This window comes from Choloepus didactylus, chromosome 9, assembly GCF_015220235.1.
Source record: "Choloepus didactylus isolate mChoDid1 chromosome 9, mChoDid1.pri, whole genome shotgun sequence".
In the NCBI taxonomy this organism is placed as follows: Eukaryota; Metazoa; Chordata; class Mammalia; order Pilosa; family Megalonychidae; genus Choloepus; species Choloepus didactylus.
The window spans coordinates 96,575,118-96,647,206 of NC_051315.1; the positions used below are offsets into that span (position 1 = coordinate 96,575,118).

Below are 72,089 nucleotides of genomic sequence, written 5' to 3' on the forward strand. Positions count from 1 at the left end.
ATGTACACGTGAGACTTTCCCTGGATGTTTGTGATTCTCTTTAAGGTTACATCAACACTTTCCAAGTTCAAATTCTGGTCAACTGGAGGGTATTGTTTTCCATAGATGGAAACATTTCCTGTGATACTTTCCCCCTTAACTCTCCTGGGTCAAACTGATGGGTTTTTCAGGTTATGGTGCAATTGACTTTACCTACTTTATGTACTTAAGGAACAGCAAAATGAAACTTTTAAAATATACCTTGGATAATTTATGTCCTTGAAGGACTGATATATTAAATTCCGGGATATTTATGGAAAAAACTGCCAATGTGAAACTCTAAATATATCCCACACAGCAGTCTATTTGGAAACTATTTTGGGGAAAGCAATTACTATTTCTTTCTCTTCACCATCATTATGAATGGAATTTGATAGTAAGGAAAGATTTAAGTGAATCTTTACCATTATGAGATAATATAGGAAATCTTTATGACTTTAGTCCTGAAAGCATTGTCAAGTTCTGCACTTAGCTTTTCCTTTCTCACATTCTTTCACTAAATCTTACGCATAGAGCAAGATAAAGTTTGAAGTGTAGAGTTTATTATTATTATTATTATTATTGTTTTGTTTTATGGTAGTTTAACAACCTCTGCATTTTCAAAGCAAACCCCGCTAAGAAAGACCGTGTCACAAAACCTCACTGCCACCACAGCTCCAGCTCAGAGGCCCAGCTCAGAGTTAGAGTTGTTGACCAGCTAACCACACCGGTTACTCTTTGGTTGTTTTGAATGGCGTAGGAGGCAGGACTGAGACACATGCCTTTGATAAGGAGCAAGAAGTTATACATTATTATTTCTCTACTACCTTATTTAATTCCCCAAATAAACTGATGTGATAAGTATTGTCATCTTAATTCTACAGATGAAAAAACTGAACTCCAAACTGTTCAGTCACTTGCCCATAAGTGTGCAGCTGGTAAGATGGCAAAGCCCATATTCAAACCCAGGAGGTTTGGTTCCAGCAGATGGTCTTTTAATCTCAGCACTAGATGCCCTTTCTGAATAAAGCATCGTTTCACCAATAGGTACTGCAGCCAAGCAAGAATCTGTGAAGGGAATCCAGTTTTTTGGGTCTGAAATTAAGTTGTTTTCTACTGGAAAAATTCCTAGGCACTGGCTGTAATAAAAATCACATTTAAGAATGCAGCAAAACTTCTAATTTTATATGTTTGAAAGAAAGTAAACTCATATTAAACTATGGTTCAGCACATGGCACTTCACTAAATTAAGTAAAAATGACCAGCTCTGGAACTTGAAACTAAATGAGACAGTATGAAGCAAATAACTTCATTATCCAGGTTGCCATTACATACAACATTCTACTTTTGAGGCTGAAATCTCTAAAATGTTAGCAATTTAGTTTTGATTTTCTTTGAGTTTGTTTTTTAGTCATCCCAAACCTACTTGATGCTCTTACATTTATTTCTAGGGCAGTAGGTTCCCAAGCACAAATTCCAGAAGAGAAATCTATTGCTTTTTAATAATTGCAATAGAAGCAAGGAATACTTGGGCAATATTTATTTCTTTGGAGAGAGAAAAAAGTAGACGTGATTGCCTGGGTTTTTTTTTTTTTTTTTTTTTGCTTTGCTCTCCATTGCTGTTCAGCCTTTACCTTTTCATATAGGGACTTGACCAATAACAAACAGAATGAACTGATTCATAGATAGCAAGCAAATCTTGCAAAATTAAGGGGAAGGGAAACTATCTCTGCAATTCAGGGATCTTATCTTACCTATTTTATTTTTTGTTGTTTGCCCATCACTTGAAATTATTAAGAGCTTTCCATTTCTTTTTATCCAGTATCATCATGGAGTAGAAGAGATAAATACAAGTCCTAAAATGCCAAGTCCTTGCTTAGAAATGGAACTTTGTCTCAATATTTGCCAGAATAGGCAGCAGTCTCAACAATAAGCTGATTACCAACAATGATCCAGATAATGAATGCAATGACAGATTTTTTTCCCCAGAATGATGAGTGATGACATATACTGATGAACAGATAAGTAAGAACATGGCTACCTCACCTTAGGGATTATATACATAAGCTGTTGCATCACGATTCCAAAAGCAATGGATTGATTTGGTTTTCCTGGTCTGGTGGAGAGAAGAGGCTTCTTTTTCAGAAGTGATGCCTTTACCTCAGGAGACTTGGGGGTGGGTAACCCATTTATTATAGGCTGGTAAAAATATTTGGTGAGTTTTAGAGTTAGCCTCCAGAATGTTAAGTTGAAAAAGTCTACCTTCGGCACACACACTGTACTCCAGTGTATTGTAGCCATCTTTTTTATTATTATGAAACTCTATGTCTCCCTATTCTATCTCCCTCTATCATCAATGATATTCCTCAAGAGAGAATATGATATCAGTCATTTAAATAGTGGAGCAATTTTAAGTCAGGGAGATATGCACATTAGGCCCTTTCCATAATAGTGTAATGAAAGGCTTTGTCAAAATGTAAAGGAAATTTGTGTATCAGTGATAAGGTCAACAGGTGAGGGGTGAGATGAGGTGAAAGCCTCTCCCTAGTCCCACCTCTGAGACGACAATATGTAGCCAGCCACTAACTACACTTATCTTCTTACAAAATGGGCCCTTGAATCAACTGGTACCTCCACAGGAAATACGTAGTAAATCTAAGTAGGGGCAACTGAGGAAAGTTTAATAAAGAGATTATTTGCAAAGATGTGAGTAAGATTAAGGATAACCAGTAAGAGGTAGAGAAACACCCCAAGGAAGCAACATCAGGAAGCCATTACCGCCACCTCTAGAGCTGAAGGTCAAGGGGAGGGAATGGCTACCAGAACCCAGACAGAACTGTAGTAGTAGCTGTAGCTGTGAGAGAAGGCTCCCTGACATGAGCTTTGGCATTTTGAAGGGAGGTAGCCTAGGGAATAAATATTCCAGCTTCACTTTCCTCCTGCCCACAATCTCCTGCCAGAGCTCCTATGGCTGAAATCAAATGGAAGCTAGAGGATAAGGGAATTGACAAAGAAGTCAGCCTCCCAAAGCACATAGCTGGGTGGGAAAGGTGGGAAAGAACAGAAAACATCCAGTAGAGCCCATTAAAAGATGATCCTGGTGAGATATGAGGACGTTAACTAAATTTCCCTCTGCTCATGAAAATCAGATAATTAAGGCTATTTGCTCACTCTTATCTTCCACATCCAGTATAAATAATACGTTCCTTCTGGAGGAATGGATGGAGTGCTGGTTGGGTTCAAGGAAAATTTCTGCAATGCCAAACCCACCAAGTAGCCTATTCTAGTGTCCCAGCTGTTTTCAGTCTGTGTACATCTTTAAAAAGGAGAGGCTTAGCTAGAATGGTTTAGGTACGTCTTTGTTTTAAGCAAGTAGTTTTACTTGAATGATTTTCTGAGGGTCCTTTCATTTCTTGCTGAATATCAGTTAACTGAGCATAGAACCATTTAAGCCTTTGAATAGTCAAACACTAAGTATTAATTCTAGGATCCCTTTTCTATTTTGAATGATTCAGAGGAAGCTTCTGTTAATCCCTGTCAATTATTTAGTCTAAAAATGGTGTTATGTATCTTATCACAATGGGTTGTCATACAGTGGTTTGAACTTTTTTTTTTTTTAAATCCCAGCATTAAGATAAATGAAACATTTTCCTATCTGTGTGGACTTCTGCCTTTTTCTGTTTGTCCAGCATTCCTTTCCCTCTTTTCTGTTAACAACACATTGATTTTCCTTTAGGATCCACTTTTCTCCAACTCTTAGTTCTTGTGGTTGGGGTAGGGATGAGCTTACCCTTGGGCTCTGGGGATGGGCACATGATCAGATCTAGCCAATCAGAGCTCTGCATCTCCTTTGCCAGCAGACCCATGACCTGTATCAATCTAATGCACTAGCCTGGTTCAATTCTGTGCTTTAGTGTTGTATTGCAAGTAAAGGTGGATTAACGTTGATGAAAATACATCTGTTAGCACTAACAGAAAATTCCTGATATACAGTCAGCTGTCATCTTTTCTTGGAGGTAGAAGCCACTCATCAATTGTGAAGAGTATCACTTGTTTGATGAAGTAACAAAATGCAGACATGGGTCAATCCATAGGAATATGTAGGAGTAATTTTTAGTTTTTTATTTAATAGCAACAAGGTTACTGGATCAATGAAAAATACAGCACATTTAGAAGTTGTTATTGTTTCTTATATATCTTTAAGCTATATTGAATATATTCCAGGCCCTCCTTACCTTAATTTCTGATGGATACGCAGAACAGTTCATACTACATTTTCTATTTGTTTTGCTGTTATTCTGTTTTGGGATATATGTATTTTTCTAAGTCTATTCTAGGGTAAATTTTCAAAGCTGGAATAGGCATGTTCTCTGACACACTCAATCTTTGTCCATACAACACTAAAGAATTAGTTGAAAATAATAAAATTCATTAGATCATTTGGATGATTCCAAATGGCAATATGAAGGTAAAACATCAGGATGTTTGGAGGTTGTACAGATGTAGCTCAGTTTATAATGTAGATGCACAGATGTGTATGGGGTTGGGTTCCTGACTTGAGTTTCAATGGGAGCCCTGACTGTCTGGAAATTTCTGATAGAGTAGTGGCATAGGCCTACCATCAGCATGTGCTGCTTGATCAGGTGACTGTGTGGTGAGCTCCAAGGCTTCTGATATTTATTGTCAAATTGCCCTTCGTTATCAGTGGTCTCTCCCACCAGCTGGGGGTAAAAATGTCCATTACATGTTGCTATACAAAACTGAACATTAAATTTTTGAAAATATCTTTGCCAAGTTGGTAGGAAAAAAATGTACCTCATGGTTTTCTATATCTCATTTATCTTCACTAACAAGTGAGCTTGATCTTTATTTTCTTTAAAGTGGTTTTTGGACTTTTGTCTTTCTTCTTTTGTGAATTGCCTTTTTATGATTTTTGTCTACTTTTAATGTTCATATTATTTTTAATAACTTATAATAACTCTTGTATATTGATCATACTAGCAAATATTTTTTCTTATTTCCCCATTTGACTTTTTAATTTTTATTTTTGATGTACTAAATTTGTGAGGTTTTGTGAATTAAATGTCTCTTTTCTTTCCCTTTATGTTTTATTTTTCCATTATTTTTAAGCTTAGAAATACCTTCTTTACTCTGAGATTGATGTATTTTTTCCAAAAATGTCTTTGTTGTTTTTTCTAACACATGATTGTTGTTTAAAAAAAGTAATAACAATACAGGTAAGGAAAATGCCTAAGATATAACTGTGAAAGAGTTTGTCCTTCCAAATTGTTAGGATATATCCTTCTAATCTAAATTTCCTAAAAATTATTTTGAGAGTTCACTTTTTACATTTAACTCTGAATCAGGAATTTATTTTGCTGTTTTCTGTGAGTTACGGCTCTAACTTAACTTTACCCAAATGATTGGCTAGTTATTCCTATACTATTTATTTACTGAAAAATACATCTTTGCCCTATTAAGTTAAATGCTGTTTCTATTCTTTTCTAAATTCCTGCATGTTATTTGGGTTTGCTTCTGGATTTTCTATTCAGTTTAATTCGTGTACTTATTTCTTAGGCATGAGTGTCTTGTCACTGAACCTTCTATTTTATCTGTTTTCTTGGTTATTTTCATCTTTACTCTTCCAAAAGAACTGTGTAATTATTGGTTAGGTTCCAAAATAAGGAAAATCCAGTTGGTATTTTGGAAAAACATTAAATTTATAAATTGGAGAGTATTAATGTATTTATAATAGTGAGTACAGAGGCATTGTGTACCTTTCCATTTATTCAAATCTTTTAGGGTCTTCATTAAGTTTGATAGCTTTCTTGATCTCAACTTTGTATATTTATTGCCATTTTGCTCCCTTACAATTTTATAACTATTTTTTTCTCTGATATATGGAAAGCTACCAATTTTTCTTTAAGTTATCTTGCTCTTGGCTGCCTCACTAAACTTCCTTATTAATCATAATACTTTTTCAGTTCATTCTCTCAGACTTTGTTGGTAATTAATTACATCAGAGAAAATATCTATAATTTTGCTCCTCTTTTTAAAAATGTATACAACTTATTTCTTTTATATATCTTTCGAATATTAAAAAATAGCAGGGGTAGTGTGTTTTTTCTAACCTGAGGGAATGACTTCAGTGTTCTGTAACTAAGCTTGATGATGTGTGTATGAGATAGAAACTCCATCAGATTAAGAAGTATTTTTCCATTCCTGATCTGTTAATATAGTTTTCTCTTCAAAAATTCATGCATGTGTGAGGTATGCGACTAGGTGAATGGAACTTGAAGATAGTATGTTGAGTGAAATAAATCAGAAAGGAAAAGATAAACATTGTAACACCTCACTAATTTGGACTAAATATAATGCGCAAACTCTGAGAATTGAATCTGAGAGCATAGGTTATCAGGGGAAGGCTTATGGTAAAGTTTCCTAGCTTGTAAGCTTTTATAGCATTCACATCTATTCCTGAGTTGTAATGGTTATCTCTAAATTCTGAGATGCTGAGCTCTTTGTGTATAACCTTGTGGGTCCCTGGAAGTTCAGGTATCTGTGTGACACCTGAGACTCAGAGCTAGAGTTCTGCAGCTATGAAAGTCAATATTACCCCATAGAGCAACTGTTAAAAAAGCTGAAAGAGTTCAGATTTCAATTAGAGATACGAGTGAAGCTGATTTGGTTAGGACTGAGGTAACCAGCCCAAAGGGTAAAGGATGATATTGATGGTGTTTTAAAACTGCAACTTCTGTGTGAGACCAAAAAAAGAGATGTTTATTTGAAAATCTATATTTTCTGTAGCACACTATATAATTTAACTTGTATGGTCAGTTCATTCAAACACAATAATTACATGGAACTTTGAATAGGGAGTGAAATCTGGTTGGTTTGTACAGGTTAGTGTGAAGCCCTGAGATCCCAGAGTAATCTGGGCAGAGAATAAAAATGTGTTTGCAAAGCCCACTTGAGGAACTGGGGGAAAAAGTGGAAATATTATGCTTCTTCACCTCGGGAATAACTGATATGCTCAAAAGTATTTGGGGACTACTAGTTTATTAGGCTGAGCCCTCAATCTTGGGGCTTGCCCTTATGAAGCTTGTTACTGTACAGGAGAGGCTAAGCCTACTCATAATTGTGCCTGAGTCATCCCCAGAGAACCTCTTTCATTGCTCAGATGTGGCCTCTCTCTCTAAGCCAACTTGGCAGGTGGACTTGCTACCCTCCCCCAACATGGGACATGACTCCTAGGAGCGTAAATCTCCCTGGCAACATGGGACTTGACTCCTGGGGATGAGCCTAGACCCAGCAATGTGGGATTGAGAAAGCCTTCTTGACCAGAAGGGACAAGAGAAATGAAACAAAATAAAGTTTCAGTGACTGTGAGATTTCAAATGGAGTTACTGAGAGGTCATTCTGGAAGTTATTCTTAAACATTATATAGATATCCCTTTTTAGTTTTCAGTGTATTGGAATAGCTAGAAGGAAATACTTGAAACTGTTGAACTGCAACCCAGTGGCCTTGATTCTTGAAGAAGATTATGTAACTATATAGCTTATATAGTGTGACTGCATGATTGTGACAACTCTGTGGCTCCAACTCCCTTTATCCAGTGTATGGACAGATGAGTAGAAAAATGGGGACAAAAATTAAATGAATAATGGGGGGATGGGATGATTTGGGTGTTCTTTTTTACTTTTATTTGTATTCTTATTTTTATTTGCTTTGGAGTAATGAAAATGTTCAAAAATTGATTGTGGTGATGAATGCACAATTATATGATGGTAATGTGAACAACTGATTGTACACTTTGATGATTGTATGGTATGTGAATGTATCTTAATAAAGTTGAATTAAAAAAAGAAATGGGAACACAAGATAAAGTGAAAACAGCTGCTCTGTTAGAGAGGTATAATTAGGAATGAAATTGGAGTTTTGTTTCCTTTCACAAAGTCATAAAGTTGTTTTAATAATATCTTTATTAAAAAAATAGAAAAAAAACTTAAACTCTAGTGGCTAATATTCTCTCTTGAGTAAATAACATTCTCCCAAGCAGTATCAGTTCGAGGTCAGGAATGTGCAAAAGTGATTTGGCATCATGAGAATCACAGCAGGAATCAGAAGTTGGCTCTACTACAGATCTCCACAGCTTGTCCAGGCAAGTAGGCATGAATGGTATTTGGGCAAAAGAAACTATACTGGGTAAAATTTTGATAGGGAGCTTCATGTCCAAATTTTTTTATCATTTGCTGTATTTGTTACTGAAGGAATATTTCAGATTTCATTGCATTCTTTTATTGTTCAGATTGATTATTTTTGTCCAAAAATAAGCACTGTAATAGATGATGTACAAGATTTTCTGTTTCTACTTTAAACATGCTCATTGAATTGTCTACTGATTCAAAAAATCATGCGTGGATGTTGAATTTATTAAAGTGTTTTTGAGTGTCTTTTGAGATGATCATATATTTTTTTCCTTTAAGTTAATAATATAGAGATTTCATAATATTAAGCAATCTCTGAATTTTGGGACTAAATCTTATCTGATGGCTTATTCCCTTAATAAGCCCCTGGATTAGATTTTTAGTATTTAAAGTCTGATCATGAGTGACATTGGTCTGTAGACCTTTTTTAGTTAACTTTGCTAGATTTTGTTATCAGCATTTTCTCAGCTTCACAAAATAAACTGGAAAGCTTTTCAATTTTTCCCCCAGTGCTCCAGACTATTTATATAGGATGGGGATTTTCTACTTTTGAAAGACATTAGCGAACTCTCTTGTAGAATAGTCTGGGCTCAGCTCTTTTGTACAGGCTATTTCATTGGTTACATTTTCATTTTCCACCAAGGTTATTAGTCTATTCAGTTTTCTATTCCTGTTTCAATTTTAGTAATTCATATATTCCCATAAATTGGCCATTTCAATGATATTTTAAAAGTTTCACGATATTGGTTGTGTATTTTTTTAATTTTAAAAATCTCATTAGTATCTGCATTATTTTTCTTCTCATTTAGTATTGTATATATGTGTTCTCTTTTTCTATGCTAAGATGGTTTACTCAATTGAATGATTTTTAAAACAAAAACAGGACTTTTGATTTACTAATTATTTACATTATGTTCCTAATTCAGTTTTTCTGTTTTTTTAAATATATATACATTTTATCTTTCTGCTTTTTTAAAGGCACATTTAATTTTTTCTCTTTGTGTCTCTTGATTTAAAGGATTAGTTTACCAGTGTTATTCTGTTTTTATTTAATAATAAAAACATTAAATTTTTATGAATATATTTTCCCTAATTCTAACTTTGGCAACATCTCATATGTTTTAGTAACTTATATTTTATTGTCACTTTTCCCCAAGCAATCTATAATTGCAATGTATTATTTACTCTTTGACCAAAGAGTAATTTTAGAGTGATAGCTCTAATTTCCAAATAGCTATGTTTTGACATACAAATGTTTCTTATTAATTTTTAGTTTTATTGCATGTGATCAGAGAATGTGTACATTTCCTGCCTTTGAATTATATTAAGGTTTTCTTTGAAGCCTAACACACGATCACTTTTTACAAATGTTCCATGTGTGATGGAAAAGTAGTTATAATTTCTTGTAGGCTTAAGTTGAATATGTTTCTAATAAATCAAACTTGTTAATTTTGTTATTCAATGTCTCTCTATTTTAAATGTTTTTTAGATAATTTGAACTCTCAAAGATAAATAATGTTTCATAACTTGTGTTTCTGTCAATTTTCCATATATTTCTTATAATTTTTGCTTTCTATATTTCAAGAATATATTACAGAAATATCAGATTTATGCCTATTAAAGTTTCATTGTGAATTGTACCTTTTTTCAAAATGACGTTACTTTTTTGTCTTGAATTTTTCTTTGATATTAATATTTTTACCCCGTGTTTCTTTTATTTGTCACTGCTTATCATACTCATGCACATCTTTTTACATTTTACCTCTTTTGTCAATTTTATATTCAAGCCCTATGCCCATCAACCTATAGGCTCTTAATGTTTCCTACCAATTTGCCGAAGCATTTTATTTATGAAAAGATTATTCCTTTGCCTCTTTGTTGTAAATATTGTTTCTAATCCATTTTAATTATAATTCTTATTTTTTATATGCAGAACTGTTTTTGGGGATCCAATCTATCAAAGTTTATAAGATTTTTTTTGTTGCTTTTATACAAACAAAATATTTATATTTATATTCTTTTAATTTTTTACTTGGATTTTATAATTTAGCTTTTTAATTTATACAGAGTTTATTTTGATGCAGTGTAAGGTGTAGATCTAATAGATTTTTTTTTCAGTGAGATACCCAAATGTTCTGGCACCTTCTGTTTAACTGATGCTTCCTTTCTAGCTGATGTAGAGTGCTGTTTTTGGTGGATACTGAGAATTGGCTTGATTAAATTCCATTCCAAGCTCCAAGTGAGCCTTCCTATACTGCAGAGGTGAGATAGATCTGAAACTACCTTTCCCAGATCCCTTGCAGTTATGGTTTAGATATAATTTTGGTTCTGCCAATAAGATGTACAGAGCAAGTGCAGATTCAAGTATAACACCTGAATTTGGAGTTGACAATGGGAAGAGAAGTGGAAGATATTTCTTTTGCTGGTGCAAATTATGACAGAGGTAGCATTAGTCTTATGGTCAGTAGATTCCTGACATGGCAGACTCTGGCAATAGTAATGGCAGCTTTTATAATCATAATAGAAACCATGTAAGTCTAGGGCCTGGGAGATGATTCTGGAAGCCAAGCCCAGAACCTACTCCTACAGCTCCTCCAAATGTTTTGTAATATCTGGTAACAAATCCCATTTGGTTAACCTGAAGAGAATAGTTTCTGTTTTTGGCAACTAAACTCTATCCAATACATTGTCTTTATCAAACTCGTGTCTGTTTTTCCCATTTATATTATCTTCCATCAAATCATCCGTCTTTGTGCCAGTATAAAATGATCTATTATAACTTTATAATACATATTTTTTATTTATTAGAGAAGTTGTGGGTTTACAGAATAATCAGGTATAAAATAAAGGATTCCCATATACCACCCTGTTATTAACACCTTGATTAGTATGGAACATGTCTTACAATTGATGATAGCACATCTTTTATAATTGTACTATTAACTATAGTCCATGGTTTAACTTAGGGCTCATGATGTGTGTAGTTCTATGGATTTTTAAAAAATTTTTATTCTTTTACCATATGTACAATCTAACATTTCCCCTTTTAATTACATTCAGATATATAATTCACTGGTGTTAATTATGTGCACAATGCTACCATCATCACCATCCATTACCAAAATATTTCCATCATTTCAATCAGGAGCCCTGTACATATGAAGCTTAACTTCCTATTCCCTGTCTCCACCCCATCCCCTGGTAACCTATATGCTAGATCCTGACTCTGTGAGTTTGCCTATTATAATTATTTCAAATCAGTGATACCACAAAATATTTGTATGTTTTATATATGTTTTAATATATGACAGTCCTAGGAATCATCTTTACTCTTTTTCATTTTAAAAAATGTTATTTTACAGGATGAACTTTAATATCTCTTTGACAATTCTATCCTAATCCCCTCTCACCCCTTTTCCTTGGGGATTTTAATCCAACAGGCCACTGGGGGAAACTGCTCACCTGGGCTGGAGGGCTCACAGTGTCTGATGATAAAGCTAGTGTATCTGTCATGAAATAATCTAAGAACTTAAGTTGGGGATTTGGATAATAAAGTGAGAGATTAATTCTCATAGTTTTATAACTGCACCTGCCAAAACTTTGTTTGTATTTTGATTTCAAGTGACTTATGGAAGCTAACATGGGCGAGGCCTGACTGCATAAGTGCTTCTGCAACCTGGGAACGAGCTATGGTTCACTGAGGACAGGGTGGACCACGATTATTTATAGTTGTGTTCCTCAGGCACAGGAAAGGGTACCTCTGAGAAGCTGACACAGAACCGAGGCTCCAGGACAGACTTCTGCACACCTAGCATCTTTGCTTCTCTTTTTCTTTCTAGAGACCTGTAAGATCACTAATCTAGAAGAAAGTATGTATGAGTTCTGGTTCTGACTCTGGCCTAGTTGTTTGGGCAAACATTTAACTTCTCTGAGACTCAGGTTCCCTCTCCTACAAAATGGGCATGATAATAACTGTTTTGCCCAAGTTATCCATTTTTACCATATTTTTAACACTTGGGAACCATGCAAACTGTACCATGCCACACAAATGTGAGCTCATATATTTTCTGTCTTCTATCATCTCTTTTACCTGTCTTCATCACCAGGGCATCCTGGTCTGTTACTTTTTATCACTCCACCTGCTCTATTAAACTTTTCAGCCATCTCTGATTTTTCTTAACCTATCAGAGCTCAAAACACACATTTATCTGTCTTGGTTATCCTTCTGGCCTTAATTTTCTGTTAAGCCCCACTAATTTTTGAGAGACCCTTACTCCTTTTCTCAAGAGGTTCAGCCATTAAGAATGGGGAAAAAATTCTAACCTTGTCAATCTCTCATAGTCACCAAAATCTCTTCAAAACATTAAATAATGACTAAGAAATAAAGGTGGGCATTGATACAAAGTATGAGATTAATTTTATTTATCGGCATTTTCATAACACTTGTAACTGCACTTTTAAAACCTTCATTTGACTTTTAAAATAAAATGGCTTATGGAAATCTATGACTTACTAGGCTTTAGGATATTGTCGGGACTCTGAAGTAGTGACCCAGCGGTTTGAGCACTTGACACTGTACTGAATCAAAATCCCAATGGAATTTGAGGGTGGAAGATTGGTTAGGTAGAACTTGTAAAAATCTGACAATGATTCTCAAGTTCATTTGTAAACATAAGTAAGTGAAAATTTATATTTTTAAGAAAAGAAATACAAAGCAGGGGCCTTGCCTGGCCATAATTTAAGGTCCATTATTAAGTGGTAATAATTCAGTCACTATGGACATTTGTGCTTTAGGTATTCTGCTTTTTCATATGTAAGAAAATTTTGTAAAACTCTTAAGAAGGAAAAAAAAATCTCACAGGCATGCTGTGTTTGTTTATTTCTGTTATGAGAATGACACAAGGTCATAGGAGAAAATTTCAAAAGTAAAGAAAAAGACCAAGGAAAATAATCATTTGTAATACTAGCAAATTAATTAATTAGCAAATTAGTACTTTGTTGCCTATCCTAATTTTTCCCATTTATGGTTTCCATATATTTTTTCTTTATATATTTTATATAAAAATGTAAACATTAAGCTCATGCATATGTAATACTTGCCTTTTCCCCTTGATGCATCACACCCATTTTCCCCATCATTCCATGAAATCCTAGACTTCCACTTCTAGCAATTACACTTTTGACAGTAGTGGATTCTACTGATTGCTTTCTTTTCTTGACCTAAAAGAGGAACATTTATTTTTTTTCTTATAAAGAAGAAGGTGAATTTTATTTTTTACCAGTAGGTGTCATCCATTTACACAAAGCACAGCCTGAGCAATCTAACCCAATTTGACTAAATCTCTATAATTGCTTTACTGACATTTTGAGTAGTAGCAACATCATTGGAATGATGCTGAATATTTTGATGTACAATTTGGGGTATTTTCATTAACAATATCAATCAAATATCTCTAAAGTCACATTTTACAATGTGATTTTTTTTATTTTTTTGCTTTGTGGAAATGTGCAATTAGTATTGGGGCTTCATGGATTAATTAATAACTTTTAAATGAGAAAATATTATTTGGCTGTTAAAACTGAATATTCTTTTCTTGATGGTTAGGGATGGGCAAATGTTCAGATAACATAAGAATCAGGATAATTATTATATCTCTTAAATTAATTCCAATGTGAAATATGAACACATTTCATTAATTTTCTGCCTTCATACTCTGACTCAAAGAGCAAGGTACTAATTGGTGATCATCCCTGAGGTAAATGGCTCCTTCAAAAGTAAAGAATTCTTAGAACACTCATTTGTTCATTAATTCAACAAGTAGCTATGGAGCATCTACTTTGTTGCAGATACCGTGTTAGGCATTGCTGCTATGGCTGAAAAGAAGACATCTTCAATACTTGCTCTGGTGTTGCTCACAGCCCAGTAAAGGTTGCAAGAAAGCAAACAGGCCATTACAGTGGTTTGATGAGTTCTAGGATGGGGGACATGGAGAGTGCTTTAGAGAGATGTGGAAGACCACCTAATGAATTCTGGTTATAGAGATGGTTGGTAGCGAATGGTCAGGGTTGTCTTCTTTAATGAATGATGGGTGTGCAAGCAAAGGCCTGAGGGATGGTAAGCTTTCTGCTGAAGAGAAGGGAGGCTGGGATGGTGAGGAGGGGAGGTAGGGACAAGAAGAGAGGTCTTGGATGTAGGAAGTCTTGGAGGGAAACTTAGCATGGGGAGTTTAGAGAATGTCCATGCCATTCAATATGGAGGAAGTGTTTGGTGCAAGATGAAGAAGGACCAAATGTGATGCGAATTGAGGCTGAATCAGTTAGGAGGAGACTGTCTGAAAGGTTTTGTAAGAACTTTGGGCTTTATCTAAGAGAGATAGAAAGCCACAGGAGGGTATGAAGCAGGGGAGCACAGATGAGTTATATCTACCTTCTACGAAGATTATTCTGGTTGTAGTAGGGGGACAGATTGAAATGAGACATGAGTAGGGACAAAAAGACCAGAGAGGAGGCTGTCCAGGAGATGGATGATGGCTGGAGGCCTGATCTAAGGAAGTGACCCTGGTGATAGAAAGAAGAAAAAAGATTTGGGAGACATCTAGGAAGCAGGATAATTAGGGCTTATAGGTGAATTATTGGGTAAAGGAGGGCTGACACCCAGGTTCTTGGCTGGTAGGTGGGTGGAGTGTGGAACCACTCAATGAAATAGGACATGTAGGAGGAGGAGAAAGAACACTTCTCTTTCAATGCTTTTCCATTTCAAAATGGCAAACCAAGTTTAGGTGAAGCATAAATACTTTTGGGATGCTTTTCAACCCCATTGTTTGGAATCAATGGCCCATGTTTTTGCTGACTCCAGTACACAAACAAACGTTATTTTCAGTAGGTTTCTCACCTGTGAATATCAGAAAAGCAAGAATACGGCATTATGAACTCTGGTGTCTACAAGGAAAGAAACAATAAACTGTGTACTTTTAATGTAACAAACTTTCCATTCCCTACCCTCACCCCAGGCATCTGCACATACAAATCAGAATCTTTTTAAGTCATGGAATGAAAAGTGAAAAAATAAAAGCAAACAAAAAAGGGCTTCCTGTGGGGTGAATGGAAATTTTTGCCCAGTTTATTTTCCAGGCCCAAGAAAAGTAGTTCTGAATATTTAAAACCACAAGTAATTGTATTCTTCACTGAGATTTTTGAGAAGTGGGAGGCAGGGGAAGGATCACATCTAGTGGTTTTTGATATAAGGCACCATTTACGTAGAAGCAACTTTTACTCCATTTTAAGATCGCTCACAACCAGATCTCCTACAAACTGAGAAGCATTAGGTTGGGAGAAAGCAAACCAATTCATATGAGATGAAAATACTTTATACTCATTTAACTAAAGCTGAATTCAACCATAACTTGTGTAACCTTTTTCTCCTTGAGGTGAAAACCTCACATCTAAATTTTATTAGAAATCAAAAAAATATTTTAGAACTTCATCTAGGACCTATGTACCCTTCCTCTACCAAAATATGAGGCCAAAAGGTGATGTTATAAGCAATTTCTGGCTGGATAAATAACTGTGTGTCAGGGTAGTACGGTAATTAAACGTGTGGACTTCTGGAGTTCATTGTCTGGGTTTGACTTGGTTCTGTCACTTATCAGCCATGTGAACCTGGGCAAATTACTTAATCTCTCTAACTCTCAGATTCTTCATCAATGAAATGGGAATAATAACAGGATCTACCTGATAGAATTGTTGTGAGAACTGAATGAGGTAATTCCTGTGAAGCCCAGTGTCAGGCACATACTATGTGCTCAATAAATGTTAATCATTAGGTTTCTGTCCTATGTCTTCCTCTGTGTGACAGCAGCTGAACTGTAGAAATTGTGTCAGCGTTTACAAATGAAGAAAAAGCTACCCATACTTAATTACAGAGTGAGGCCATTACTAGTTTGGAAGAAGTAGATTATTCACCAAGCCCATCTGATTGCTGGAAAAGGACTTAGTGGCTCTGGGGACATCTCCTCTAGATGCTGTACAGGTGTAAGTGAAGGGAAGGGAAAGGAAATAAATCAGAGCAGTTTCCCAAGGCTCCTGGACGCCCAGTCTTTACTGCTTACGCCAGTTCAGCACCTCAAATAGCTTCCTTTGCACCCACTGCTGAGGTCCAGGAGCCCCAAAAAAGGTACCCAGGGGAAGTCCGAGCAGCTTGGGGAAATCACTGAGGGACCAACCTTGCCTTTCAAACCCCTTGGCTCTGGTCCAATATCCCTAATTGCTATTCTGTTGCCCCAAACCTGGATTCTGCTTCAGAACCTGTTCTTTTTAGATTGACACCTTAGTTGCCATGCCCAACCTTTGATTTTAATGTCTCACTTAGATGCCAACTCTGCAGGTTGAAAGTTGGTCCTGGTCGGGGGTAGGCAGCCCTGGATTGGGTCTGTGGCGGTGACCAGGAACCCGGCTGCGGTGGCTGCAGGGCTGAAGAGAAATTACTAAAGTTCCTGTGGAATCAAAGTAGAATTTCATAAGAACATAATGGATGGAGAGGAGAAAACTTATGGTGGCTGTGACGGCCCTGATGCCAACATGTATGTCAAATTGATATCTTCTGATGGTCATGAATTTAGTGTAAAAAGAGAACATGAACTAACATCAGGAACAATAAAAGTCATGTTGAGTGGCCTGGGTCAGTTTGCTGAGAATGAAACCAATGAGGTCAATTTTAGAGAAATCCCTTCACATGTACTATCAAAAGTATGCATGTATTTTACCTACACGGTTCGCTACACTCACAGCTCCACCGAGATTCCCGAATTCCCGATTGCACCTGAAATTGCACTGGAATTGCTGATGGCTGTGAACTTCCTAGATTGTTAAATAAAATAAATTATAATAAAAAAAATAGAAAGAAAGTTGGTCCTGTCCTTCATTCCCCAGGAGCCCAGCCTGGATCCAGCACATATGATAATATATATATAATCATAATAATTTATAATAATTTATATTTTATATTTATATAATGATCATATTATTATTATTATTATCTGCTCTATTTTCCTGCAGAGATAGAGAGACCATGAGTAGGTTTTTCAACTTTCTTGCTTTTATCTGAGGCAATAGGTAGAGAAACCCTGGTTTCATGGACTGCTATGATAAGGAGGCAGAAATTAAGTCAGTTAAAAACTGATCCTGTCACTTGTATGGGATTAATTCTAATCTACAATGGATGGCATGTAAATACTATTGCTCGTTTTCTATGATTCTCCTCTTTTAATTCTCATTTCAATTTCTGCAATAATTTCTTTTAATTCTTGTCCTCTTCCAAAGACTTGCTCATCTGTGGAACAAAAAGCATAAAAAATGTGTAAGGATGTATGTATTATTCATCATGTGGGTATTTTTAGATCCTGTTATCTCCAATAACTATTGATTTAGAGAAGTAGGGCAGTTCTGAAAAGAATAGACGTTGCCTCTTTTACTTGTTTTATTGAAACCAGAATGAAGGATGAGTTTTCCTCTGTCTTCAAAATCGTCCATAATCTGTGGATTAAGCACTTAACACCCACGAACAATAATGCCTTCTATGTAGCCACTGACACGGAGCAGGAGATGCCTCTTTGACTTGATGGTAAGTGTGACACTTCATCAACCCCCACAGAACCCACTTCCTTTCTAGCAAATAGAAAACAACTGAGAACATGAATTGACTGTCAACTTTGAACACTGAAGGAGGAGATTGTGTCTGTTTCTGGCAAACATGAAGTTAATCGTCTGGTATTTCTTTCTCTTCTGTTTCCAAGTTGAAGTTCTAAAAGGTAAGTGGCCTACTGACTATTTCTTATAAAGTTGTAATTCAAGTGAACATTAAGAGAAATAAAAGGTAGAAAAATTAGGTACCAAATAGAAAGTAGCGTTGTTTATTTTTTTAAAAGTAGGAACAATTGAAGAAGGGCCCAAGCACATGGCTGAAGGCACCGGGTAACCTGCTGTCACTGTTATCGGCATGGGTTTGCATAGCTGCCTTTGATACTGTTTTAAAATGGAAAAAAAAAGGGTTTCATGGGACCATTATATTTTTAATTTACCTGTTTGGATTTAGCTGTCAGTGGATAAAGTAGAAGAGTGGCTTAACATTCTCAGAGAAAGATGAAAGGCAAAATGACTTCTGTCAATAAAATGAAAATTAAATAGTCCTGGCATTTGGGCTGGAAATTCTGTGGAAGAATATAGAATGGAAGGGCTTTGAAAAGAAGGATTTTGATTTTAATCTTATCTAGGTGGTATATTGTCAGATATGCCCAGGCTGCCACAGAGTTTTTATTGACACTAAATATCAAGGATACCCCAAAAGGCCAAGGAGGAGTGGATGATGTAAAAACACTTACCAGGCTGCTGTAGACATTTAAAAACAACTTGGAGTCCTCGATTCTTTCTCTTGGATAGTATATGCTAGACTCTAAATTTAAACTAAATTTAAATCTGAAGTCACTCGCTTGACTATGCCTTTTTACAACCTAAAGAAATCCATTAGCAGCATGAACGTGCTCCTGAATTAATATTCATTCATTCATTCATTCGTTTATGCAGCACAGAGCACCTTCCATGCAGGAGGCACTGTGCTAGCTGCTGTACTTACAATGATAAGCAAAACCACATCAGTTCTTGCTCTCCTGAAGCTAACTGAATGGTTATGAGATGGGCATTAATCAAATCATTCCAGGAATTAATGATAATTGCAGTATGAATCCAATTCTATGAGAGAATGTAACAAAGGAGCCCTAGTAGACTGGGTTTGTATGGAAGAGAGAATGGGGAGGGAGTTCATTGAAGGCTTTTCTGTGGAAGTGACCCTTGCATTGAGGTGTGAAGGACAAGTAGGAATAAAGGGGGAGAATGGTGTGTGGGTGGGGAAGAACATTACATGTCAAGAGAAAAGCAAGTGCAAAGGGCCTGTGGCAGAAGGAAAGGGAGTTAAGGTCAAGGACTTGGAGGAAGGCAGAGATGTGCCTGAGAACAGAGAGGGAAGGACTTGGGGTGGTGCAGATGAGACTGGAAATGGAAGCAGGAGCCAGAACATTCAGATCATCTAGGCCATGTTAAGAATTTTGTTTTGTCTTCTAAGGACATTGGGACAAGTCATCAAGAGTGTTTTTCTTTTGTTTTGTTTGTTTGTTTTGTGCTGCTAAAAAGCATCCCAAATGCCAATGCCATTTGGGTGGTTATAGTGGTGTAACCTGTGTTCAGGAGATTTGAATTAGCACTGGCATAATTTCTGTGGAGGGATAGATCCAGCCTATATTGGTTGTTTCAAGTCACCAAAATAGGATGATGAATAAATTGTACTCCTAGAATCTTGGGCCTCAAATGAACAAAACCAGTGTTCACTGTCATCCACAGAAAATGTCATGTAGTATGCCATTTTCCTGTTTGACAAGTGGCAAAACAGAGGCATGAGTGGCTAAATAGTGATAATAAATAAAAATACCACCACAGTGGGTTTACCCAACAACTACCATTTTAAAACTCAAAACATGAAATAGTCAAACAAGTTAAGGAAGAACTTGCAGGTTTTTTTCTTAGCCATATTTTTAATCCTTCCCACTATGGGTATATTCTCATTACACTAAGAGATAGGAATTATTACTTTCAGTTAATGTTTGAAGAATATCAGGTGTGATTTGTTATTGTGATTTGTTACACAGCAATTATGGCAGAACCAAGATGAGAATTCAAATGTTTCTGGCTCCATATTCTTTCCACACTGTGTTGAAATAGCAGAGACATAACGTAAATCTCAAAGGAGAGAAATTCTGATTAATTTTATTTAGTTTGTGAGTTAGGAAGTTTGGAAATCTTGGTGATATCCAATCTTCTACTGATCTCAATGTGAAATTTAACACTATCTTGTTCTTTTAATGATTCTGGAACAATTGGAAGCTTCTCATTCTAAAATGATCTGGGGAAAATGTGAATCTGTAATTGCATTTAGAAAACCCTCTTTCTAGACCTCATAGCCAGTGGGGACCAGGTGGGTGACCTGATGAATTCTGGTTTTAGACAGATGACTCTGAATGCAGCGTGGAGAATGTACTGGGATGGGAGAGAGATGGTGGCTAATAAATGCCCATGTCTCGTGATGTGTTCTGAGAAGACACTGGGAGAACACCTTCTTGTCCACTTTGGGCCTTGCTCTGTCACTGTCACTGAAGCAATGATTCCTGAATTTCATCATCTCACAGAAAACAGCCCTTTGGTGTCTTATGTACCTGCTTCTCCCCAAGAGTGAGAAGAGAAGTCCGTGTTGCTGAGCTGACCTGTCACTCCTCCTGGCCTCTCCAGGACCCTGCAGAAATGTTGGGTCCTGGCAGTGCCCACTTCAGTATTCATGTTGCATTTTTTAAAAAAAAATCCAAGTCTTTTGATAGATGAATTCAGGTCATTCCCACTCAGTATAATAATCCTTTATTTGGTTTTATTTCTTGCATATTATTTATTTCCTTTGTTTTATGCTTTTACTCTTTTCTTATTTTTTTTCTGGTTTGATGAAGTTTCTTTAATTTTTCTATTGCTTCTGGTTGGTTTAGAAGGTCAATGCCACTTCTTAATTTACTAAGATGTTATCTTCATTTTTAGAAATTCTTAAGGTAATGTGTGTTATTCTATTAAAATAAACTGATAATGATGATCCCCTTGTTTGATATGCCACCCCCACCCCTCCACCCCCCACTGAGTTCCCCTGCACTGACATGAGAACTTCTGAATACTCTTCTTTTCCCTCTCTCACACAGTCCCCGTTTGGTGCACCCCTGTCCTGATGCTTGGGTTTTGCTGAAATAATCTAATATGTATAGTTTATGATCATTACTAGATTCCTCTTAACAGTATTTCCCTTCTGTTTCAATAATCCTTTTTTTAAACTTTTATCACATATTTACAGTGACAGTATCATCCTCTCCTTTTGCTCCTTACTTGAAATCTGTCAGACCCAATGATCATTGGCTCAGAAGACTTCCTCAGACACCCCTAACACTGAATTCTTGCATAGGAAAGGATGTCTTTCTTATACTCTGATGAATGACTTATACCTTTTCTGGGAATAGGATTCCACACTGCATTCTTTCTCTCTGTCTATGGATATTTAGCCATTGTCTGCTGGCTTCCAGGCTTGTGAGTAACCAGTTCTTTGCTAATCTGAATCTCATTCATTTGCAAGCAATTTCTCCACCACCCCCTCCCCCCACGATCTTGTAAATTATTCATTTCAATATTGGGATTCAGACATTTTACTAGGATATGCACATTTCTCTGTGTGTGTGTGTGTTTATTAAAATTGTTTGGGAATGGATAAGCCTTTTCAATCTGCAAGTATTTTTCTTCATTTCAGGGACATTCTCTCCCAGTATTTGTTTAATCCTATATTTTCCTCTTTCTCTTCTTTTTACTCCTTCCTAGAAATGCCTAATATTCTCATGTGAGATCTTGAGTAATTTATTTTTCCATCATGAGTAAATAAAATGGTCTTCATATCCACAACTCCCTCAGATGAAATTATTATAGTTGTTAAATTACTATTACCATATTCCCATTTCTTGGCAAAATAAAATGTGGGTGTACAGGGAAGAACTAAATTCTCATCTTGGCTTTGCTCGCTGTAAGAGCCGTAGCTTTGTCTGACTTAAAACACTGCCTCAGAATGCACAGTTGTGTACTGAGCAAAACCCACAACTTACGCTACCTCTCTATCCTAAGAATACATATATGTATATATAAAATGATTTATTTGTCATGTATATAAATATATAAAATGATTTATTTGGGGCTTGAAAACTTTTTTAAAAATATATTTTTTATTCATTGGAAGCCTGGTAACCAATGAAAAGGACACATTTTCTCCATAAATGGCATCTCTGTGCTACTGTTGTTCTAAGAAATTGAGTCTGTCAAATCCACTTCTTGGTCATTCTAAGTAAAATAAGAATTTTATTATTTGAAACCTTCTTATAAAAATTCAAAATTATATTTTGTAGACAATATCTATGCATTGTGTGCAGAATATGTAATATAAATTGAAGCTGTTAGTCAAAAGATGATTTTTTTTCACTGATTTTACCTGTAAGATTGATCAACAAAGACAAAGATTTGCAAGTTTAGAGAGAGTCAGAAATTAGGGATACAAATCTCCACTGGGTCGTGCAAAACATACTGATGCTTGAGTCTACCTTGCTTAAGGTAAAGCTAAGAAGAAACAGATTGTTCTTAAACGGGGTGACAGACTCAGAAGGTTTGATTCAGTTCATCACTAGTATTGATATCAACCATTTGAGCCACAATGATGCACAAACAATACTTTCAACAATCAATTAACAATAATTTAAATGTAACTTTTCCAATTTTGAGAAATCCAACTTGTTACAGCCAATGTTTATGTTCTCTTAGGGCTCAGTGCCAAAGAATCTGTTCATGAAAAAAACCCAACCCAAACCAAACCAAACCACAGAAAAAAACCCCAAATGTACTCACAATTAAAATTCTGTTCATTCTCTATGTAGGACTAAAGCAAGAATCTTATAGATGTACTTGTTTGCACTTTTACATGTGAACTCATATTTATGCATTTCTACAGGCAGATAAGTTATAGGATAATTATTAGGAATGTAAACTTAGTCAGGGCAAGGACTTAGACTTTGCTGCAGTATCAGAAACATGGGGAACTTACACAATGGCTGATGAATGAGAGTGTCTAGGGAAATGAGTAAGATACACATAATGCAATTTCATATCTAGGAAATATTTTATGGTTTTTTTCTAATTTCCAATCATAGAACACATATGGTACCAATGTGAATACTATTTTAAGTATTTGAGGCAAAATATCCAATACTTCTTGAGAGAAAATAAATACCTGAAAATAATTTCCAAATCTAGATTAATGTTAAAAACTTATTTTGTTTTCTTTCTTATTTCTCAGCAAGTCTTTCCAGCTCCTATACTACAGTTTCTGTAAAGTGAGGAGGCTGGAGTAGATTATTGTACTAAGAGATGCACTAAGAGTGTAGACCCTGGTATCAGATGGTCAAGGTTCAGATGATAGCTCTACCATTTATTGTCTCTATAATCGTGGTCCAGTTATTCAAGCCACAGTTTCCTCATTTGTGAAATAGAGATAATAATAGAGACTCTGACTTTTGAGGCGATTATGAAAAACATTCTTGCATGTAAAGCATTTAATAAGTACCTGAAACATAATAGGCACCTATTACTAATAAGTACTTACTATTCTTATTATATGGCAGCTACTAAAAGCCTAGATATTTATATAACTGCCATACCTATTGGGTTTTAGAGAATTAGCTGGGATTTGTTCAGTTTAAGTCTTTGCTTTTGGACTGAAAAACAAGTGCTCCCTTATACACAAGTGAATAGGATTTCTTGTCCTATTTTACTCACTCCTCTCCTTTGCCCTTTACAAGGACATTTACCAAACTTATTTAGCCTCCATATTCTTCTCTTCATTCATTTATTTAATATTATTGAGCTTTTACTATGTTCCACTTTCTGGAATTATTTAAGCAACCATGATGCTCCTTGGGGAACTGAAGGAAGATAGACAAAAATAACAATCATCTAAGATGACACGAATTATAAATATATTCATGGAAACAAAACATTAAGAGCATAGAGATAGTAGTCTTTGTCTGGGGTTTCAAATATATCTTGGGAGAAAGGAGGTGGCATTCAAAATGGTTCTTGAAGAATGAATGTGGGTTTCTAGGCAAATAAAGAGGTAGTAGGATATTCTAAGTCTATGGAAACAGAAGTAATGATGTGAAAAGGATAGCAAAAAGTTCAATATGGCTTGAACATACCATCCATGTGATTGTGAAAGGATTTTTGTATCATGCCAAAGAATTTGATTTTACCTTGTAAGCAACAGGAAACTAATGCAGACTTTTTAAGTAGAGGAGTGAAATGCTTTTTAAAACACAATTTTGGGATAAGGAAGCAGGATGAACCAGGAAGAGAGAGATTGATGTTGCACAGGCCAGTAGAGAAGCTGCTTCCACAGTTGAAGCCAAACATGAAGAGGGCCTGGACTGGTAATGGCAATGGAGGAAAGAGATTGAATTCAAGAGATATCCAAGAGCTAGAGTCAACTGGACTTGGTGGCCAATTGGATGAGCAGAGTCAGAGAGAGGGAGAAATGAGGAAGACTCTGAGGTTCCCAAGGCTGTATTAGTGAAGACCCTAAAGGATCGGGTTTGGGTATGATGAGTGCATATTGAGGTAGTTTTGGAAATATTAAGCTTAATGTGTCAGAGGATATCCAGATCAAGAGGTTGAAAGGAAATTGGAAATAAGGGTCTGGAGCTAAGTAGAGGGGTGGACTAGAGATAAAGATACATGGGTTATGGGAGTAGAGATGATAGCTGGAGCCATAATATAAACAATGACACCCAACAAATGTCCTGTCCCTCTGCTCAAAGAGCATTGCATAGCAGCTGAGGAATGGATGTAATGTGGGCTTTCATGGATGCAGATAAAATTCTCCCTCCATCCCCTGTGAAGAATCATTGGGTGCATTTAATCTCATGTGATTTCCCTAGCAGGACAATTTCACATCAGTAGCAATGAAATAACTAACAAAGTAACTTGTCTGCAAATTAATTACTTTGTGACTATTGCTACAAAATTTTATAACACCTCTGGGATTTTTCTATTTTCACGAAGAAAATCAATTTTTACTGGAAGAATATCAATCTTTCATTTTTCTTATTATACACACTTAGAGAACTAAGGGTTGTTTGAAGCCCTGTAAAGAGTTCCCTGGAGAGGGAAAACAGTTCACACATTTGTGTGTGTGTGTGTGTGTGTGTGTGTGTGTCTACTCCTTTGGCTCTTTTGCTTTCTGTTCACTTTTTGTTTTTTTGGTTTTTTTTTGGCTTTTTTAAAATGCAAATGTTAAGAATCTAGATTAGATTGGATTTATTTTGCCTACCCTCCATGCTGACCCCAATCACTTCTTTAGATTATGTAGCCTTTGGGTAGTAATGTAAGTATAGAAATAATGTTTATGCAAAAATATACTAGCCAGGGTTCAAAAATTTTAACTAGTAGACTTATAAGAAATGACATTATTTTCATAAAACATAAAAGATGTGGTAGAAACCACATTTTAAGAAATGCTGGAATTTCTTAGTACAAGGTCATGTATAACTAAAACCTAATATAAACATTGCAATTTTTAGAACTTTACCTCTTACATCACATTCATATATTGTGTTAAGCTAAAGCTTATCATCGCTTGATTACCGAAAATGTGTTTAATAAGCACCATGAATAATTGCAAACTCAGGAGATCTTATCTCCCTATCACTTTGAGACGTCTGTGGAGGTTTGTGGTTAGAAGTCTGAATTAAGAAGAATAAAATCATATTTCTGCTCTGTCTAGCATCTCTTACATTGTGCGGGTTTTCTTAATGTTTTCTTCAAAGGATTTTCAACGGGAGATAATACAACTGCCTATGAAGAGTTCTAACAGGATATACTCAGGTGAATGAACTTTTCTTCAAAGTTTTCCTTAACAGTCCTGAAAAAGCAGATGCAAATACTCTTATCCTTTAGAAAAATTTGAAAACCTAAAGAAACCACCGCAAATATTCCGATTTTATTCTTCAAAACTTTAGCCCTATTGTTATCAAAAGTAATCTTATAAAAATCATAGTGAGCAGCAGTTAACAGTTTTGAGCCTCTAGAGGGAAGAAAATGCCAATGTTAGGCATAGTACTCCATGTAATTTAAGAGAGATAGTACCGTTCTCCATGTTGATTATAATTGAGGAGTGCCAACAAGAAATAAACAGAAATGTGTAGCAAAGCAAAAACTTAACATTTAGATTTTTAGACTCATTACCAGGATTCAAGAAGAAGATATTCCTATTTGTGTTTTTAGAAATATATTAAGTGCTTAACGATATAATATGGTGTCTATATAACAGATTGCTAACATGCTATGGTTATGAAACATATGTGTATTAGATGCCATTGGCCCGGCAGCTCCTGACTTGGCCATACATTTGCCAAATTTAATGATTATGTACTTTTGGGAGATCTAAACAATTAACCAGGTTTAAACCTGTCTTCCTCTCTACAGACATAAAAGAGTCAAAAGAACAACCAGCCATCTAAGTCTTTATAAATGTGGTAGATATTTGATACTTGCAGGTAATTGACCTTTTTTTTTATAAGTTCAGAAAGATACTTCTAATTAGAATATGACAACCCCCACCCACTTGGGGAGGTGTCTTGTATGCATGATTGTATATCTGCAGTACTTGTTTCCAGAAGACAGAAGACATGGCTTAGTTAACTCTAGGCTCATGTCCCAGCTATGAGCTGTGTTGTCCTGGGCAAGATATTCACTTTTCTGACCCTAGTTTAACTTGATAAATGTACATGTAAAATCTAAAATGAAGGGGTTAACTTGATTATTTTTAAGAGCACTTTTGGTTCTTACAGCCTACATTCTGTGCTTCATCTACTCATATTTATAATGTCACAGGGATCAGCACATTCACCATCCATCCATCCATCCATTCAATAAATATTTATTAAAACTTACTATAAACCAGGTGCCATTGGAGGCACCTGGGAGAGATTGGTGACTGAGACTGACAAGGTCCCTGATTTTAACACTCTCATTATTGTATGGTAGCCAGACACTAAGTATGTAAAAAAAATTAAGAAGGCAGATACTTCCGACAATGATAAATACTTCATCTCAAAGTAGTACGATAGGAAATGACTTAGGGAGTGTACTTTGAATTGGGTGGCTAGTGGTTGTTGAGAAAGTGTCATTATTCCTGAATGATGAGAAAGAAACAACCATGTGAAGATCAGAGACAATAGTCCAGGCAGGGACACAGCAAATCCAAAGTCCTGGGAATCAGCTTCATGTGCTTGAGAAATAGAAAGATAGGCAATGTAGTGAGGGTCCTGTATAAGACAGTGTTAGATTGCTGGGATGGATCATGTGGATCTTGGGTATCCAGGCCAAGGAGTTAGACTTTATTGTAATTGGAAATTGGAAGGGCCTAACTGTTTACTAATGCAGGACAAGGACACTATCTGATTATGTATGTTAGAAGATCATTTTGTTTGCTCTGTAGCAAATGGATTGTAGATGGGCAAGAGTGAAAGCAGAAAGTTAGGAAGCTCACAGAGTCCCAGAGAGAGATGAAGGCAGCTTGGAACAGTTGTAGTGAAGATGGAGGAGAATGGGTAGACTGATAAACATAAAAAGGAGGTACAGTCAATTAGTCCTTACCGGAGGCAGACTTTAGCATTGGTCCTGTAAGATTCAGCCTGTAAGGACCACTGGCTTCATGTGTTTGCCTGCTTCCATCACACTTCCCTTGGCACTTGTTAAAGGCACTTTGACCTTTGAATGAACCCAGTATCTGCCATGGATCCAAGAAGCTATGTGACCTTGGTAAAGAATTTAACCTGTCTGGGCTTTCATTTATCGTACATGAAAGAATTGGACTTGCTATATGGTTTCTAATTTTACCAGATCTAATTGTCCATGCTGCTGGGCAGAGGCTGAATCATGTCACGGGAGACATGAGTGTGAATATGGGAGTGTTTATAGTTCCTGAAACGTGGACAGTTATGAGAATTTATGGGATTTGGAGATGGAAAGGTTATGGTAGGTAGAGTGGGAAGCATAGCAACGGCAGTGTAAGAGAGGAGATGTTGGAGAAGGATTTTCTATTAAGCAGTGATATGTGAAGAAAATATAAGCAAGAAAGACAGGAAAGGAGAGCAAAAAGAGAGATTGGAGAGGGTCCCACGCAATTTTTAACAACTGATATGGCAGGGGAACTGACCAAACAGATTTGACGCCCAACTAATTATAACAGAACTGGCTATAAAAATTGGTGCCATCATACCTATACTCCTGGCTGAGTATTAGACATGGAGATAGGAACATCCAGGGAGAGAGAAGAAAAGATACTACTGCTTTTTCAGTTATAAGAAACTAATGTATTCAGGTGTTCCTGAAATTGTTTATCCATTAAATACTTTAGCTGTAGATAAATGGAGATGATCTTCTTTTGATATTATTTTTCAAATGTCACCAAAGGCTAAGGAGAATTTGTGATGAGGTATTTGAGCATATCTCTTCTACAGGTGCCAGTATGATTGTGAAGCAATTGATCAAATGCCATACCTTGTTCCTTTAGATGAAAACATTTAAATTGCAGACTTAGAATTGTTGAATGTTTTCCCAGATGGAAATTTTAAACATTGAGTCAGGCTTCTGATTACTACATTTCCTAATAAAAAGGTGAACTGTTGGAGGAAAGGGACACCAGGGGAGGAGTCTCAGCACAGAGAGGATAACAAACAGCATAACAATGCCTGCCACCAGGAACACGGTCCTAGGGTTCTGACCTACTCCATGGTTTGCAGGTGTCGGGGTCACCAACAAAAGCAAGCTCACACACCCACTAAAGGGACAATCTTTATTCAAATAGAGAAAAGACAAAGCAAGGGCAGCTTCACTAGTGGGTGTTAGTGCCCCACAGCCAGCAGGTCTGGATCCGTAGCTGACATGGGGAGATGCCATGCATGCACCCCTCTCTTGTGCTGCAAAATAAAGGACCCTGCTCACTTCCTTCTGGGCACAGATGGAGCAGCAGGCGTGGGCCTTACATCTCTCCTGACTCCCTTGAATAGCCGATTAAGATGCTGTGACAGAGAGAGGACTTTGGGGACATGACTTCCTCTCTGGAGGACTCGCTCAACAGCAAAGTGTTAGCTCTTTTGGTTGCTTATAGCCTCATCTGTATGTGTTCTAACCCTGGATCCACAGAAAGCCAGTGCTGGAAAGAACTTTAAGACCTTTTTGTCTCACCTCCTCATTTCATAGATGAGGAGGCTGAGGTCCAAAAGGGTGCTTTAATCACAGAGGCTTGCTGGTGCCAGAGACAGAATTTGCCTCAGGTTTCCTTGGAAACCGCTGCATTGCACTTCTACCACACTGCATATTTCATCTCATGCTGGACTATAAATCACAATGTGGGCTCAAAAGAGGAACAAGCTGCTGACAAACTCATCTTCAGAAAGAGAAAACAATGATGCACCTACATCCATGTGGGCATGCTGTGGCCGTGGACACTTTTGCTCCAAGATCTCTTTGTGGTTTACTTGCTGCAAGTCTCAATTCTCCGGGAAATTTGCCCTGAACATTTCTAAAGTAAATGAGGACCAACCCCCTGATTTTATCTTATGCTGCCATGGCAGTATAGACATGTAAGAGTCAAAGAAACAGTAGTGCAACACAATTTACTCTCAGACAAGTAAGTTCCCAAGCAAGATACCCTTTGTTTTAAAATCTAATATGGACTACACCTATTCTCACACAGCCCTTTCTTTTTTCCCTTTGCTTTTTGCTTACATTGTTTCCTCTATTTTTAAATGAAATGAGCTTATTTTCCTCCTGAGTATTTTTTAAGCTTCTTTATTGTAGCATAAAACATCTATACAAATAAGTGAACAAAAATAAATTACAATTTAGTGAATAATTAGATACAGTTGCCACTGATAAAGAAATAAAACACTGTCAGCACATGAAAGCTCCTCCACCTAATTCCAACTCTTTCTTCCACCTGACAGGAAACCATTAGGCTGATTTTGTGATTTTCATCTAAGTTACGAATTCCTTTTCTATTTTAGTCATTCTGGATGAAATCACAACATGCATGCTTCAATTACCAGTGTTTCAAGCTACATATACCTTTACTATCCTCCTAGACAATATGTTCTAAATTAACAGATATTCTTTCAGCACACTGAAGATATAATTTTAATGTATCATGGCTTTTATTGCAGTTGTTGAGACAAATGTCAGTCTAATAGATGCTTCTTTGAAGGTAATCAATCTCTTTTCTCTGGCTGCTTTTAAGATTTTTCACTGTGATATGTCTGTATGTGTATTTTAAGAAAATTCTCCTTGCAATTTTTTGGGATTCGTGAATCTGTAGATTGTGACTTTATTAATTACGGAAAAATGCCTCTCCCGTATTCTTTTGCTTTTCTTCCTGGAATTCAAATTACCTTAGTGCTAGACTTTTTTACTCTATACTCTATGCCTGGGATTGGCAAACTATAGCCTGTAGGCCATATCTAGTGGGCTGCCACTTTTAGTTCAGTTCACAAGCTAAGAGTGGTTTTTACATTTTAATTGGTTGAAAAAAATCAAAAGAAAATATTTTGAGGTGAAATTATATGAGATTCAAATTTTATGGTCCATAAAGTAAGTTATATTGGAAAACAGCCATACTCATTCTTTTATGGATCGCCTGTGGATGCTTTTGTACTACAATGACAGAGTTGAGAAGATACAGCATGGACTGTATAGCCCGGAAAGCTTAAAATATTTACTATCTGGCCCTTTGCAGAAAGTTTTCAAATTCCTGCTGTCTCACAACTCTTTTTTGTATTTTTTCATTTTTTATCTCTTCATGCTGCATTCTAGATAATTTTTCTAACCTATCTTCCAGAAAGTGTTGATGAATTCTTTCTTCAGTTCTAATATGCTATTAAACCTATCCATAGGGTTTTTAATCTCAATTAGTGCAATTGTATTTTCTCTTTTGTCAGTTCTAGTTGGTTCATTTTTCAAATTGGTTGACTTTTTAAAAAAGGTTTCCTGCTCTCTGCAGATATTATTACAAGTTTGTCTTTTATTTCTTTAAACACAGTAAGCTTAATTGTTTCATTTTGTGGATCTGATAGCTCAAATGTACAAATTGTTTTGAGGTTTGTTTCTGTAGTCTGTTGTTTTTTCTGTTGTCTTGTTACCTTGTGAGTCAGGTGATTTTTGATGATGTGTTTGTCATTGCATTAAATATTATTTGTGAGAATGATTTGAGGCCTATGAGTAAATCTTTTCTGCCAGAAATAGTTTACATTTTTACTTTTAAAAGCCTATGGGTTATAATAGTCCAAGATCACCTCACGCAAAGTTCAAGGATTGAGGTTTCCTGGATAATCAAAGTAACTTGAGGGTGCGCTGTAATTTGCATGAGGGCTGGTTTACTTCTGGTTTACCTGTAATCCCAGGGTGCAACTCTGGAATTCCTCCTTACTGGGGAGAAGGTATCTCATTACATTCCTCATTTTTGAGACTCTGGGAGTTGGACTATCAAAACAAATTTTGAATTTGGGAGATCAGCAAATACTCTCACAGTAAAATCATCATCCAAGATCTGTTCATCTCTCTGGGTCTGGTCCTTTCATCACGTTTAGCCTGCTAATTCCTCCTCCTTTGTGGTCAATTCCTTAATGCTTTTAATAATCTTTGAAGACATTTTATTCAGCATTTTTTGTTGCGTTCAGTGTGGAAAACATAATTGAAAACTGAAACATGTATGCTTATTGTCCAGGATAGAATCCCCAAGTTGAAAATTGATCCCCTAGTAATATGAGAGATATAAATTAAATCTAGAGATATTAAGAAAAATAATTAGTAGTGAATCTTAAATAAAATTAAGGTAACTAGTATAATAAGAATTGTGGCAAATGGACCCCCTTGCCACAGGCCAAATGTAAATTAGAGCAGTTCTTTCAGCAAGCAGTAATGTAATACATTGTGTTATAATAATGTTTAAATATTTTGACCAAATTTTACATTATTTACATGGAAGCTAAATACTTAAAATAACCCCAATGTCCAACACTAATCAAATGCTTTTACAATTATGTTAGAAGAACATAATGGCATATTATATAGCAATTAAAAGGTAATTAATTTAATTAAAATTATAATGACTGTAAAATAATGAAATGCTGTGATATAACATTAAGTGACAATAGCAGAATTCAGAATAATATGTTTGCTATATAAAACAGCATATACCTGGAAAGTAAAGAAGAAAAATATTCAAATAGTATTTCTATTTTACTGGAGGACTGGGTATTTTTTTTTTTTTTCTTAAACATTCTTTACATTTGTTATATAGTGTTCTCAAGAATAAAGACAGAGTTTCCAAAACTTAGGTTAAAAAAACCATGTCATACTAATAATTTTTTTACAAACAATTTCACTTTGGAAACTTTGTCTGATTATTTAAAAAAAGGAGGAAAAAGAGGAAAAGAAAAAAAGGAAGACAAAGAGCAGTTTGAAATTATTTAATAACTCAGGATCTATAACCAAGCCAAAACTGTTTCAATGTCTTCCTTTGATTATTCCTATGTAGTTCACGAAAATAACCTGGGCTTCCTATAAGCATAAATTTTATGAAAAAAACAAAATTAAAAAGCAAACAAAAATCTGGGACCTTACCTTTATCAATGGGCTTCAATTCAGTTCTCAGTGGATGAGAATCACAGAAGACATATTACTATCATTTGAAAATGATTCATCTGTTCTTTTGCTTTCCAGTGGGAGGGCACAATATAAATATATACTTACATATAACCACTCACTTCTAGTTTATTTGGTACTTCTAAAAGTTTTTTCCCTAAACCACATTCTTTCCCCAAATCTCCCCTTCTTTGGCTAAGTGCTACTCATCCTTCAATCTCAATTTAAAACTCACTTCCTCAAATTGGCATATTCTGATTCTCCAATCTCCTGAGTCAACCTTACTACCTTTATTCGAGTAGTACTCTGCTCCTTCCATCCTTAACATGAATTATAGCGCAGTACTACATTTTATTTGTTTACCATCTGTCTCAAATATAAAAGCTCCCAAAGGCAGGGACCATACCTGTTTGATTCATACTAGGTAAATATCTTGCTTAATATATTACATATTAGATATTCATACATGACAAGCAACTTTCTGGTTAGGATTTCCTAGAACACAGTCTTACCTTTGGCCATGTTCTCTTTTCCTTTGGAAGTGAAGTTCTTTCATTTTGGTGCATGAGAGATGATTTAATGAAGAGATTACTTTTATGCTCAAATATAATTATTATGGCAGCATATTCATTAAAGGTCACTTTTGCTTTGTTTTCTTTCTTTTTGTCCAGGAGAAATCAATGACTCTACCAAGTATGAGATGTTTACATTTCACAACGGAGGTGTACAAATTATATGCAAATACCCTGAAACTGTCCAGCAATTTAAAATGCAGCTGCTGAAAGGAAGCCAAATGCTCTGTGAGCTCACTAAGACAATGGAAAACAAAACCAACATGGTGTCCACTAAGAATGTGGAATTCTGTCAATCTCAGTTATCCAATAATAGTGTCTCTTTTTTTCTATACAAACTGGACAGTTCTCATGCCAGCTATTACTTCTGCAAACTATCAATCTTTGAACCTCCTCCTCATGATGTAGCTATTGTTAGAGGAGAATATTTGCATATTTATGGTAAGACATTGCTTTCATATTTCTAGCTTAAGAGTACATACACATTTTCACAGTTTTTCTCATTAATGAAAACAGTTAAACAAATAAGCATTGTTTGAGTTAGAGTTTATTTAGTACAGTGAAAGGCAATCTTTTATGATGAAATTATGCAAGGGACAATTTATTATTAATAATTATTAATGGTTATTATTAATCAGTAATATGCAGTTTAATCAGGTAGATTGCTGAGTTGGAAATAGGTCATATTGTCTTTAAAACCTATATGCCATTAAAGATCAGACAAAGATATTAAGAAAAGTATTCAAGCCCATCGTTAATGTCTGTTACCTTTATCCCCCTAAGGTTTAAGATTCTGATTTTGTTCTGGGTTCATTACTTTTCCTACTTACTCTTTTGCAAAAATAGAGACAGAAAAGCCCTATTAACCACATACATAAGCATCTATGTGTACAGAAGCATGTATAATAAAAACATAAGAATCTTTTAGGTTTTAGTTTCTGGATCCTTGCTATAATACTGAGATGCTGTCAGTTAATAGTTATTGGGTATCATGATGGTAATGAAGAAAAGCATCATTGATTAAATCGGGTTTTCAAATTTGGAAAAAGAATTTGTGATTAGCACTTAAAGAAGAAATTTAATTCTCAGAGTTTTTCTATAATGTATCTTTTTTCCAACCCAGAATCACAGCTTTGTTGCCAACTAAAGATCTGGCTCCCCATAGGATGTGCGGCTTTTGTTGTACTCTACATTTTTGGATGTGTATTTATTTGTTGGCTTTCAAAAAAGGTGAGCAATTTTATCTTTTCTTGCATCTGCTTAACTGAGGAATATTGGTGGTCATTTACTCATCAAAACTACACATTACTCTTACCAGAATAATTTGATCCACAGGAAGACAATTCCTTTTCTCCAAGATATACCAATTAATTAACTAATAATTTGGAACACAATCTTATTTATTTATTTCATAACTCACTTCCTTCCAAAAAGGACTCAACAGCTTACATGGATATATGTTATTATTATTATTTTAAAAGATAAGAAAATTGGGGTCAAGAAAAGAAAAAAAAGCCAGGCAGAAAGTTAAAACATAAAAATAGATGCCTATGATTTTTAAAAGTTATTTTAAAAAGTGCTGTAAATTTGATTCTAAGCTTCCTAAGAATCAGAGCAAAGATAAAACAATTAATTTTAAGTTTCACCCAACTGGTAAGATAAAAAACAATCAGTGAAAGAGTCTTATAAGCTGTCAATGGTAGTTGAGAAGGAAATTGCCAGCTTCTTCACATGGTAAGTTATTAGACTCCTTGCTTTTAAAGAAAACCACATAAAAGCTACTAAAAAAGATAAAATAGCACCAATGACAACATCAATGACAATAACAATAATCTCTCCATCCTACGGGACTTTTTTTAAGTTTTCCACATTAAGTTTCTCAATGAAAGAACTCATAACAATTTAGATATTATGTAAATATGTGAATACCCATGGTGTGGTCTGTGGCCAGACAGGGTGTATATCTGTGCCAGATTGGAATTCGAAAAGAGAGAGAAAGAAGGAAGACACTGAAATAAGGCCCAAGATCTTAATCTATTGGCTGAAGGAACGATAAAGACAAAAATGAGGAAAGCAGTTCAATAGAAAGCTCTTTTTATCTAAAGGTCTTCCCAGAGTGTCCTCCTACTTAGCCTAATGTCAGAAGCCTAAGTCACATCTTCATGCTTTTATCACATACTTCCTGGAGAAAGAATAGAAAATATGATCTTGCTTATATGAAATACCTAGAACAAACACATTTCATAGAGTTAGATAGATTGCAGGTTACTGGGGGTGAGGCGAGGAGGAAGGGAAAAGGGATTTATTGCTTAATGGATATAGAGTTTTTGTCTGAGGTGATGAAAAAGTTGGAGTGATGGATGTTGGTGACGGTGGCATGATATTTTGAATGTAATTAGTACTACTGAAATGTTAAAATTGGAGATTTTGAGCTGTATTTATGTTAGTACAATAAAAGGTTTAAAAAAAAGATGGGGAAGAGCAGCAGACAAACCAGGTTTCTGACTTCTTTTTTTTCAGAAGTATCAATCTTGTGTGCACGAACCCAGTAGTGAATATATGTCCATGGCAGCAGTGAATACAACGAAAATACCTGGAATCAGAGGTACGGCTCCACTTTGGGGTTTGGGCAGTGGAGAAAGTTCTTTTAAATATTTTTGTTTTGAAGGAAGGGGAAATATCTCTTTGGCCTAATTTTTGTATTTTCTGTGAAAATCTGAATTTCCACTTTAACTGAATTTATGCTTTCTGCTGTACATTAACAACAAATAAACAATAAGTTTGTAAGCCACTACTGAAAACAAACAATATGTTCTTAAACCACTGCTGCATCAAGGCAATCTCCCAACTGATATTTCAAAAGTTGTGATGATTCCAAGTCTTACTTGTTGAAAGCTTCATTATGTCATATGATGAACATTTAGGGAGCATGAACATAAATGCAAGTTACTGTGTGAGGAGCTGTGGGGGACACTCAGATGGATGGAGATTTTTGGACAGAGACTCAGAAGAGCTGGGCTCGTGGTACAAGGGGGAGAAGGAAAAATTGGTGAAGATACTATTATTGCAATGTAAAGAGGATGCAAGTTGAGACAGCTTGGATGGCCTCAGTAGTCTCAGTAAGGTGGAAGATTGACCTTTTCTGTTGAGAGTTGGGAATGAGGGCTGTTGGGTTGAGGAGCATCCAAAAAGTTTGAATCACTCATTGAGGAAAATTTGTGAGTTTTATGCCTTTGAGATTGGCGTGATCTGAAGAAAGTAATAGGGCAGAGGCCACTGCAGTTTCTCACCACCTGGTGGTTAAGGACGACATGAAAGGGACACACACACGCACAGCTGCCATCGTCATGGAATCATAGCATGTGAAGGGACCTAAATACTCCTTTTAGTCCGTCTCCTCGCTTTTTAGATGAGACAGATCGATGCTCACAGTATTAAGTGACTCTCTTGGTTGCCCAGATAGTTCAAACTCTCTAGCTTTGACACTAGTAAAGAGCTTGTGTCTCACTACTTTGATATTGAAAAAGTATATTTTCTCCCTATATCTGTGTTCTGTCTTAGTTTGGCTCCCCAAAAGCAGAATCTGAAACAGGGACTTGAGTACAAGTAGCTTATTTGGGAGGTGATCCCAGGAAGAAGGATGAGGGAGCAGGGGGAGGGAGGCAGGGAAGGAGGGTGCACAGAGTCTCAGCTAGTGGCCACAGGAGCTTGACTTCACTGGGGCCTTGGAGAAGTGTGAAGGCTCTTCCCGGAATTGTTCTTTCAAAGGGCCAGAAATGGGGCATTTATCCACTGGCTCTGGTCCCCTCTGATTTGGGGTTGCCTCCAGGGGCATTAGCTCTCTTTCATCCCTGGGCTGTGTCCTGTTGGACTGTTGAGGTCTAGAATTGGCCACCCCAGCTGCAACTGGAATCAGAGATGGGCAGCTTCATGCCTCACCTACTGAGCCTAGCAAATATCTTGTAATTAGGCTTAGATGAATAATAACTGTGAAAATGGTCAGAGGGTAAGCTTCCTGAAGGTGGGCAGGGTCTCTCTTCTGTGTTCCGAAAGCATTAAGCACACACAGTTCTAAGCAGAGCATGACTCAACATCTTGTAAAATTGGCTTCATGAAATTTCTGTATGCTAGGTCCCGAGACAGGCGACTCCATAGGCTTAGCACACAGTGTGTACTCTATTGATGCTTATTTAAACAAACAAACAAATAAATATTCCATCTAAGTCAAATATTTATTGTATGATTATTATGTGAATAATGTTGTGCTGAGTAATGTGAGCTGCGTAGTGGGAGGGGAGGCTCAAGACAGCCATGTCTTCTGATAGTCTGTAATTTCATCGGGAGAGGTGACATGTTCCCATGCAAAGTGGAGTAGCATGGCAAAAAAGCACATGATTAATTGCAGAGTGAAGAGGTCAGATGATGTCTGTTACAGGAGTCCAGGTGGGCTGAGCAAAACTTTATGGAAAATGTGGAACTAGTCCTGTGTGTGTGTGTGTGTGTGTGTGTGTGTGTGTGTGTGTGTGTGTATGAGAAGCAGAGGAAAGGGGAAAAGTAGTTGAAGGAATTGGCACATGGAGAGCTTTTTAATAATTTATTGTAAAATTTTGTTACAGATGTGACCCTGTAATCTGGAACTCTCCGGCACCCAAGCATGAACCAAATTGGCCAGTCCCCCCTGCCCCCAACTTGGAGTGTGAGATTCCCTTCTTTCCTGAACCACGGAGACAGACTTGACTTGACTGTATACATTCCCTACTGGTGTTTTGTTCAATCTGGACCAGTGATTATATCAGTCAATAGGAATTTCAACAGACTGTCTCTATGCTGCTGAGTTCTCTCAAAACAAACACCCTCTCATGACTAGCTTTATGGAAAGCGCCACTCACGTGTGCTCAGCAAATAGACCTCACTAGGGTGGAATCCCTGTCTTCATATCTGCTCCTAACAATGCACCAGCCAGTAAAACAAACACATTCACAAAAAATTTTTAAGATGCCAGAGGTACCAAATCTGCAAAGCAAGTGGGCAGGCAGGGGCCAGGATCTGCCTGCATTTCACCAACAGAAGACCTCTAATTTCTGTAAAAGGAGATGCTTCAAAATTGAAGCTCTTTTATTTCTGAGGTGTAAACATGTCCTATCCTATATGAATACATTAGTATACAGTACTTTCTTCTCCAACCGCCCCACCAAAAGTTTAGATGCTGTACCCTGCTTTCAAATTTCCTTTTTAAGACACTTCTACATGACTACTTGGCAGCTGTTCTGAATATGTAGCCATTTCTATATTTTTTCCCTCTGCTGCTCAACAAAATACAAGAAAATGTATACCGTTGCTGTCAGTGGATATAATATGCCTGCACTTTCCCTACAAGAATATATTTACCTCAGAAAGACATCTTATTTTCCCAAATTTAGTGAAAATGGTTTACTTTGTTAACATTGGTGGTAGGAAACATTGCCCAGAATCAAAGGCAAATTCATTGTATTATCCTGTTTTCTACCATTATCCAAGTTTTCACGGTGCTAATTTCCAGCTAAGCTCTTTTCATAGACCAGATTAAAACTGTAGACAGACAAACAAAACCATCCTTGACTATAAACACTCTCCTGAGGTAGAGCCGATTAGCCATTTAGCATAAGCCCTGACTTCACCAGAGGTTGCTGCCAAACTACAACCATGCTGCCTCTGGGCATGGCAGGTCCAAATGGAGAAATTCAGTCCTCAACAGCCTGGAGCAGCCCTTCAGAACTGGTTGGGATTCCAAGGGTTGAGAGCCTCCTCAGAGTCGGGGACACCCTGGAACCATAGCCCCCAGAGATTGAAATCATTCTGGGAACACAGTGAGTCTGCACTGTGTTCATCCTCCAGGATGTACAAAGAATGGAGCTTTCAGGGGGCATCAAAAACTGGGCTGGCCCTTCAAAATGCTCTTCCTTTGAATATAATTTGGCTGGAGAGATTCTCAAGAACATGTAAAATGTGATGATTCTTTGTTGGAATATTTTCTCCACTTCCCTGTCCGTATGCCCAAGGTTTCTGAAGCAGCCAATGTTTTATGTAACAACATTTTTAACTTTAGGTAAAATGGGGGTATTTAACAGTTTAAAAATCTGTAGTTGCCTGCTTATAGTTTACTTTAAAAGTGAGATCCAATGTGTCATTATGCATGCCTATATTGTTTTAAGTGTGCGTAATGCTGGATGTGTACAGTACAGTACTGAATTTGTAATTTGAATCAAGTATAGTATTCTCTGTTCTCAGCTGACTTGGACAACCTGTCTGGCTTTGCAGAGGGGATCCCTGAGTTGTTTGCAGCTCTCCCTGCCGGGAGTGGGAGCCTCCACGGTGGCACAACTGACTGGAGGCCCGAGCTGTGCCTCTGCAGCTTCTTAAGCTCAGTGCTGGACATTGCAAAGTGAATTATTAAAGGACAATATTTCTGTGAAATAAAAACTGTTTTTTACAGGAGCCACTTATCAAGCAGATTTTAGCAACAGTAGGAAGCTAAAGAATAAACATTTGCTATTCCACAACTGAAAATGCCTCAGTGTTTCTTTGCGGGGAGGGAAATGATTACCTCAGCTAGAAGTTGCAAATTTGACCTTTATTGGAACAGATGTTTTTTCCATTTGAAAATTTTAAACAACCACAAACTTGTAAAAAAAAAAATTGGAAGTACAGCAAAAGGAGTCTACTTTTCCTGGGGAAGTTTCGGACCTAACGCCTTATTACCTCTTAATATTTTAGTATGTATCTCCTACAAACAAGGATACTCTCCTCCATAATCACAACACAGCATCAACATTGGAAAGCTACTATCTGATCCTCACATCCACTCAAATTTTATTAGTTGTCCCCAGACTGTACTTTGGGGATTCAGTTCAGAATCTCCCTTTGCATTTTGTTGTCCTTCTTTACAGTGTCTTTCAGACTGGGTAGCTTCTCAGTCCAGACTTTTATGCCCTTGACACTTTTGAAGACTACAAGTCAGTTATTTTGTAGAATGTCCCTTGAGTTGGGTCAGTCTGATGTTTCTTCGAGATTAAATTCGGGTTATTCATATTAAAATAACATATTAGACAGGATATTATTTACATAAGTTTATTAGAGCAGTTTAACATTCATGAATTGGGCAGCAACCAAACTGCTTGTGGAAAGGAACTCCATTGTTCTAATTGGCTGATAGTTAACTTTCCATTTTACATAGAGGGGTCTTACAAGGACAGCAAATATAAATTGATTACTATGATGTATTTGTCCATTTTGATAAGCTATCTCAACTGGACTGAGACTGGTCTATAAAGTGTTGCTTATCTGCATATCTATAGGGTGCATTCCACTGTTTCATTTTTTTGGAAAGTCCCTGCAGGTCAACAATTTTGTCTTCTGGAAAGCCGTTTCTTGGAAAGGGCTTGCTCCCAGCAATGCCCAATGCAGGCAGCCATTTTATTTTACATACCATTTTTCTTTGGCAAAAATAACACAGAAGACAAGGTGCATTCTTTTAATTGCATCCTATCTCATAATATCAATTTATTACATTACTGATAATGTTCATTTTGATCACTTGATCAAAGTGTGTTTGTCAAGCTTCTCCACTGTGAAGTAACTCTTTTCCCCTCTATGCATAGTCAATAGATATTTTGTGGGGAGGTATTTTGAAACTTTGTAACTCTTCTGTTCTTCATCAAAGTTTCAATATATTCATTCATGTCTGTATGGACACATAGTTTCCTGTTTTATTCAATAGGTAAAACCTTGTGTACCTTGGAGATATTGCAGATTCAGATCCAGACCACCATGATAAAGTGAATATTGCAATAAAGTGAATCACATGAATTTTTTGGTTTCCCAGTAATCTAAAAGTTATGCTTACACTATTCTGTAGTCTATAAAGTGTGCAATAGCATTATGTTTAAAGAAATGATGTGCATAACTTAATTAAAATGTGACACAATGACACAAAGTGAATACATGCTGTTGGTACAGTGGCGCTGATAGACTTGCCCAATGCCTACAGATCTGCAATTTGTAAAAAAATGCAGTATCTGCAAAGTACAACTAAGTGAAGTGCAATAAAATGAGGTTTGCCTGTATTTATTTTGATGTTTAAACTGTACCAGCCTTGGCCAGTGGGAGCCCATTCACGCTGGCTCCTGAATCCTTCTGATGGGATCCATCATTCTTTCAGCATTTCCCTGCTTTCTGGCAGAAGATATTCAAGGCTTAGCTTATACTTTCCCAGCCCCCAGTGTTGGAATCAGCTGTTTCTCCAGGGAATACAGGGTTCTTTTAGCAGAAAATGGTTTGTAGAAGCCAAGAACCAGGCACTAGTTATGGTCTTTGCTATTGGGATTTCCCTGCTTCTAGGGCTCCTCCATGGGTTATATGTATTTATATATATGAAAATAAATATAGCTGTAAGTGTGTGTATGTGTGTGCCTGCCTACAAATATATGTATATATATAATTTATATATATAGAGACATAAATGTGCATGAATATAGATGCATACTTGCACACATTTACATCTATATATTTTTTCTCTATCTATCTATCTATATACTGAAAACTGTGGGTTCACACTTATGCCTTTAATTCCAATATGGCAATACATGGTTCAGTCTAGATTTATCCCTATTATTTGTCCCTCTTCTGAGACTGAGAAACTGGACTTTTATTAACCTGAATATATTTAATTTTTTGATTACTCCCCTGGTATGAAATCAATCTCCCATTTTCTTGCCACCGCCTCCCTGATATGGTGCCCTCTTCTCTCTGCTGGAGCTCTCACTCCTCATTTTAGGCTGCTCAATCCCTTGTTATCATCTTTGCCAAGCTTGGGCTCAGACACTCCCCACATTGGGCCCCCATATGGATGCCCTCCTCACCCTCTTTGTTCTCTAATATCCTATGCTGGAATGTCCTTCTGTCCACTTGGGCTCTTAACTCCTGCTTGGGGACTATAGTGGCTCCCTTAGCTTAGGATGGATGGATAACCCTGTGGCCTGTGTTTGACACTGGCTTCCTGAATTTGCCCATGGTGTCAAGTTACAATTGCCTACAGTGATAACTGGCTTGCCAACACACTCTTTATTGGCTGCTGTTCCTTCTCTGTCTCTCTTCTTCATTTCCCTACTGGTTTTTAATTCACCTCCAACATAAACTACTTAATACTGGAATCCTTGTTTCATTGTCTTCTGGGGGAACTCAGATTAAGACGTCTCCTTTAACCTTTTAAGATGTCATCTATTTCTGCAGAGACCCTGACTGCAACACACCCAAGAATGACCTTCTGGCTTCACGCCACTCTTATGTCCAGCACCCTAGGGCATGTAATCCTCCTGTGCTCTGACCTCCCTTTTTATGAGTATCAGCTTGATTTCTACCTTGCTGTAGCTTTTTCTTAGTTAAATTTACATTCTTCACAAAAAAAGAGACCACCCTTCCTATATGTTATATGAGTCCTCTTTTTACTTGCAATCCACCCCCAATTTTGTTTATTTTTACTAGGTGAACAAGATTTCTTCCAGTACTTCTGAAGTCAAGCTGTGTGTGCTCAGCCTGGTTGCCAGTCAACTTTCATTCTATAAAAATGAGGAAGTGGGAATCTGAAAATTTCCAGGAGTGTGAACCCTCAGTATCAGCATTTACTTTCCTCCTTAGAGTCTGTGGCCTCGGACACAGACATTGAGGACAATGGTGATTCATCAAGTTCTTACCTACCTAACGAAAGGCAAGCTACTCTGGGTGACTTTCATCCTATGTGAACTTTTATTTCTTATGAACTGTTTATGAACTCAATTTTGAATCTTAGTCATTCTCTCCCTTGCCATATGTTCTTTTTAAGGCAATGAGACAGTCTGTCATCCAAATATAAATAACCCCTAATACCAACTCTTATGGACTCCTTCTCAGTCTTCCAAGTCTACTTGTATCATTTCAGTAACATCCTCTAACTGTGACTAAATGTCATCCTTTCTCGCAAAGTCTGCTTGGCAGAGTGATGGTCAGGCATGTTCACAAGGAATATGGTCTCTGCCGGTGAAGTTGGGCAAAAGCCTCTTGAAACCATGGATATCTGCCACTGATCTCCTTTCTCCTTAAGAAAGAATATCCACTGAGGCAGGGTTAAAAATGAATTTCTAATTGATAATATCATAGGGAAAGTTTTAAGTTCCCTTTGATGTTAATAAATAGCCTAATGACACCTAACTATGGTTCTTTGACAAAAATATAGTTAGTTCCCTGAAGTGTGACTTCTCCTTAGTATGGTTTCTCTCTACTATCGCCTATGTCTTCATAGTGATAGTCCAAAATGATTGCAGCTTATTTTTAATGAATGTAGCACTCTTTTCCATTATTCCCATGTGGAATTTTTGGTGAAAACACCCTCTTGAGTGGGGCTCAGGATATAGCTTGAATCCGTAATGAAGCTGAGTATTGCGTCTAAAATCCAACATGTTATTTAAGTTTACCTAAATACCTAGTATAAAATCCAGGTACCTCAGAAATCACCCAGAATTACATTCATAGAAATGACAGTCTAATCAAAGCAAAATTTAACTGAAAAAATATGTCTTTGCTTAGACTTTTGAGAATATGCCAAAGGAGAGTTGCATTCTCAAAGCACAACAAAGCTTCATTAAAGAAAAACTCTTTTTTCATTATTAGTCTTCAAATAGGCCTGGAGGCAGTGCTCAAAACAACTTCTCACTATTTTCCTTCTCCCTAGGGTACTCTATAAGCAGTATGTGCATCTTTTCTATTTCCTTCCCACATTGTTCCATCGAAAGTAGTTGATAAAATAGCTCACTCTCTCTTCCTCATTCATATTGTCCCTGTATTAGTTTCCTATAACTGCTGTAACAAATTACCACAAAGTTGGTACTTGTAAAAACACAAGTTTATTCTCTTACATTTCTGGAGGGCAGAAGTCCAAAATTAGTTTCACTGGCTTCTGTCAATATGCAGTCAGGGCTAGTCCCAGAGGCTCCAGATAATAACCCATTTCCTGGCCCTTTTCAGCTTCTGATGGCTACCAGCATTCCTTAGCTTGTGGCTGCTTCACTCCAAACTTTGCTTCTGTTGTTACATTGCTTTCTCCTCTTCTGTAGTCAAATCTCTCTCAGCCCCTCTTTTATAAGAACATTTGAGATTTCATTCAGAACCCGTCTCAAGACCTTTAACTTAATTACACCAGCAAAGTCCCTCTTGCCATATAAGGAAACAATCACAGGCTCCAGGGAGTAGAACCTAGATATTTTGGGGGACCATTATTAATCCTATCATGGTCCTCCACCACCAAACCTCCCCTCAATATCCTTTTATCACCCTTTTACACGATCATTCTGCCAGAGCATCCTAGGAAGCATTGTTCTTCTCAGACTGTATTTGATTTCTAGCCAATGACATTGTCTACCCCATTACACCTCAAGTCTCAAAAGAAACTCACCCAGAGACTGAGGCCTTCAGAGTAGGTGGGGGATCTCCTATGAACCCTTCCTTCTACTTCCAACCTGGGTTTCCTCTGCTTAGGATTCTCACCTCCTTTTGTAAGTCTCTCTTTCTGAAACTTGACACCCCTTCCTTGACAAAGCTTCAATTATTATCCTCTTTAGATTCTTTCCCTGTCCAGTGGGCCATATTCCAAGCTTGAGTCCTACAGCCATGAGTAGAGTTTTAGACTTCAGCCCACTGGGTGGCTGAAGCTCCTTTCTCTTAGCTGTACAGGTGCTGGGGTGGAAGGAGAACAGAGAGAACAGGTTTTAGTTCCATGAGCAATGGTGAACTTAAATCCTCCAATTCCAGTTTACATCTCATTACTTTCACCGAAGGAGCTGCAGATCCACTGGTTTCTTTGCTACTTGGTCTGTTAGAGCATGTCCCCAAAGAACAAACCCTACTTGGGACTCAGTACAGTCTGAACCCATGTAAGAAAAGACTCTATTGCCTCACTTAGCCAGTGCCCTGCCCTGTACTTGGTGCCACTGGGTCCTCATCATTGTGAAATAGTTTTTTCCTTGCTTAATCTGGTAGGGTCTGTTAGAATCCTAAAAGAAGTTGACATTAGCTTTTAATGGGTGTTTACTTTTTTAATTTGGAAAGTGGTCTAGACTTAAACTATGTTGAGTCAGAGTTTCCTCTGTAATGGATAGCAGGATGGAGATCTTCTATTTTCCTCTATCCCATAGTCTATATTAAGTGCTTTGTTGTCTGAATCCATTTCCTAAAACAGCCAAGAAAAATGACTATTTCTGGGAAGAACCTCTCTTTTAACATAAAGAAAACCAAGTGAATGAGCCTAAGAGATATGGGAACCATTGACTGCCTTCCAGTTGATGCTTGGTGCTAACCTAACATTTCCCAAACAGAACTTTGAGAATAAATCCTATTGGTATGCGACGAGCAAAGGAGTGATTTAAAATAATCAAAACGGCTTCCCAAACTTCCATTCCCTGCTTAACCCCACTCTCACTCTAAAGGAACAATTATTTTATGTTGAATACTAGATTTAAAGTAAAATGTTGTAGAAATCTGACTGTCCAGATTTTCAAATGTCTGGAATAGTCACTTATATGTGTGTAAAGGCAGATCTGAATATCAACTATGGCCACAAGGAAAAGTATTTATAAAGCTCAGTGTTAATGCTGGAAAGGACCCCAAGGCTCTCCAGTCCAAATTCTTAGATGATGTAAAGAACTGAAATGATTTACCCATGGTTACATACCTAGTGAGAGTCAGAAGCAGTCCAGAAACTTTACCTATTATCTTTGACACCATTGCTTATCTTTTTTCCACTTGCTTTATCTTGCTTAATCCAAATTCATTTGCATACCCTATATCCTCTCCCAAAATGACACTTATCCTCCTCTCTTACTTCCTATCCCCTCTACCTACACAGGGAGGGGATAAAGAATGAGGGGATAAAGAATGAGGGGGAGACAGGAGAGGAAGGTTCTCGGAGGGCAGCAAGTAGAATTGAACCAGTCTTTAGCAGATCTGTGGGAGAATAAGATTCTTCCCCTTTACCAAGATTTGTCTCCCACTTCCTACCCACCCTCCAGGGCCAGCACTCTCCCAACTCTCTACTCTGTCCCTAACCCAGTGGCAGTGATGCTAACTGCCATCCCCAACCAAGTTCTGACCACACATGAGAGGCTCTGACCAACAACTGCTTTTTGGATGAAAGGGTCAGTGGGAATGAGAATCCCTCCTGTCTCCTGGGACCCAGACTCTATCCTTTTACTCCCTAGGCCTTATCTTCAGCTCTAATACTCCATTGTCTTTGCTAAGATCCAAGAGTCATGACAATTACCTCATGATAGCTCCAGTAAGAAATAACTCACCAGCACAATCCATTATCCAGGGTTTCTTGTCAGCACTATCTATTATCTAGGGTTTCTTCTGGTAAGCATTTGGAGAAAGAAAAGTGGTTTCTGTCAGTCACTAAATTTTCAGAACCCTACTAGAGCAACCTTATCAGAATCTATATTTAACTCTGACACCACAACTCCAGCCAGAGCATCCACTTACTTAACTACCAATTGTTAATATGACCCGTCTTCAGGCTCTGAGCCAGCCACTAGTTTGGATTGGCTTCTGGCCCAGGTGGAAATACGTGAAAGGTTTTCTTGAGGCATGATTATATCTATTTCAATATTTCCTAATTGCTGACCCATGTCTACTTGCTTATATCTCACCTGTTGATGAAATATTCTGGGCAAGTCTGGGTAACTGATAGACACAGGTGAATACGAAATTTAGATATTTGGAAGTAAATGAAGAGGAGGTAGGGATTAGTCTGTACTCAGTTCTGGGCAGACCAGGCTTGGAGGCAATAAATGAAGAAAACAGAAACGGACAAAATGAGTCAGGATTCTAGGTGGTCAACAGGTGACTCTCAAAGAATGTTTAAATAGGAAGGTACTGCAGGCATCACCTAGTATAACCTCCCAGTAAATGTCAAAATGTCTTTATGGCAATGCTGAAAAAGGACCATTCAGCCTTTGCTTGGGCACAGTTAGTGTCAAAAAGCTCGCTACCTTCTTTGGAGGCTTATTCCACTTTAATAGCAACTTCAAATATTGGAAAGCTCTTTATTATGTTGATATGAAAGTTATTTCCTTATAATATCACTTTTTAAATTCTAATTCTATATTGTAGAGTACTACAGAATAAATCTTTTTCTATGTGACAGTTTCATTTATTCTTCCTTCTTTTCTCTTTTCTTCCTTCCATTTCCTTATGTATTCAAGAAAAATAATTAAGTCTACTATGTGCAAGGCACTCCATGAAGAGCCATAGAGAATTTAAAAATGTGTAAATCCTGATTAGTGCCTGTAAGGAACTATAATCTAATAGAGGTAAAATAGATAATAAAGAATGTAATAAGTATCCAAGTCAGGTGAGAATTAAATGTTCGATAGCATTGACTGGCTAGGAGATGCACAATGTAGGAGGTGAGTTGTTTTTTTTTTTTAATTGAGCCTTATTTGAATTAAGACTTAAAGGATAAGTAGGACTCTGACAGGTAAAATAGAGTAGTTTCAGTATGTATGTATTGGGGGATATTTCAAGTGGACAAGACTAGGAACAATTACCCACTTTCCTCATGATATTATATGGAGAGAATTCCACTATAGGAACATTCCTAGACTGACCCACCTATCACTCACTCTTCCTTAACTGAATGGTAGACACCAGCCATAAGGTTGTTTCTTGTGCAAAATAGCACATGAAGATTGAGGCCCTTCATTGACAAGTTATAGATTTTTGTGTTTTGGTAAGCTTAGGCCTGTGAAATGCCTTCAACTTAGACAGAACAGTTAACTGAAGCAGACATTTTTAGTCCCATAACTGCATTTTTTTTTCTAAATTTTATTTTGAAATAAGTTCAAACTTACAGGAACAATTGCAAAAACAATACAAACCCCACACACAGAACTCCAGCATACCCCGAACCCCCTCCCCTGACAGCCCGATCCACCAACTTTAACATCCTGTCACACCACTATTTCTTTCTTTCCCTCCCTCCCTATCTATCATCCATCATCTATTACTCTGTCTTCTGAACATATGAGAGCTAGCTGCACACATCCTTGAACAAACAATATAATTCACATATACATTTCCCATGAGCAAGAACATTCTTTTATGCAATCCCATTAAGCACAGCTAAGAAGTTCAAGAAATTCAACATTGATACAAAGATTACATTCTGTATTTCCTTTTTTTCCTTTCTTATGTCCCATCTGTGTCCCTTTGAGCCTCCTCTCCTCCATCCTCAGATCCCATCCAGGATCTTCCTCGGCATTTAATTGTCATTATCTATTTAGACTTTTTTTTTTCCCAATTGTGGAAACATATATACAGCCTAAATATTCACATTCCAACCCTTCCCTAGCATTCCGTTAGTGGGATTGATCATATTTAAAATGTTGGAATGCCATCACCTTCCCACCATCCATTACTAGAAATTTCCCTTCACCCCAAACAGAAACTCTACACTCATTTCTTAACTCCCCATTGCCCCTTCCCCCACTTCTCGTAACCCATACTCTACTTTTCATCTCTATGGTCATATTCTCTGATACTTTCTTTGTGTTTACCATGGGGCTTAAAATTAACATCTTCAATCTATAACAATCTTGTTTTTCTTTGATACCAACTTAACTTCAATAGGATACATACACTATGTTCCTATACTCCTCCATTCCCCCACCTTTGTGTAGTTCTTCTCAAAAATTACATATTTTACATTGAGTCCAAAACCACTGATTTATCATTACAGTTTATGTATTTTAGATCCTGTAGGAAGTAAATAGTGGAGTTACAAATAAAAAATACAGTAGTATTGTATTTATATTTGCCATGTGATCTTTACTGGAAATCTTTATTTCTTCATGTGGTTTCAGTCAATTATTTAGTGTCCCTTCCCTTCAGCCTGCACAATTCCCTTTAGCATTTCTTATAGGACTGATCTACTGGTGATGAAGTCTCTCAGCTTTTGATTACCCAGAATGTTTTCCTTTTCCCCTCATTTTTAACCTCCAGGTGTTTGTGAATTTTCTGAGTCTCTGATGGTTATTGACTTCTATTTGTATTCCATTGTGGTCAGAGAATGTGCTTTGAATACATTCAATTTTTTTAAATTTATTGAGGCTTGTTTTGTGTCCCAGCATATGGTCTATTCTGGAGAAAGATCTACGATCACTAGAGAAGAATGTGTGTCCTGGTGATTTGGGATGTAATGTTCTATATATGTCTGTTAAATTACTCTATATATATCTCTCCTGTCTTTGTTTCTCTGTCGGTAGGGCTCCCTTTAGTATCTGAAGTAGGGCAGGTCTTTTATTAGTAAAATCTCTTAGCATTTGTTTGTCTATGAAAAATTTAAGCTCTCCCTCAAATTTGAAGGAGAGTTTTGCTGGATAAAGTATTCCTGGTTGGAAATTTTTCTCTCTTAAAATTTTAAATATGTCATGCCACAGCCTTCTTGCCTCCATGGTGGCCGCTGAGTAGTCACTACTTAGCCTTATGTTGTTTCCTTTGTATGTGGTGAATTGCTTTTCTCTTGCCACTTTCAGAACTTGCTCTTTCTCTTCAGTATTTGACAATCTGATCAGAATATGTCTTGGAGTGGGTTTATTTGGATTTAGTCTATTTGGAGTTTGCTGGGCATTTATGCTTTGTGTATTTATATTGTGTAGAAGGTTTGGGAAGTTTTCCCCAATAATTTCTTTGAATACTCTTTCTAGACCTTTACCCTTCTCTTCCCCTTCTGGGACACCAAAGAGTCTTAAATTTGGACATTTTATTTTATCTATCATATCCCTGAGATTCATTTTGATTTTTTAGATTTTTTTCCCCATTCTTTCTTTTGTTCTTTCATTTTCCATTCTGTGGTCCTCAAGGACATTGAGTTGTTGTTCAGCTTCCTCTGGTCTTGTACTATGAGTATCCAGAATCTTTTTAATTTGGTCAACAGTTTCTTGTATTTCCATAAGATCATCTATTTTTTTATTTACTCTTGCAATTTCTTCTTTATGCTTTTCTAGGGTCTTCTTCATGTCCTTTATATCCTGTGCCATGCTCTTCTTCATGTCCTTTATATCCTGTGCCATGCTCTTGTTGTTTGTCTTTAGTTCTTTGATTAATTACTCCAAGTACTGTCTCCTCTGATCTTTTGATTTGGGTGTTTGGGTTTGAGTTCTCCATATCATCTGGTTTTATCATATGCTTTAAAATTTTCTGTTGTTTCTGGCCTCTTGGCATTTCCTTTACTTGATAGGGTTCTTTCAGAATATGAAAAACACCAGTCTCTAATTTGTCAGATCTACAGCTTGGTGGCATATATTTTCTCTAACTAACCAGCAGATGGCATCCGCAAGTCACCTATTCCCCTCAAGTCATTTCTCCCCAACTTTGTCATTGTGGTGTGTGGGGTCTGATTCTTGTGGGGTTCAATTGGTGCACCAAGTTTGGGTGTGTTGTTGGTGCTGTCCGCCCTGAATGAGGGGCATGTGTCTGAGCGGTTAGGGAGGCAGGGCGGCTTTAATAATCAAACCTCTAGGTATTCCCAGAGATTTAAGGCTGTTGCAAGAGTCTAAGCCTTCATTTCAGTCTTGCCACAGACTGTCTCTGCTGCTGACCCACAAGTCCTTGGTATTGGCGTAGGGTCCCTGGGATTTCCAAGTGGGTCCCCCTTCTCAGCCATGCTCTTCCAGGACCTCTGCCGAGGGAAGGCTGTGCCATGTCACAAGTGCACACTGGCCCTCCAGGGAAGCCCTGGGCCGCCGGGCTGTGCAGGGGCATTCCCAGCCTCCTGTAAAGATCACTGAATGGGGCATGTTAATTTCCCCCTTTTCACACAGTTCCGCCCTCCCATCTCCAGGACAATTAGCTGTGGGTGCACTAAAGGCCACTGTCCACAGCCGATATTGTGGCATGTGCGTGGTGCTGCGGAAAACACTCCCTATCACACTGGGACCATTGACGCAGACAGGAGCGTCCCCAGCCCGCCAAGAAGATGGCTACAAGGGGCATGGTTTCTTTCTCCTTTTGGCTCCCCTCTGTCCTCCTGGCTCTGAGACAATTAGCGGCGGGTGTGGGAAGGGCTATCTTCCACACCAGATATGGAGGTGTTGGCACAGCCCGTTCCTGCTGCACTTCACTGCGCAGTTCTCACTGCTGTATCCGCAGCTGCTCCCGGGGCTTTTTTTTTTTTTTTTTTTTCAAAAGAACTAGTCCATCTCCAAACGCCAACCCACAGTTTCCCCACACTGCAGCGTGGCCACTGGACTTTCAGCCGGCTCACTCACTCGTTTCAGAATGCAGACTCCTGGTTTCACCAAATGCAAGGTCCCTGTGGATTTAGCATACCTTGTCTGGCTGGTGCATCGCTGGAACTGGTGTTCTGGGTCACTTTCTGGCTTTTATCTGGTATTTTTCACGGAGGTGTTTCTTTGCCCTGTCTCACCTAGACACCATCTTAGGTTCTCTCTCTCCCATAGCTACATTTTAATAGGTAAGGTCCCTCACAAACAGCAGCTTGGGGTTGGGGTTGGTGGGGTATCTTAGCAACTACAGAAATTATGAGAAAACTATAGATCAGGAGTTTCAGCTGAACTTTAACTGCTCAGGTACAGCTTCACATGGTATTATTGCATGTAAGACTGAAGAAGAAATTTTGTCTTTTTAGGAACTAGCAGTTGGATCAATATTTTCTGCTTTTACCATGTTTCTCAGGCAGAGTACAACTTTAAACAACAAAGGCAACTAAGGTTCCCAGTGATACAGAGCATCAGTATGTGAGATTCTAGCTTCAAATTCTTAGTGCCAGGTTTGGGAGGCAATGCCAGATTGGTTACCCTCAATTCTGATCATAGAGAATCAAATAGAACTGTGACTTTGTATTTCAGAGATGCAAACTGGGTTTCATCCATTTAAGGGTGATAGATTTTATTAATGAAAAAATAAGAAAAAATGGGTGCAGCAGCAGGGATTTTGATGTTGATGGCATGAAGAGGGTTGGGCAATAGCTCTTGCAGAAAATAAGCAAAGGCCAGCAGAAACTTGGGAAGAATTTATTCTGAAAATGTTACTACTGTGCCTGGTAATAACTGTGTGTTGGTGGCTCTCTTGCCTGGGTGCCCTCTCCAATCCCCTCTTTTCCCATTCCCTGCCCTCCCCCTGCCCCAGCTCAGGCTCCAGAAAGCTGCAGATATTTGGAAAAGAAACAATAAACATATTTCCAAGCAAATTAACCACAATTTCAAAGAAGATACTATAAGGGAAATTATAAAGCATTTTCAACTAAATGAAAACAAAGATAGAGCATATCAAAATTTTGGGGACACAGATAATTTGGTGCATAGTGGGAAATTTGTAGCCTTAAATTCTTCCATTAGCGAAGGAAAAAAGTCTAAGTGCAATGTTCTAAGCTTCTACTTTAAGAAGCTAGAAAAAGAAGCACCAATTAATCCAAAGAAGAAGGAAGGAAATAATAAAAGTAAAAGTAGTAATCAATGAAAATAAAAAGCTGGTTCTCTGATAAACCTCTAGGTAGACTAGAAGAGATAAGACAAAAATGGTCAATATTAGGAATGAAAAGGGGTGCATCAATACAGATCCTACAGGCATCAAAAAGATAAGGACACATTATGACAATAAATTTGGTAACTCAGGTGAAATAGAAAAATCCCTTGAAAGACACAAATTTTCAAAAGTGGCTCAAGAAGACTTTACCCCCATATCAATAAATAAACTGAATTTGTAATTAAAAGCTTTTCCACAATGAAAACTTCATATCCAGATTGCTTAACTGGCAAATTCTGCCACAAATTTAAGGAAGACACACTATCAATCCTACACAAACTCTTTCAGAAAACACAGGAGAGAACACCTCGCAACTCACTTCATCAGGCCGGTATTACCCTAATACCAAAATCAGATAAGGACATCACAAACCAATATCTTTCACAAACATAGTGGTAAAAATCCTTAACAAAAGGTTACTAAACCGAATCCAGCAATATATAAAAAGACTCATCTACTGTGACCACCTTGGTTTTATTTTAGGAGTGCAAGGTTGGTTAAACATCCAAACATCAATTATTATAATTCATTATATTAATAGAGTAAAGAAGAAAAAAGTGTGACCAACTCAATATATGCAGAAAAGCATTTGACAAACATCAACACTCATTCATAATAAAACTTTCAGCAAACTAGGAATAGAAAGAAACTTCTTCAAGCTGTTAAAGGCTAAGATAAACTTACAGATAATATCATACTTGGTGGTGAAAGAGAATGCTTTCACCCTAAGATCGAGAAAAGGGAAAGGAATTCTATTCTCACCTCTTACATTCCTAGTTAGTGAAAAAAGTCAAGAAAAATGAATTAAAAAACATACAGATTAGAAATGTAATAAACTGCTTTTATACCCATACATCATTATAACTTAGGGAGAAAATCTTAAGGATTCTAAAAAAGTTACAAGAACTAGTATGTGAGCTTAGTATATATAACAGCAACAAACAACTTACAATAGAATAAAAAACACATAGAACAAATTTAACAAAAGTTGTGCAACACCTATACACTGAAAACTATGAAATACTGCTGAAAGAAATCAGAGGAAACATGAATAAATAGAAAGCTATATGCCATGTTAATGGATTGGAAGTTGCCAATAGAATACAAGAAATACTGTTGATAATTGAATTATGTACCTCAAAAAAGACATGTTCAAATCTTAATCTGCATTTCTGTTGTTGTGAAACTACTTGTAAATAGGACTTTTTGAAGATATTATCAGTTAAGGTAGAGCCAAATTGAATCAGGATGGGTCTTAATCTCTTGACTGGTGGCCTTATAAAGAGAGGAAATTTGGACAGAGTCAGTCAAAAGCCAGGGGTCAGAAGTTAGAAGAAGCCGAGGTGGGGGGCGGGGGGAGAAGAGAGAGGGATGGGGAGAGATATTGCTGTGTGATGGAGGACTTCCATCTCCAGAAGGCTGACTCTGAGAAAAAACATGGCCTAGCTGATATCTTAATTTTCATTATTTCCATTCTGTGGTATTTGTTATAGCAGTTCTGGAAAACTAATACAAATACCTTCAAAATTCCAACAGGCTTTTATATATAAATTCACAAGAAATTTCTACAATATATATGAAAATATGAAGAACATAGAATAAATGAAACAATAAAACAGTTGGAAAATGCATACTATCTGATTTTAAGACTTTCTAGAAAGTTCAGTAATGCAAAACTGTGATATTAGCATAAAGATATATAGTCAATGAATCACACACGCATGGTCAATTGATTCTCAAGATAGGTACCAGCACAATTTAGTGGGGAAAGCATTTTTACAGCACTTGATGCTGAAACAGCTAGATAGCTATAAGAAAAAATTGAACATTGACCCTTATTTCATACCATACTCAAAAATTAATTCAAAATGGATCATAGACTTGAAAGAACAAAAACTGTAAAACTTCTAGAAGAAAGCATAGATAAACTCCTTGTGAATTTCAGATGAACAAAGAGTTTGGGGGAAGATCACAAAATTATAAATCATAAAAGAAAAAAAATCATACATAGTTTTTTTGCTTTTTGAAAAAATACCATTAAGAAAATGTAAAGATAAGTCACAGACTTGTAAAAAATGTTTCCAATGCAAATATCTGGTAATAAACGTATTTCTGGAACACATAAAGAACTTTTAAAACTCAATAATAAGAAGAAAAATAACCCACTTAAAAATGGGCAGAAGAGTTGAAAAGATGCTTCAGAAAAGAAGATATACAAAAGGCCAATAAACACATGAAAAGATGTTCAGCATCCCTAGTTATCAGGGCAATGCAAATGGAACCACCTCCACCCACTAAGACGGCTAACATTAGAACAATTGCAAAACCAAGAGTGGCCAGATGTAGAGCAACTAACTGGTGGGAATTCAAAATAGTAAAGCAGTTTTGGAAAAACAGTTTGGCAATTTCTTATAAAGTTATACATGTCCTTACCACATGACTAGCAATTTCTCTTGTAGGAATCGCCCTCAAAGAAATAAAAATTCATGTCCATTCAAAGACTTGTATGCAAATGTTCATAGCAGCATTATTCGTAACAACAAAAAATTTGAAAACAATCAAACTTCCCATCAACTGGTGAATGTATAAATTAATTGTGTCATTTCAGCAAATGACCACTTTACTACTTATACAGCACAAAAGATCCAAAAGAGCAGGAGAAGAAATCCCATCACGGCCAGTCTCCTGGAGGAGCCCAAACTGCTCCTTTCTGGGTATGTGGATGGCAGCTCCACATGCTCCACTGAGAAGTGAGATAAATCTTTGCTGTTTGAATGTGGTATTTATCCAACCTGCAGGGAGGAGGCCCTGCCACTGAGAATTCCTGCCTTGATTAGCATCTGGGGCTACTTCCCAGTTTCTGGGTTTAAGGTCTGGCTGGACCTTTTCATTAGATTTGACATCTCCCCCAGACTGTGGAATGGAAACATACTAAAATGTTGTCGCACAATGGGGGCTGGTGGGGTGGGGGTGGGGGAGCATAGGTGAGGACTAGGAGATGGCCACTGAGCATGTGTCCATGAGTTTCTCAGCAAATACTACCCAGCAATAAAAAGGAACAAACTACCTATGCATGAAATAACATGGAAGTATCTCAACAACATCTCACTCATTGAAAGAAACCAGACAAGAAAGACAACACAGTATATGATTACATGTATATAAATTCTAGAAAAGGTAAAACTATAGTGACAGAAAGCAAATCAATGGTTTCCTGGGACTGAGAATAGGGGGAGAACATTGACAACAAAGATAAGAGAACTTTTAGGAGTTGTGGAAATGTTCTACGTCTTCATGGTGGTGATGGTTACATAACTGTATCCGTTTGCCAAAGCTCATCAAATTGTACACTTAAAATTGGTAGATGTTATTGAATGTAAGTTATATCTCAATGAAGCTTTTTTAAAAAAGAAATAGTGGTCCTTATTATGGGCTATTTCATCATTTTTTTATTTTTTTGAGAAATAATTCACTGAAATTGTTGCAAACCCAATGGTTAACAAGGCTATTAAAAACATCTCCCCCTAAAACCCTCTCTAGGAATCAGATTGGCTCAAGAAATTCAGAAGGAACTGGAGTGGGTTGAAAAATATGATCTGATCTTCCTTTTTGGACAAGAACAATGGTTGAATGAAGATCATAAAGGAAAACTCTGATTAAGTTGGAGGAGGTGAGATATCATCTTTGAGCAAAGGCTGACAATGAAGACATGGAAGGAAAAAGGATAAACCTATAAAAGAGAAAAGGAGATAAATGTAGGTCTAACTGCTTCTAAAAAGGGCATTAGGAAAGGAAAAGACATTTTATTTGTTAATAGATTAGAAACAATGTCTGTGACCTATTATAGTCTAACAGAGGAAGGGAAGGTAGATCCCAGAGAACAAGCCAGAAAGATTCCCTGGAGGAGTCGGAATCTAGGAATCTTTGAGAGGTGCCACCTTGACACCTTGGGTTGAAAGTCCGTGGTAAGAATCATTAGAAAATTTCCGCTCGAAGGTGGGATAACTAAACCAAGTGGTTACACAAAATGTAGGCATATTTTGGAGGAGATAACCCAAAAGATCAGTAAAACTACTCAGTTATTGGGTGAATTTCAAGGCAGCATGGTTATTAAGTGGGATGAGTGGGCATCATATGCCTAAGGTTGTGAAATTAGGATTCTTGGAAATCCCTGGCAAGATAAGACCTATTAAAAAGGAAACCAGGCAGGAAAGTAATAGATTGAATCATGGTCTGGGTTAGATATCGGTCTGGTGGGTGAACCTCTTCTGAGAATGGAAGCATCCAACTCAGGTAGGTGATGATGGACAAGATATGAGCTAAGAGCTTTCTGTACCCCAACAGCTCACTGATTTTTTCCCTCTCTCTCACTATCTGGGACTACACAAAACAATAAAAAAAGTCTGTGCTAAAAACCTAAGAGAAAAAAGGAAAGAAGACACTCAGGTACAAAAAATTACTGGTATTGCCTTACTTGTGATAAATAAAAAAAGGATTCACTTAAGCATTAGGTTAATTGTTAGAATCTCAACTTAACCTTGCTGGAAAAATAACAGAGTGTCAGAGGAAAACGAAACCCCAGAGAAATATCCTGTTTTTGCTGAAAAAGATGGTGCAGAATGAAGGGCCACTCAAAGCTTGGAACATCCAAAAGTGTAGGGAAGACAGTAAGTGCTTTGAGGAACTCAGGGCAGAGAAATTGGCTCTCACTAGGCCCCAAGGAGGAAAATATTCAGAAACATCCATAGGCACTTCAGTTCAGAGATCTGCTGAGAGTGAGACTCCAGTAGAAAAAAATGTGGAGAATAGAGTAATATCTTTCCTAGGAAACAGGTTTCACAGGGCCAAGCAATTCTACTTCAAGAGGTAGGCTAGCAGCCATTGTGTTTGCTTGCTGGATTGAAAATGCTTGCTCGGAAGAGGGTGTGGAAATTATGGTCTAAATAGATATTACCTTCCATGTGGTACAAGGCACCAGAAAAACAAAGCTTGAAAGGGAAATGGAAATAAGACCTTCTGACACGTACTTTAACTATTGTAAACCTCTAAACTTTCAAAGAAGGTTGTAATGTTTCAATACCTCTCTCTGCAAGAAGATATGGTTTGCAGGTGGATTTCCTCTCAGATGTGATATTAACCTCTTATGAGAAATTAACTTTTTAGGAGAAATTGTCCCAACTGGATTTAAGTTCATGGTCATTAACTTTAGATAACAGACATCAGCTGACTGGCATCTGAGCAAGAATAAAATTGAGACCCTCCCCTCTCTCACTACACTTTTTCCCTCAGGACCACTGATTTACTGCTGTGGTCTTTGGCCACATAAATGTGGATCTAGATCAAGTATTGCTTCCAGGAAACAATTTTGCCTAGGGTGCCCTCTCTAGGGGCTGGGGGTGGTCTTGTTTTCTAAATTTCATTGGTATAGGGCTGTGGCTATGACAATATTGGTGTTATCTTTGGGTTCTTTTAATGTGAAAGGACAAAAGAAAATATGCTCATTTCATTGATAAGAATCCTATATTAGAGTGCTGAAGGAACCCAGACAGTATCAGATATCTGAGCCCTTTAACTGAACCTAAGTAGAATAAGAAGTCAAGGAGGGAAAATTAAGCATTTTAATGCTTTTGTGCTTTAAATTACTTGGACTTTAACTTGCAATAGAATTTAATCTTTGGACTTCAATTTCTTCTGGGAATTTCCCAATGGGAAGGCGTTTATATGCAAATTCTGGGTATCTTTATACTGTTGGAAATTTATTATTGGAATATACTAGTGTTGCCATTTAATCATATTGCATAAGGTCTGGTAAGCTATATGAGGCATAATTTGGCATAGGAAATAGAAGAGGAAAGAAATTCTCAACCTTGGATACAGTGTGGGTTTGAAGTTAATCTAATTAATGTACAGTCTGGGGGCAATTTCATGCTTTGATAACAGGAGGGCACCAAAGGAGCAGTAGACACTATGGAGGAAGCAGGCCATGGAAGTGGGAGCAGGGCTGCCTTGAAGAACATCTGATCTCTCCCCTTACCAGGATGATCACAACCGTGGTGACATATGCCTCCTGTTAACGCCAAAGAATAAGAGAAAAAAAAAAAAAAAACAAGATGGGAAATGATTGGTGAACTACCCTTCCTCAATCTGATATTTTTGTAAGGCTCCTTAACTAACACCCTTGTTTTTTACCCATCCTTCTTACTGGTAGGAGACATCTATTGGTTCACATTTATTGATTTGTTGAATCTGCTTTATTACAGAATGCCAAGCACTGGGATGTTGATCTCTGTTTTTTTTTCTCTCCTTCCTGGATCAGTGTGAGGCAGAGATCCTGGGTAGTGTTTTATTTTGCAGTCCCAAGTTTTTCCATTGGGTGGGTTTTCCTAAGGTCTGACTGGGATGTGAATGGAGGTTGTATAGTAGAGAGTATTAGTACATCCATTTTATTGCATGAATTAGCTACATATTCCAACTTGGTTTTTATAGTAATAAACCTACCATTTTTATCTCCATCTTCCTGACTCCAGGGTCTATTGTTCAATTGCTTTTTAATTCAGGTGGAGAGGAGTGGTGTTATTATTATTATTATTATTTTGTTCTCTCAAATCAAATGAGACAATGTGAGCAAAATCACAAAGATAGTAAAGAACAAGGTTTGTTCAGGCACAAGTAAGTGACCTGAATGCATATGAAAGTAGTGTGAAATAAGCCAGAACTGTAGCAAAGTGACAAATAATGGGTAATGGCTTTAGATTTATTTTTTTCCAAATGGGAGAAGCATTGGAGGTGTTTAAGCATGGCAGAAACATTTTCAGAGATGAATTTTCCAGAGAATAACAGGCAACAGTATGTAAGTAGACTGAAGAGGTGTGCGGAGATAGTCAAGAGAAGAGGTAACAGCCGAGAAATCAGAAACCAGAAGGAATGATATATTGTAGAGGTGTAATCAACAGAACTTGACACATGATTCTACATTGAGAGTGAAGGGAGTGGAGTTATCACAATAATGGAGCTAACAGAGATGTTCGACCTTGGAAGTTTAGGGAAGAGGTCAGCAAACATTTTCTACAAAGGGCCAGATAACTATTTCACACTCTGTGGGCCATGTAGCTTCTGTGGCAACTATTAGTTCTACCATTGTAACACTATAGGAGCCATAGAAAATAAGTAAACAAATGAGCAAGACTGTGTTCCAATAAAACTTTATTTACTAAATATCAAGCCTACAGGCTGTGGTTTGCTGATTCTTGGTTTAGAGGGTTATAGTACTAATGCTGGTTATTAAACTGTAGTCTCTAAGCTCTAAACCTACTCTCTCGTACCCTGCCCTGGGACGCAGAGGCTGGGACACAGAAACCACATTTCTGTTTTGCCAGCTGCCCCCCTGTGAAGTCTGGTGGAGGGAGAAGGGACACACTCCTTCCTGTTTTGCTTGCTGCTCCCGTAGGGTCGTCACAGCAGGGGTTCTTCATCCTGGTAACTGAGGTTGGTTCTGATCTCCAGTTGGTTCTCACACTCCCAGAACCAACCTAATGGAGCTGCCTCAGAGACACGGCACCAGCTGGCTGGCGCGTCCCCTCCACAGAGGTTTGCTTTCTCACCCTGAGGCTTCTCGTCTGAGTTCCTGAGGCACCGGCACCAGCCTGGCAGTGCCCAGAGCTCCCCAGATCCAAGATTCTAGGTTCTAAGCTCCTCCCTCTGTTCTGCCACCCCTAGGAGTTGTCGTTGCTTCTTTCAGTTTCTAAGTTTGTGTTACTTCAGTAGTCTCTTTTGCTTTGCCTTTTTAATCGTCCAGTATCTGTTTTAACTTTTCCCTGTATTAAATTCCCAGTTTTGGAATAACTGGCCTGGTTTCTATTTCCCTAACTGAACCCTGACCAATAGAGAACTATAAGGAAATAGGAAATAAAAAGAAGCGGAGTTTTGGAGGGATGAAAGTTTAATACACTTTTGAAAATGATGGGTTTGAAGTATGAACAAACAGTAATAGATCTCTGTCTGGCACTTGGATATCAAAGGAAGTCAATGATATATTCATTCGTATAGAAGCAATGGCTACATAAATAGAGATCAACAAATAGGAAAGTATAGCTACAGTGGAGAAGATAGAAATAGGATACATCTTTATCTGCTTCCTGTATAAAATATGTTGGTAGAAGTTTCTGAACACACAGACCGAATGACATTTTTTCCAAATAATCCTAGAGATAGCACATTCTATGTGAGATGAAATTTGGTGCTCTCAAATAAGATATGGCCTTGAGAAGAAATGTAGTCCATTCAGAAATGGATGTTTCCTACACAAATAATTATTTTTCAATGGTTCTCACTAGAATGTTTTTATTTGTTGAAATTAAAACAATTCCTTCTTGCTGTTAATGAAGGCTCAAACCAACTATTACCAAATACCCAGTGAGTCCACCAACATGCTCATGTTTTCATGTTATATCCTTGAAGATGGTTAGCAAACTTTTTCTCCACCTTCTCTTCTTTAGGCCAATGAACCTAACTTTTTTTTCCTTTGTCTGATTTCCAAAAGATGACTTCAATTTCTCTGTTTTGAATACATTATTGGTAAAGGCAGAAGTGGGGCATTAATTAAGAAAAGCTCAACCCACAAAAGATCCTTAACTTGAATTACCAGCCTCTGGGCTTTTTTTTAACTTTTGAAGTTTAGGCTTTTGAAGTCATTTGGGTTTTTCCCTCCTTTTATTATCTTCACCGTCAACAACAAACACGGATGTGTGGAGGCACTGGATATTACAACTTCAAGTGGCCCACTCAACTCAAGTTCTCCCTGCTGTGCTTGAAAAGCACCTTTAGCCACAACTGGCTGTGGGAACCATTTGGGAGTCATTTTTACTTAGAGGCATAGCAGAGGGGGAAAACAACTTGCAGAAGAAAGAATAAGACTGAGTTCTAATGCCCATACTCTAGAAACTTTGCCGCCCCCACAAAGAACAAAACAAAAGCTCTTGCTAAGCACTTTTTTCCATAATATAATTTGCTTTTCTGAAGTAGTACTTAGTGCTACTGTAGATTAAATTAACATATGAATCTTTTGAAAAGACAAACCTGAATTTAAAATGACACTTTTAAAAACACAAGTTAAGACATGTTTTTTAATTACCTGCTTGAAAGAAAGTGTACAATGCAGTTATACAATTTTCACTAATAACTTGTCTAAAATTAGGCAATTTTCTATCCCCATTATTGTCATGAGCTTTTCGGCTTTGCACCTCCCACCTCTTCATGTTCTCACAGTTGTCACCAGCTTTGACCTTCCCAGATTCTTTCTTTAGGTTACTACCTTCACTGTCCTCAACTTCTTTGCATTCAGGGAGAGGCAGCTAGCATGTGGTGTAGGTGATCCTGGACTGATGCCTGGGGTTGTTGCTGGTAAGGTCGTTGCACACCATTCCAATTCTGTCCCATCCAATTTAGCCTCAACTTTGCACATAATTTTTCTTATTACTCGAAGCACGGTTCCTATTGTATGTGGACTTACCTTCATAAACTCCATTATTTCACAACCAAATATGACTCAGTTTCCTCATTTACACAGTAACTTCTGAAGTTTCTTTTATTTCTGTGATTTTACCATTCTGTCACTTAAAAATCTTTAGTCCCAGCTCCAGGACTTGAATTTCAGCATCTTTTAAAATTTTACCTGGTGATTATTTCTGGTTTTGTCAGATGCTGTGTGGTTTTATTTAGTTCCCTGCTGAAAACTTGTACTTCAGCTCTTTATTTTCCTCAGGTTGGTGAGAGGGCAATTCCTTGTATGCAATAAATTAAATTGGCAAGATGAATACTATATCTTTTTATTTTTATTTTTTATTTTTTGGTATGATCTTCTACTTCCTAAAGCCACCCAGTCAGCCATTTCATAATTTGCTTCTTAAATTTCTGGGAAACTCCTAAAGCTCTCAAAAGTCACCATGGAAATCACCCAAATCACAAGATATTTTCTACCTTACCTTCACCCTTTGGCAACTTGCTTAGAAAAGGGATAGATTGCTCAGATTGCACCTCAGTTTGGGAGCTTTCGTTCTTGTACTGGAACTTTTATTGTTTTCTTTCCCCTTGGAAGTTAGATATGGAGAAAAGGTTTTCACTTTGAGAAAGAACAGGAAGGAAAGACTTTACAAATTAAAGCAAGTTTATTTGTGGTAATCCTACATGGGGAATATGTTTGAATTAGTGACCACTAATTCATAGATTTATAAAATAAGAATATATGTGATGCAAGCTTCTTTTATGTTATTACAAAGAAAAAGACTTTATGAATGTTATAGGTAGTAGTTGAAATGCTTCCTGGACTTAAATATTTATTTCATATGAGCAATTTCAAAATCAGAAACATTTGAATGAAATTTCTCACAAAACATGGTAGAGATTTTATAAAAAATAGTTCAATGTAATTACTGTCTTTTGTTACCAGCCGTCAATCCTTTAAGAATTTATAATGCTTTTAAGTTAAGCTATACTGGAAAAAACCAGCACCACCACCTAATCTAATTTTTGAGTAAATACAATATACTTAATCCAAGAGACAAACTGTATTTTGATCTCTGAGTCTGTTAGAACCAAACACATTAGATTCAAGAAGAGCTTGTGTTCTCTTAAGCATTCATAGCTGTTGACTGATGGCTCTTTCTGTCTTCCCTGCCTCCCTATTTTTCCTTTGCCCATCTTTGTCTTTTTTTTAATGCAATTTTATTGAGATATATTCACATACCATACAATCATCCCAAGTGTAAATCAGTTGTTCACAGTTTCATCATATAATTGTGCATTCATTACCACAATCAATTTTTGAACATTTTCATAACTCCAAAAATTATTTAAAAAAAAATAAGAATAAAGTTAAAAATAAAAGTAAAAAAGAACACCTAAAACATTTCACACCCCTCCCCCCCCATTATTCATTTACTTTTTTATCCCCATTTTTCTACTCACTTGTCTATATACTGGATAAAGGAAATGTAAGCTGCAAGGTTTTCACGATCACACAGTCACATCATATAAGCTATATAGTTATATGATCATCTTCAAGAATCAAAGCTACTGGATTGCAGTTCAACAGTTTCACTTATTTCCTTTTAGCTATTCTAATACACTGAAAACTAAAAAGGGATATTTATATAATTCATAAGAATAACCTACAGAATGACCTCTCGACTCCATTTGAGATGTCTCAGCCCCTGAAACTTTATTTTATTTCATTTTGCTTCCCTCTTTTGGTCCAAAAGGCTTGCTCAATTGCACAGTGCTGGGTCCAGGCTCATCCCTGGGAGTCATGTCCCATGTTGCCAGGGAGATTTACACTCTTGGGAGTTATGTTCCACGTAGTGGGGAGGGCAGAGTTTACTTGCAGAGTTGGCTTAGAGAGAGAGGCCATATGGGAACAACAAAAGAGGTTCTCTGGGGGTGACTCTTAGGCACAATTATAAGTAGGCTTAGCCTCTCCTTTGCAATAACAAAGCCTCATAAGGGCAAGCTCCAAGATTAAGGGCTTGGCCTACTAAACTGGTAGTCCCCAATGCTTGCGGGAATATCAGGAATTCCCCAGCTGGGGAAGTTTAATATTGCCACATTTTCCCCAAGGCCCTCAAGGGGGCTTTGCAAATACATTTTATTCTCTGCCCAAATTACTCTGGGATGTATTGGGGTTTCATGCTAACCTGTATAAACCAACCAGATCTCACCCCCTATTCAAGGTTCCATGTAATTACGGTGTTTGAATAAACTGACCACAAGTTAAATTATATAGTGTGCTATAGAAAATACAGATTTTACACCAAACAACTTTTCCTTTGGTCTCACATAGAAGATGAAGATTTAAAACACAGTTAATATCATCTTTTGCCCTTTAGTCTGATTTACCTCAGTCCTAACTCACTCCACTTTGTTCATATCTCTGATTGAAGTCTAATCTCTTTTTCAGCTTCTTTAACAGTTGCTGTATGGGGTAATGCTGACATTCATAGCTGCTGGACTCTGGCTCTGAGTCTCAGGAGTCACACAGATACCCAAAGTTCCAGGGACTGACTGGCCAGGTTATACACAAAGAGCTCAGCATCTCAGAATTTAGAAATAACCATTAAAACTCACGAATAGACGTGACTGCTGTAAGCACTTACAATCTAGGAACCTTTACCATAAGCCTTCCCCTGATAACCTGTGCTCTCTGATTCAATTCTCAGATCCTGCACATTACAGTTAGTCCATATTAATGAGGCATTATAATGTTTGTTTTTTTGATTCTGGCTTATTTCACTCAACATACTGACCTCAAGGTCTATTCACCTAGTTGCATACCTCACAACTTCATCCCTTTTTGTAGCTGCTCAATATTCCATTGTATGTATACACCACAGTTAACCATTCCATTTATCAGTTAACATACCCTTAGGCCACCTCCATCCATTGAAAATTGTGAATACTGCTGCCATAAACACCAGTGTGCAAATGTCCATTCGTGTCCCTTCTCTCAGTTCTTCCAAGTATATACCCAATAACAGTGATGCAGGACCATATAACAACCCCATTCTTAGCTTCCTGTGTAACCACCACACTACCCTCCAGACGGGCTGCAGCATTCTGCTTCCCCACCAACAGGGGATAGGTACATCTCTCTCTCCACATTTACTCCAGCACTTGCATCCCTCTGTTTATTTTTTAAACAGTTTTATTCTCACACTATACAATTCATCCTAAGTAAACATTCAATGATTCCCTGTATAATGACATAGTTATGCATTCACCTCCACAATCTATATGAAGACATTTCTATTTCTTTCACAAAGTAAGAGAAAGGGGATGAAAAAAAAGATAGAAGGAAAATAAAAATAAAATAAAATACAATGAAAAAGTCATACAACAACAACATCAAGAATCTCATACCCCTCCCTTGTATCCCCCTCTTATAGACATTTAGCTTTGGTATGTTGCCTTTGTTACAATTAATGGAAGCATCTTATAATGTTACTGTTAACTAGAAACTCTAGTTTTCATTGATTGTATTTTTTCCCCTTACCATCCAATTTTCAACACCTTGCAATGTTGTCATTCATTTGTTCTCCCTCATGTAAAAACATTCTTATATTTGTACATTTAATCACCATTCATCGACCACTCTAGGTTTCGCTAAGTTTATGCAATCCCAGTCTTTATCTTCTGTCTTTCCCTTTGGTGTCCTACATGCCCCTAGCCTACCTCTTTCAACTGTACTCACACTCATCTTTGTTCAGAGTACTCACAATATTGTGCTACCATCACACAGCATTGTGCTATCCATTTCTGAATCTATACAATCAATCCTGTTGAACATTCTGTACTCCTTCAGCATCACATGCCCAATCTCTAACCTCTTTCTATCGCCTCGTAATCTGTGTTCTCAATTTTAACTCTCAAAGTTCAATCATCAATGTTAGTTCATAGTAGTGAGAGCATACAGCATCCATCGTTTTTTTTTCCTGGCTAATTTCACTCAATGTATGTCTACTGTCTACCATTTTGCCTTTTGGAGTTTTGTATCAGATCTTACTTTATTTTTATTTTTTCCCTCTCTCTTTTTCCCTTACTGATAATCTTCATTTCTACACTTTTCTCCAAATCTCTCTCTCCTGTCTTTCCTATTGGCCTGTAGTGCCCCCTTTAATATTTCTTATAGAGCAGGTATCTTGTTCATAAACTCTCTCAGTGTCTGTCTGAAAATATTTTAAACTTGCCATCATTTTTGAAGGAAAGTTTCCAGATATAGCATTCTTGGTTGGCAGTTTTTCTCCTTCAGTATTTTATATATGTCATGCCACTGCCTTCTTGCATCCATGGTTTCTACTGAGAAATCTACAAAAAATTTTATCAAGCTTCCCTTGTAGGTGATGGATTGCTTTTCTCTTGCTGTTTTCAGAATTGTCTCTTTGTCTTTGATGTTTGATAATCTGATTATTAAATGTCTTGGAGTAGGTCTATTTGGGTCTACTCTGTTTGGGGTATGCTGCACTATTTGGATCTGTAATTTTATGTCTTTCAAAAGAGATGGGAAATTTTCAGTGATTATTTTCTCCATCATTCTTTTGGCCCCCCTTTCCTTCTGGCACACCCATGACAGGTATATTCATGTGCTTTATGTTGTCATTCAGTTCTCTGAGACCCTGTTCATATTTTTCCATCTTTTCCCTATCTGTTCTTTTGTGTGTAGGATTTCAGATGTCCTGTCCTCTGGTTCATGAATCTTTCTTCTGCCTCTTCAAATCTGCTGTTGTATGTCTCCATTTTGTTTTTATCTCTTCTACTGTACCTTTTATTCCCATAAGTTCTGTTAATAGTTTTTTCAAACTTTCAAGTTCTTCTTTATGTTCACCCAATGTTTTCTTTATATCCTTCATCTGTTTTGCCATATCTTCCCTCAATTTGCTGATTTGATTTTTTAATTGATTTAGCATATTTGCTTGAACGTCTTTAATTAGTTGTTTCAACTCCTGTTTCTTATTTGAGTTGCACGTTTGCTCCTTTGGGCCATATCTTCATTTTTCCTAGTGTGACTTATAAGTTTTTGTTGTCTAGGCATCTGGTTTCCTTGATTACCCCAATCAGATTTTCCCAGACCAAATGGGCCCAGGTCTCAAGAGGAGGGTATAATCAGTATCAAGTTTCCCTGAGGATAAGACTCAGAAGATTGTCAGACTTTCCTGTGAGGCCTCTAGACTGTGCTTTTCCTATCCTGCCAAGGAGGTGGTGCTTGTCAGCCTGCAGCTCCCAACATCATAAAGAGGTGCAGTTCCTTTAATTCTCAGCAGACTCTGTCCCTACTAGAAATCAAGGGGAAGCCAGAAGCCAAGCTTAAGCTGTTTGTTATTTTTTTTCCCAGTCTCTGGGGTCTGAATTCTCTGAGGGAGGGTGGCCACTTTTTTGGGGGAATATAAGGCCCCCTTTTCTTAGGGAAGATAAGCCATTTAGGGAATTTTCTCCTTCACTTGACTTCTTTGTCTCTCTGATTATCTTAATTCCATCCTTGCCTGGGTCAGTGCTGACAAGTGAAAATGCTTGAGGCTTTCTCTATTGAGCTACTTAAAATGAGAGAAAAAAGGAGGTAAGAAAGAAATCCCCTTTTCAGAGCCAGTCTCCAGCCCCCCAGTTTGGCCAGTAAAGAGCCAGAGTTGGTACCCTCAGCCAACTCCAAAAGCCTCTATTTTTATTTAATTAATTAATTAATTAATTAATTTATTTATTTATTTATTTCCCATCAGCCCCACCTCCTCTCTGCTGGGAGAGACCTCAGGGTTCCTTTCTTTCTTGCTCTGGGTTTATCTGTGCTCATAGCTTTCATTCAGTAGTCCAAATTTATTAATTAAGACCACAATTGAAACTTGGTTAAGCTACCTTCCCTTGCTCCTAGTAGAAACGGCTTCTTTTTCCCACAGGTAAGTGACTCCAACTCAGCCTGCTGTGCCAGTGGGGGAGGGGCCCCAGCTCCTCAGTTTGGGGAGCTTTACTTACAGTTCTATGCTGCAATCTCAGCTATTCCTCCCATTCCAGACTGGTGTATGCTGTGTGTGTGGTCACAGATGTCCCCCAACAGTTATTCCAGACTATTTACTAGTTGTTTTTGGCTATTTACTAGTTGCCCTAGAAGATAAATAAATTCCACACCTCCCTATGCCACTATCTTGCCCTGCTTTCTTTGTCTTTTTGCTGATTCTTTTTTCCATTTTATTGTTTCTAGAGTTTCAAGATATTCCCAAAGATTAATTTATTTCTCCCCAAAAGGATGACTATGTCTCCATGTATTGGAATATTTCTCTTTGAAATTATTTCTATCACTTCACACACTATATATAAAACCAAGGCATCATTATTCAGTACTGGGGGTGGTGGTGCTATATGATTAATATGATATGCATTCACCCATTCATTTACTCATTCATCCAATAGCCATTTACTGAGTGCTTAACAAGTACCAGGCATTATTTGAGGTACTGGAGAAACAAAGTAATTTCGTGTCCTCCAGGACTCATAGTCTAGGGGAGGAGTAAGACACATAAATGCATAAGGGCCCCAGAGGTTTAAATCAGTGACTGTGAAGGGCTAGCAAATGTGCAGGATTGTAAGAGAAGCCTTTTATGGCCTAACATCATTCCTGATTTATCTTACTTTCCTATGATTTGCTAAGTTTTAAAATATTTTTTACTTTGCTGTATAATGTGTATCTCTGTATATGACACCACACTTTCTTATTTTTCATTACAGTATGTGTTATGAGTAAATACAATTAATAGAAATCTATGGTTAGGGAAAGTGATTTTTGAGGTAGACATTGAAAGAGTTCAGATAGAAACAAGGAGAGAATGAAGTAGGATAAATAGTATGTGCAAAAGCACAGGGAGATTAAAGAACTAGAGGAGTTCAAATAATGGTGGGTATTTTTTTAGGAGGCATAGAGTACCTGAAAAGAAGTTGCAAGGAATTTCTGGGTGGAAAAGAATTTCTGGGTACACTAAGGAGAATGGACTTTATCCTGTGGTCAGTGAAGAAACTGCCTTAATGGCAGTGTGAAAAAGATGGCTGGGAGGCAAAAAATTAGGATTCAACTGCAATGAGGGACTGGACTAAGGCAATAGTAGTGGGGGTAGAAATGAGCTGACTGATCTGAGCAATACTTAAGAGACAGAAGTGACAAGACTTGAAGAATGTTTGGGTACAGGCAGTGGGGGGATGGAGAGGAGCAGGCTTTTATCTGGATGGTGGATGATATCCTCATTCCCACAGACACTGAACGTGTGGCTCTTGAAAGTAACTTACAACATTTTGGGGGCAAAAAGGTACTAGCACATGGGAAGCGAGTCAGTTACTTAAACTTGCCTCACACTTTGCAGTTGGCCAAGGGCTTCCATTGCTTTATTTGATACCCTATGAATGATGTTACAGGGCCATGCATAAATGAATGTTGTACACGCAGCCCAAAAGTAAGCGCTATGTGTGGAGAGATGGTAGCACGGTGTGACAAAGAATTCTGGGCTCATGTTCTGGGCTGGTTCTGACAGAAACTAGAGGTGTGAAATTTGCAAGCCACTTACTCTCTTTGGACTTCAGTTTTCTCATCTTTAAAGTTTGTTTCAGGTGGGGCAGGGTGAGGAGTACTCTAGATGACATTTAAGTTTTTTTCATATCTATCAACTTTTGAGTAAATACTCACCTTCTTCCCCAACCTAGTTTCTTCATCTGACTAAACTTTTTCCTGGAAGGCAGGAGGGACTGCTGTGTTCATCTCTGAGTCCCAATTACCTGGTACAGGGTCTGGTGTAGAGAGTGCAGAATTAATGTCATTGAACAAATTACAGAATGAAAGTCTCTCATATTTTCTTAATGATACCATCTCCCATTATCCATTCCTCATGAGATTAAACTTTAGAGTACCCTGTGTCCCTTCTCTCTTTGCACTATCACCACCCCCAATCCCACCACACCTTGCCCTTGCCTTTTAAATCAGGAGATAAATCCTCCAAGTGTCTTTTAGATCTGGCTTCCCTTTTCACTTCCAGACAGTTACTTGAATCTCTGAACTTCACCTTAAATTTAGACTATTATAACAATATAACCATTTTCCATTGTAGTGTCCACAGTCCACCCCATATACCACATCACCAGCCCACTCCATATACCATCACCATATTAAGCTCCCACAGCTTTGCAACTTGAAACCTCAAATGCCTGCAGTGTACATTTGTACTCAATGCTTGTCATAATCTGCCTCCTGCCTACATTGACATGAATTCCTCACTTAACCTGTCACTCTGATCCTCTAAACACTTGCGTGTTTCTATGTATTTTGCTTATTGCTCTTTTCCTACCTGGTATGCTCTCTCCCTCCTTGTTATCTATCAAAGTGCACTTCGTGCCTAGCTCCTTAGTTCTCCATCTATCTTGTCCTGAACTGTTTCAAGGAGATTCTAGCCCACTGCTTTCCATCCCTTTTCCATCTGACAAGAAATAGCGTCACATACTTTATTAAGACACCTTTTATGTTATCACTTCGTTACATGCTTATGTCTTGTCACCTTAGGTATTGGATAAGCTTCTTGAGGGTATGAACATCTTATGTATCTTCATATCTCATTGTCTAATGACAACATCTGCAACAATAATAACTGATGTTGTTTGATCACTTATGTATGGTAGACATTGTACCAAGCGCTTTATGTATTAATTATCCCTCTTAACACTCAAAATGACCTTATGTAATGTGTACTATTGATACCTCCATTTTTCAGATGGGGAACCAGAAACTTAGAAGTGTTAAGTAATTTGTGTTGAGTCAACAAGAAACTAACAGAACCCAGTTCAGTTTTTACATATTTTAGGTACCCCAAAGAGTTGAATAATTAATTATCAGGATGTGTTTCTTGGGCTTTTTTTTTATCCAGTTGGTTGAAGGGAAAGTGTTGCTAGGGTGGGTCATTTTGGGGTAGGCTCTACATAGCCTTAGAGAGAGCTAGTGGCAGAGCAGTTGACCTGCCACTGAGGGGTAAAAGATTGCAAGATGAGGAAAACATGCTTCAGAATCAGTTAGACCCATATCTGGGAAAGTAGCAAAATATAAAAATGCTCTGGTTCAATAACTTATAAAGAAAGGGTAAGTTTGGAACAAGCATTCCCGCAAGACAGAGCTTATATGTTTGTTTAGCTAGGATATTTGGGTAGCATGGAAAGTTTCCAGTTTGGTTTTGAGGAGTAAGCATGTTAGTTAAAATTAAGACAATATTTTGTAACGGGAAAATTGTGACTGCAAGTAATATGATTCAATTACAAGGAGTAGGCTGCATATGAGTGTAATGTTTTTAGGGCATAAGAGGGGAATTCAGACTACATTCTGGGTTCACTCTCACCCTTGGGTACCATAAAATGGGAACAATAAACTTTTATTTCCTATCCAAGGTACCTTCTAGGAGTCTACCGGAGCTGCCATCACAACACAGATTGAAATGACTTTTAGCTTCAGGACTTGAATGAAACATCTCTTGGATGCTAGAAAGGCACAGTTCCCTGGTCTATTCTGGCACTGTGGCAACTGACACTCAGGTTACAACTCACCAAAGGGCACAACCCAGGTGCTCACCAGTCTCCTTCCTCTGAGAGCGGAAGAGGAATTTGGGAACTAGAGGTTTTGGTCAGCTATCTGTGAGGGACCTCAAAGTCCAAAACCAAAGAGCCTTAACTAGAAAGGATGGCAGCTGACACTTGTCAGGCACTTAGACTATGTACCAGTGCAGTGTTTACCATTTTATACATGTTTTTTCATTTAATGTTCACACCCCTGTG

General features: G+C 37.4%; 2 protein-coding genes across 5 annotated transcripts; both read left to right on the forward strand.

Moving 5' to 3' along the window:
- Window positions 1–16,752: 16,752 nt before the first annotated feature.
- Window positions 16,753–17,094, forward strand: LOC119544827 (elongin-C-like). The gene has a single exon (XM_037850374.1). It carries the CDS (start codon window positions 16,753–16,755, stop codon window positions 17,092–17,094), a length of 342 nt encoding a protein of 113 aa, XP_037706302.1.
- Window positions 17,095–17,908: 814 nt separating this feature from the next.
- On the forward strand, window positions 17,909–39,704 carry ICOS (inducible T cell costimulator). Of its 4 annotated transcripts, none has more exons than XM_037850325.1 (5): window positions 17,909–18,032; window positions 33,258–33,599; window positions 34,282–34,388; window positions 35,679–35,763; window positions 37,775–39,704. In XM_037850325.1, exons 1-5 carry the CDS (start codon window positions 17,975–17,977, stop codon window positions 37,786–37,788), a joined length of 606 nt encoding a protein of 201 aa, XP_037706253.1. In that variant the 5' UTR covers window positions 17,909–17,974; the 3' UTR covers window positions 37,789–39,704. The 4 variants fall into 4 exon arrangements, with proteins under 4 accessions (XP_037706253.1, XP_037706251.1, XP_037706252.1 ...); XM_037850324.1 differs by lacking the exon at window positions 37,775–39,704 and adding an exon at window positions 25,710–25,767 and having other exon boundaries at window positions 17,943–18,032; window positions 35,679–35,974; XM_037850326.1 differs by lacking the exons at window positions 17,909–18,032; window positions 37,775–39,704 and adding exons at window positions 25,726–25,767; window positions 26,368–26,438 and having other exon boundaries at window positions 35,679–35,974.
- The last annotated feature ends 32,385 nt before the right edge of the window (window positions 39,705–72,089 follow it).

Excerpts from the sequence above, each read along its gene's own strand:
- LOC119544827 (XM_037850374.1), top strand. The coding sequence starts at position 16,753 with ATGGATGGAGAGGAGAAAACTTATGGTGGCTGTGACGGCCCTGATGCC.
- ICOS (XM_037850323.1), top strand. The coding sequence starts at position 17,975 with ATGAAGTTAATCGTCTGGTATTTCTTTCTCTTCTGTTTCCAAGTTGAA. Across the intron at positions 18,033-33,257 it reads CCAAGTTGAAGTTCTAAAAG|GAGAAATCAATGACTCTACC; the intron begins GTAAGTGGCCTA and ends CTTTTTGTCCAG. Across the intron at positions 33,600-34,281 it reads AGAATATTTGCATATTTATG|AATCACAGCTTTGTTGCCAA; the intron begins GTAAGACATTGC and ends TTTCCAACCCAG.